Source organism: Chrysemys picta, chromosome 9 (genome assembly GCF_011386835.1).
Source record: "Chrysemys picta bellii isolate R12L10 chromosome 9, ASM1138683v2, whole genome shotgun sequence".
NCBI classification, from domain to species: domain Eukaryota; kingdom Metazoa; phylum Chordata; order Testudines; family Emydidae; genus Chrysemys; species Chrysemys picta.
Window position 1 is genome coordinate 91,806,433 of NC_088799.1, and position 60,238 is coordinate 91,866,670.

The 60,238-nt window shown below is 44.1% G+C and overlaps 1 protein-coding gene across 6 annotated transcripts; it reads left to right on the forward strand.

Moving 5' to 3' along the window:
- Window positions 1-11,163: 11,163 nt before the first annotated feature.
- SEPTIN6 (septin 6) lies at window positions 11,164-53,731 on the forward strand. 6 transcript variants are annotated; one of them, XM_065556664.1, is made up of 11 exons: window positions 11,164-11,312; window positions 20,921-21,035; window positions 29,767-29,962; window positions 31,358-31,544; window positions 31,835-31,996; window positions 40,507-40,603; window positions 40,934-41,102; window positions 42,811-42,943; window positions 44,017-44,207; window positions 46,824-46,866; window positions 49,379-52,539. In XM_065556664.1, the coding sequence occupies exons 1-10, from the start codon at window positions 11,283-11,285 to the stop codon at window positions 46,825-46,827; spliced, it is 1,284 nt and encodes a 427-aa protein (XP_065412736.1). In that variant the 5' UTR covers window positions 11,164-11,282; the 3' UTR covers window positions 46,828-46,866; window positions 49,379-52,539. The 6 variants fall into 6 exon arrangements, with proteins under 6 accessions (XP_065412736.1, XP_065412732.1, XP_065412730.1 ...); XM_065556660.1 differs by lacking the exon at window positions 46,824-46,866 and having other exon boundaries at window positions 49,379-53,731; XM_065556658.1 differs by lacking the exon at window positions 46,824-46,866 and having other exon boundaries at window positions 50,647-53,731.
- Window positions 53,732-60,238: the final 6,507 nt, after the last annotated feature.

Sequence of the window (60,238 nt, forward strand, 5' to 3'; positions counted from 1 at the left end):
GCTCTGTCCTGCTGCACCGCCCGATCGGTCTGTTGTGGCCAGCAGTATTACAGCCATTCGAGATCTCTCCTGTGCGTCAGCGACTCCATTTGTGCACGTCTGTTTGTCCCTTATGGGACACGTTCTGCTCTGCTCTGCCATGTGGTGTGGAGCAAAAAGGGGTGGGAAAACTCCAAAGGGAGGGAACTGCACCATCTGTGACCGTGGGCCCTGGAGAAGTCCCTCCACGTGACCCCAATGCAGTAGGGTTTGCATTGCTGTTCATTTGCCTCCATAATATCCACCCACCTGCCCACACACACCTGCCAAGGTCATAATATTTGAAAAATCAGAAGAGGAAATAATTACTCCGGTGAGGCTGCTAACATTAAACATTGATGTTTCTAGGAAAGGACAGGAGTATTTCCATCCATCGCTGTTCCACTTAGAAATAGTGAAGGCACTCCAGCCGCGTTAGAATGCCAAGTGGCGGTGACATGCACACGCAGGGAATGTGTGCTGGCTTTTATTCCCCGGGGCATTGCTGTAGCCATGGTGAGAGTAGACATGAGAGGTCGCTCTTGCTGCTCTGTGTTGCTTGAAGTAAATATGGTTAATGCATTTGGTAGTGGGACTAGTGGCTGATTCAGTCAGCACAGTAGAGAGGCTTCCTTTGTATGCAGATTTGCTATGCTGTGAGGGCCCAATCCTAGCTGTATTGGGAGCTCAGGATTTTGCCCACACTGACTCATCCAGTTTGAACTGTCCTGTCAGCCTCTCTTGGTTGCAAACTCCTTAGAGCAGACGCGGAGTCTTCCTCTGTGTTTTGTACAGAGCTGAGCATGCTCAAGGTGCTTAACAAATAATGAGGATCACCACAATAACTACACTGGCTGTTAAAGGGCGCACTCTTGCTCCCACGGAAGTCAATGGAAGTTTTGCCCTTTACCTCCATGGGAGCAGCGACCAGCCAAAATTCCCTCGTCTCTGAAATGTCACCGCTCCTGTTTTTTTTTTTTTTTTCCCCATAGGTCTCTATTGTTAATTACGTATTAAGTGCTCCTCATCTCAGGAAGGCTTTGATTTGCCCTGCTTTCCAGCAACCTTCCTTCACCCCTCCCCATCTCCTTGATCCATCTCATTTCTCCTCTTTCTTTTTCTGTGCTACAAAAAGGGCATTGAAGGGTGGCTGTACTTTATATTCGAGCTAATTCAGCCAGTTACCCTTTTTACTTTAGGTTACATCTCTAATACAATCTCACGGGTTAACATTCCTTAAAATCCTAAATTTAAAAAATGTAAGACTGTTTGACTCGCCTTTTCAGATGGCTGCCCAACCCCAGAGCAAGGCCATCTATGTGACCTGTCACTTGTGCCAACGGGATCAGATCTGGGGAAGGAATCTGCTGCATACAGAAAACACACTAACTTCTATACAGCTCATACTGCACCGACAGGCAGGTAAATGTGATTGTGGGAGACTGCAGGAGGCAAGCAAGTGTAACGCAACTTGAAGAATTACAACCAATTCTGATCAAAACATACTTGGCTCCTCAAGGGTTTGTCCTGGGGAGAATTGCCTCTTAGCCGCTGTTTGACTCACAGGCTGCTGGATTGAATTAACAACATGAGCAGTTTTCTTTGGCAGCTGGGCACACACTAAAGAAATTGGTAAAAAAGAGGGTTTGTATGTGGAATACTGAACTTGGAACCCAACAGAGATTGGGCAGCTAAGAAAGCCGTTTTGCAGAATAAGTTTAAACCACAGCAGCTCCAAAGACTATTAAACAAGGAACCAGACTTTGTGCAGACTGAAGCAAAATAGTGCCCATCCTGGGAATGCTGGAGCACCGTGAACAATGTACGGTGGGGCTGTAAAGTACTTCAGAAAGGTGGTACCCTGCCACCAATCTGATTCCATTGAGGGAAGCCATCCTTCTTACAGACAACCTCAACTATGTATTATGGTTGGGCCATACTGTGCACCCATTTTAGAGGCTATGTGGGAAAGCCTGGATCGTGTCAGGAAGCCAAAGCTAGTGAAGATTAAAACATAAATATCCATTGGTTTCCTCTTATGGAGCTGTGTGGTTTAGTCAGTGGCCTCTGGTGGTTAGAGAGGACACAGGGAATCAAGAAAATGGCAGCTGCTTGTGACAGGGCCGGCTCCAGGCACCAGCTGAGCAAGCTGGTGCTTGGGGCGGCAGATTGTTCGAGGCGGCATTCTGCCCAATCCTAGGGCGGCACGGCCGCTTTTTGTTTTTGTTTTTGTTCTTGTTCCGCTCCGGCCGCCCTGTAGGGGGCGGTGGTGCGGAGAACCAGAGCGCCCTGCTGGGCAGTCCTCTTCCTTCCCTCCCCGCCGACCGGAGCGGAGCCCTCGCAGTAGGCAGCAGGAGGCGGCGCAGCGGGAGGGGCCGCGTGGCAGCGCCCCTGCTGTAGCCCTGGCCGCCCCCTTCTCTCTCTCTCCTGCCCGCTCCCTCCCCCTCGCCACCCCCAGCTGGTCCCCCTGCACCTGCGCTCCGGTTGTTGTTGTTGTTTTTTTGCTTGGGGCGGCCAAAAAGCCAGAGCCGGTCCTGGCTGGTGACTCTGAGCTGGAGCGGTTTACCTCAGAGAATGGGCCGGGTATTCCATGCCTGTTGAGATCCACTGCTATGTTGGGCCCAGTCTCTAGTTCTGTACTCAAACAAGACTTTCATTGGCTTCAAAGGGAGTTTAGCACTCAGTGAGGATGGGAGTTTATCTCCCTTTGGTGTTGTCAGAGAAAGCCCTTTCCATTAGGAAGTCTAAATAGTTCTATTTCCTTAGAGCAGCAAATTTGCATAATCATTATCTATGAGATCCCAGTCAGAGATATGACACTGACATAATGGACAGAGGGACCCAAAGAGGAAGAGAAATGAGTGATACACAGAACTTCACTTCCCAGAAGGTCATTCTTGTTTCTGGCCGTCTCATTACTATCTGCAAAATATTACCCCAGAACTGTGAATGGTTTGATTCCATGCTATGCCGACAACTTCCCAGCAGAATGTGAGCTGGGAAAGCTGAATGGGTAGAGAAAGATGGTAAAAGCTCAATGTGATCTCTGCAAGATCATCAAACTAACAAGCTTCCTCTGGGGCCACATGAATATTAAATCATATTTGCACATGGTTAATTGTCTCTATATACTTTAAATCCCAGGAAGCTGTTTACTCTGCATGTGAATTCTGGGTCTGCTCCTCCTCTCATACCAGCATAATTCCAGTGACATCCACTGAATTACTCCTGATTTATACTGGTGTCTGCAGGGAGATGAGACTGGGACACAATCCTGTGAGGTGCTGAATGCCTCCTGGTTTATTCCGCTTTATTCATAGATTATAAAACCAGAAGGGGCCATTGTGATAATCTGATCTCCTGCCTAATACAGTCCACAGCACTTCCCTGAATTAATTCCTGTTTGAACTACAACATCTCTCTTAGAAAAACATCCAATCTTGATGTCAAAGTTTCCAGTGATGGAGACTGTCACAGCCCTGGGTGGGTTGTACCAGTGGTTAATCAGCTGCATTATTATAAATTTACACCTCAGTTCCAGTCTGAATTTGTTTAGCTTCAACTTCCAGCCATTGGACCTCATGATACCTTTGTCTGCTGTTGCATAGTTCTTTAGCGGTCATTGATTTTTATTGATTTCCAATTAATTACTCATGTAAAGAGCTGTGGATTGTAGGGGTCTAGTCCCAAAATAAAGATTATCCAGTTCTGTATCTGGTTGAGAACCCAATGTGCACAACAAAGACATACTGAGGGCAAAGCAAAACTTTAAGCAATTTTATTAGCACAATTAGTAAAGACACAAATGCTCCAAGCCACATAAAATGATAGCAGTAATATAGTATGAAGCTAATTTTTGTACCATTCCTTATGTCTACTGCCACCCTTTCTTGGGGAGCTGATGGTAAGAGGCAAAGGTCCTGCTCTGTCTCTAGCGTGCCAAAAGAGTCCAGTGGTACAGATCTCTCCTTTCATGGTTGTCTGCCTATTAAAGGGGCTACGGGCTGTCATGAATATTTATACAAATACCCAGCCTCCTTTGTCCATATCTAACTTCCTCACCTTAATAATGTTGCAGTATCCTTATGGTACAGATTAGTATATTAATAGTCTTGACCTATTAGCATACATGCATCAATTCATTGCCAAGGCAAGTTTATGGTTAAGCATCTGCCAACATTTCTGTCCTAAAATATCCAAGTCTAGTATCAATTCAATGTTCCTGATATCATTTTGTACACACTTCCCTTCCCTGCCTTCCCAAGCACGATGTTCCCAGTACCCCAAAACTCAGGGGCACTGTTGGGCCACTTATTTATGCTAAAGTTCAGAGGCCTCAAAGCCTTATGCTAACTGCTTAAACTAATGCCTTACAGGTTGTAGGCCTGTAGGTTTCTTATGTGACTGTTAAATGAAATGCTAAGCTAGTTCTATAGCATGGGTAGCCTACGGCAACCTATGGCACGCGTGCCAAAGATGGCACGTGAGCTGATTTTCAGTGGCACTCACACTGCCCGGGTCCTGGCCACCAGTCCAGGGGGCTCTGCATTTTCATTTAATTTTAACTGAAGCTTCTTAAACATTTTAAAAACCTTATTTACTTTACATACAACAATAGTTTAGTTATATATTATAGACTTAAAGAAAGAGACCTTCTAAAAACATTAAAATGTATTACTGGCACATGAAACCTTAAATCAGAGTGAATAAATGAAGACTCGGCACACCACTTCTGAAAGGTTGCCAACCCCTGCTCTATAGGCTACACTGAAGAGCCTTCTTATTAAACTTCTGTCCCTCTTATAGGTAGTTATAGCCTGTGATCAAGTTACCCTTTAACCTTCCTTCTAATAAGCTAAATAAATTGAACTCCTTTAGTCTTTCAGTATAAGGCATGTTTTCTAATCCTCTAATCATTCTTGTGGTTCTTCTGACTCTTGTGTATATGGCTCTCACTAGAAATGCACCCGTTCACTAATGATTCCCCATTCACAATTACATTTTGAGACCTGTCTGTTAGCTAGTTTTCAATCCATTTAATATATACCTTGTTGATTTTGTATCGTTCTATTTTTTTAATCAAAATGTCACACAATACTAAGGCAGAAAACTAAGTATGTTACATCAACACTATGACCTTTATCAACCACAGATGTAATCTCATCAAAAAGAAATCAAGTTAGTTTGGCAGATCTATTTTCCATAAACCCATCAACACTGATGGTCCAGAGAGCTCCTTGGCCTGGTCTTTTAAAACTCTCAGATGCAAGTTAGCTGGATCTGCTGATTTAACAATGTCTGACTCTAGTAGTGGCTGTTTAACATCCTCCTGAGTTACTGTTGGAATGGAAAGTCTTTCATCAACATAAGATAAGAATACATCATCTGACTTTTCCAGAAATACAAAACAGAAATATTTATTGAACACTTCTGCCTTTTCTGCATTATTGATAATCTTTTGGTTGTTTTTTGGGGTTTTTTTTTTTTAAGCCAGTGTAGCCTTCTGTCTCAGTTGTGGAATTGTGGCTTTTTGAGCACCTAGTAAAATATTCTTAAATAGTTTCCAATTAGCATTCACATTTTTTCTATTTAAATTTTCTCCCAGATTTGGCTCATAATTGTTTTCAGCTTTGTGAATCTGGCTCTTTGTAAAATACCAATTATATAGCTATTACTGGTTTGGGGTTTATTCTGTTTCCACATTACAAACATAACCAAGTCATGATCACTTGCACCAAAGTAACCACTAATTTTTAGTTCTGTGATAAAGATGAATTAATCTGTCAAGATGAGGTCTAATATAGAATTCTTCTGTTGAATGCAACACTTTTTGAATTAGGAAATTGTTATCTATAATTTTTAGAAATCCTGAGCATGCTTTAGTACTGGCAGCATGAGACCTGCAGCTTATATCACTCGGACTGATAAATATGAAGGACCAAATCCTTTCTTCGGATAAACATGCCCATAGAAGTCAATAAAAGTTGTGCTCTTAAGAATTTGGCCCATAGAATTTACTGAGATGGAAAAGGTCTATTTGGTTATAGAGGAACTATTGCCAATTTACATTAATGAGGTCTCTGCACTGTTTTAATGGATATTGGATCAGGCCCTTAGTCCATCCCCCACAGGGACCGAATGCTTTGTCCTCGCTGGTTTTGTGATACACTTCATGAGACATGGAAGTAAATAGCAAAACTGCTACTCATTAGACTGGGGAAAATAAAAGACTTTTCAGATATCCACTAAAAAGCCGGGCACGTTTTGCTTTTTCAATCTGATTAATTAGGAATGTGGCAAGTGGTTAAATATAAAGTTATGAGATGCAAAACTGGTTGGAAAACCATTCCCGGAGAGTAGTATTCAGTGGTTCACAGTCATGCTGGAAGGGCATAACGAGTGGGGTCCCGTAGGGATCAGTTCTGGTTCTGTTCAGTATCTTCATCAAAGATTTAGATAATGGCATAGAGAGACACCAAGCTGGGACGGGTTGCAAGTGCTTTGAAAGATAGAATTAAAATTCAAAATGATCTGGACAAACTGGAGAAATGGTCTGAAGTAAATAGGATGAAATTTAATAAAGACAAATGCAAAGTACTCCACTTAGGAAGGAACAATCAGTTGCACACATACAAAATGGGAAATGACTGCCTAGGAAGGAGTGCTGCAAAAAGGGATTTGGGGATCATAGTGGACCACAAACTAAATATGAGTCAACAGTGTAACTCTGTTGCAAAAAAAGCGAACATCATTCTGGGATGTATTAGCAGGAGTGTTGAAGCAAGACATGAGAAGTAATTCTTCCGCTGTACTCCATGCTGATTAGGCCTCAACTGGAGTATTGTGTCCAATTCTGGGTGCCACATTTCAGGAAGGATGTGGACAAATTTGAGAGAATCCAGAGAAGAGCAACAAAAACGATTAAAGGTCTAGAAAACATGAGCTATGAGGGAAGATTGAAAAAATTGGGTTTGTTTAGTCTGGAAAAGAGAAGACTGAGGTGGGACATAACAGTTTTCAAGTATGTAAATGGTTGTTACAAGGAGGAGGGTGAAAAATTGTTTTTCTTAACCTCTGAGGATAGGACAAGAAGCAATGGGCTTAAATTGCAGCAAGGGAGGTTTAGGTTGGACATTAGAAAAAACTTTCTAACTGTCAGGGTGCCTAGGGAGGTTGTAGAATCTCCATCACTGGAGATTTTAAAGAGCAAGTTAGCCAAACACCTGTCAGGGATGGTCTAGATAATACTTAGTCCTACCATGAGTGCAGGGGACTGGACTAGATGACCTCTCGAGGTCCCTTCCAGTCCTATGATTCTATGATGCAGACTTCATTGCAGATTCAATGTCTGGCATTGCTGGCCATGAAATTTATAGACTGAATGTTATGGTCTGGTATTTTCAAAGGCGCCTAAGGGATTTAGATGCTGAACTCCTCCTTTCTTTAGGAGTTGGGTACCTAATCCCTTTAGGCATTTTTATAAATTCTATCTGTAATCATTTGCATCAGACTATATTTAAACTTTAAAAAAATAAGAAACATTAATCCAGTGCCTAGGAAAGATCAAATCGTTTTGATAAACCCTGGACAAATATACAAATATGTAAATACTTTCTTTTAAATATCAAAGAATTTACTAAGACTCACAGATGTAAAATACTTAAATCCAAGCCATAAACTGTGATCCAGTCCCCGAGAAGTGCTTACAAACAACTCTGCATTAGCACAGGGTGCCATGTGTTATCCGGATTATAAACTGAGAATACACTTTTAACCAATTAAGTGGTTTTTTTCCTGCAAAAGTCCATAGTTTCTCATTGTGTTTGCGCGTTCTGTTAGTCCCTTGCTCCGCTGTGGGTAGCAACAGCCCACTCTCAGATTAACATGAATTTGATTAAACTTCTAAAAAGGGTGGATTAGGAGTTTTATTTAGAAGTATAAATCAAATATTGGTAGTATTTGTTAACTTCCACCAATGAGCTCAGTAATGTGTAAGACACAGAATGAAACGTGGGATGAAATCCTGGCTCCAGTGAAGTCACTGGAAATTTTGCCATTGACTTCAATCCCCCAAAGCTTAGATTAGACCTCCTGCAGTTCTGGTAGGTCACTTGCAGATTTGCATGGGCTTGATGCAGCCAATCATTACTTGTGTGAGTTGCCCTTCTGCATTCATATATACTAAGAATTAAGTCCAATTTTAATAAATCAGCCACAAAGTTTTGAAAAAGGAGTTGAAAAAGGAGTATCTCCTGATGCAGGCAATCTAGACAACATCTTTTGCAATGGAACTAGTCGCATTATAAGCATATCAGCAGTAGGGAAGGGTGTGCGGTCCCAAAAAAATATTGTAAGCACCTGATTGCATTCACTCAAAGGACCCTATGGTGTTATGAGTTAGTGATTCCCACAAGGAGATGAATACTTTCACTTTGCATCAGACTCAATGGGAGTTAAGGGTATTCAAAACATGACAGAATTGGGCCTGATCCTGTACTACTGAAGTCGACGGATACTCAGCTCTTACAAGGTCTCACAGGCTTAATCCTGCACTGGGCTCTGTTAAGGTGGGCTCTCTTGTGCCCATATGAAGTCCCACTGGAGCCACTAGGACTCTATACAGGCACAGGCTGAGATAGAGAATCCCAGTGCAGGACTGGAACCTCATTAAGGTGCCTAAGTGGGGATGTTGGTGCCTAAATTTAGCCACCCAAATTTGAAAATGTTGGCCCTGATTCCCAGACTGAGCAGAGAAATGGCTCCTACTGGCTCCTTGGATGGTCATGAAAATACTGTTTCATGGAAAGCATCAACCACTTTGCACAGAGGTCTGGATTTTGCAGGCTGGCAGCTGGAAAGAGTGGCTGATAATTGACGTGACAAATTGCAGGACTCCGACAAAAGTAAGGGACTAAATCTGCATCCTAGTGAAGTCATTGGAGATTTTGCCGTTGAGTTCAGTTGAATCGGGAATTTGCCCACAGACTTTGTTTTCGGGCTGCTCTGTAGGGAAACTGGACTTCCTAACTGACGTAACGTGTTAAGACACAAAGCTGATGATGGGAACACGTCAACATGGTTAACTTCCATATCTTTGCCAGTATTATCCAGACCCTTCCTTTCTCTTGGGGCAGGATTGTGCAGAGATAGGTTCCATCAAAACATGCCCCACTTGTTCTGCGATGGAGCCCAAGTAAAAGGAGGGCGTGTGCTGGCACTGTGAGTGAGTGATTCCATTTGTTCTCCCATTTAGACAAGAATGTTTGATCTGAACCATAAACAAGGCCAGAGACGCCCATCTTACACTGACCTGCATGGTGCTAACCTGTTTTATATTTTGTTCATGAAATGTACTGAGCACATGGATAACATTTCCTCCCTTTAGAATACTTGCCAGGTGTTTATTTGTCCTCTCTGGCAGGCGGGGGTGTGTGAGTGAGGGGATGCTCCTTCACAGACAGGGAAATCACTCCAACTCTCCCTTCAGAGGGGTGGCAAAATTTTAAGAAGGGGGCTGTTCATGGTTCCCACTTGCCCCTGCTCATGTGTGGGGCCCCCTGACTGTGATGCAGCTTTGCATAGGCCCTGGGATCTGCCAGCATGCATTTTATCACAGGATGGGGGACCTTAGTAGATGAAAGGAATATAGTTGATGTAATATATTTGAATACAGCATTTATACCATCTCTCGTGGACGCTGAATTGAAAATAATTCATGTTGGCTTGGGTCAGAACACTAGCACATGGACTGAAAAGTGGCCAGAAGGCGTTAAACCAAAGGTAACAATAAACAGAAATGTCATGGAGTGTCATTGAGATTGATGTTAGCACCAGTCATCAGGCTGGATCCTAGGAGCAGTTCCATGTTGGTGCATTCAGTGCCTAACCTAAGAGGTGTTGGGGCTCGAGAACATGTTTTAATTTCATAACTGATGAGGGGCTATGAACTGCCAAGCCTAGAGGTGTTGGGACTTACGAACTGCCAAGCCCAGAGGTGCTGCTGGAGCTATGAATTGCCAAGCCCGGAGGAGTGGGGCCTCAGCCCTGACACAAAATAACCAGTGGGTGAATCCCTCTGCATGGGCAGAGCACCACTGGGGTCTCCACCGACATGAAACTCATTGTAAGCTGGTGGCCTTATTTAACATCTTAATTAATAACCTAGAAGAGTGGAGTGAATTGTCTGTCATTGAATTCATCACAGATGATGCTAAATTGGGACTGAAGCAAGTTCAGAGAAGAGCAACCAAAGATAAGGGGTGGTGGTGGAGAGACTGAATATTGAGGAAAGGTTAAAGGAGATGCCCACCACCTAATGCAGCACATGCCAGCAGCCAGCAGAGTTTTTAAAGGGAGTAAACATCGAGCTGGGGCAGGAGCTATTTAGTGATATACCCAGGAGTAATTGAGATGAAGCTAAGGCAGGGAACAAGGCTTGAAATGTAGGAGGATTGAGGAGGGAGTCGGGGCAGTGCTGCAGGATCAGCGGGGGGAGGGATGTAGCTACTCCCAGCAGCAGGGCAGGGCTGAGATGGAGTCTGCATGGCCCAGGGGTGCAGGCGGCAGTGTGCATCGCCTGCGGGCAGGTAGAGGAGGAACGCATCCCCCCCAGGGGGAGCAGGGCGGGGGGGTACCTGGCCTGGGGCATCTCCCCCCGGCGCCGGCAGTGGTGCAGAGCTGAAGCTGGCTGTGCGTATGCGGGGGGGAGCAGTGGGGCGCATCTCCCCCCTCCCACGGCTCGCGCGGGGCGCTCCGCCGCCCAGATACATTGTAGCCGAGAAAAGAAGAACAGGAGGACTTGTGGCACCTTAGAGACTAACAAATTTATTAGAGCATCACCTTAGAGACTAACAAATTTATTAGAGCATCACCTTAGTCTCTAAGGTGCCACAAGTCCTCCTGTTCTTCTTTTTGCGGATACAGACTAAGACGGCTGCTACTCTGAAACCTTTCATTGTAGCCGAGAACTCGCTTAGGGCTCGGGCCGGACCATTCCGAGCCGGGGGGGGGAGGAAGTTCAGCAGCTGCCTTTTCGGGGCGCGCAGCGGGGAGGGAGCGAGCTCGGGTCCGGCCCGTGGCCGGGCGAAGGGGGGATGTCGGTGCGGAGGGGCGCAGTGCCGGGGGCGAGCTGCGGGGCGTGGCGGGTGGGGCTGCGGCGCCGCGGCTCCCCCCCCCCCGGGCGCAGTGGGCGGGTCCCGGGGTAGCTCGGGCTCCCGGCTGCGCGAGGGGGCGTTTCCTGTTCGGCTTCTGGCGGCGGCGGGGCCATGGCGGCGACCGAGATCGCGCGGCAGGTGGTGAGCGCGGGGCCGGGCTGCCCGGGCGGGGGCCCCCAGCGGCGCGGGGCCGGGGCTCGGCCGGGCCCCGGACGGGCGGGGGCTCGGCTGGCGGCGCGCCGGGGCTGCGGGGAACTGCCCGCCCGGGGAGCGATGCTGGGGCGTTGCCGATGCCGAATGAATGGCTGCCCCGAGCGGCTCCGTCCATCCCCGGAGCCCGGGCTGCGAGCGGGACTCGTGCCGCTCCCGTGCCCGCGGGCTGGGGCGGGGGAACGAGCTGCTCCCCAGGTCCCCGCTGAGCCCCCTAGGGGAGATGGGCGGGACTGGAAATTGTGCGGCTCCCTGGCCCCGCGGGCTCGCACGTCCCCATTGCTCCGGAGGCAAAGTTTGGAGGCGAGCTCTGCCACCGGGTAGCTCTATAGCTCTTCCCCCTCCTCTCCCGGGGATCTCGGCTTTCACACTCCCCAGGGGATCCCGGCTTTCACCCTCTTCTCCCCCCCTCGGGGATCCCGGCTTTCACCCTCTTCTCTCTCCCCTCCCCCGATCCCAGCCTTCACCCCCGCTCCCTACTTCGCGATCCCAGCTCCCCATCGCGGAGAGGGGCCAAGTGTGGCCCGTGTTTAAAGGGGAGAGTTTCTGTGGCTTCAGGGCTCTGCTGCGTTTGCAGCTCATCTGCTCAATGTCACATGTAGCGCTCTGTGCCACCGTGAAAGCCCAAGGGACTAATGAACCAGACAGGAAGGATGGGTCCATGGTTAGGTTGCTACCTTGGTGCTTGGGAGGCTGGGTTCAATTCTAGGCATGGCCACAGGCTTCCCTGTGACAAGTCACTGTGCTTCACTTCCCCCTCTGCAAACATGATAATAGCACATCCCTGCTTTACAAGGGTGCTGTGATGTTGCATACAGTGCTGGGGTGCTCTAAGTGCATGCTCTAGCTCAGTGGTTCTCAAACTTTTGTACTGGTGACCCCTTTCACATAGCAAGCCTCAGAGTGTGATCCCCCCTTATAAATTAAAAACACTTTTTAATATACTTAACACCATTATAAATGCTGGCGGCAAAGCGGGGTTTGGGGTGGAGGCTGACAGCTCGCGACCCCCCCATGTAATACCCTCGTGACCCCCTGAGGGGTTCCGACCCCCAGTTTGAGAACCCCTGCTCTAGCTAGGTGAGGGGGAAGGGTTCCTAGTTAATCCACCCTCTGCTGAGGATGAGAGGGAGTTGTATGCATGGTTCTAGTGGTGGTGCAACTAATACATCTTATCACTTCAGGGCAGGGGTCGGCAACGTTTGGCATGCGGCTCGCCAGGGTAAGCACCCTGGCGGGTCGGGCCAGTTTTATTTATCTGCTGACGCGGCAGGTTCGGCCGATCGCGGCCCCCACTGGCCGCGGTTCGCCGTCCTGGGCCAATGGGGGCGTCGAGAAGCGGCGCAGGCGAGCGATGTGCTGGCCGCGGCTTCTCGCCACCCCCATTGGCCCAGGATGGTGAACCGCGGTGAGTGGGGGCCGTGATCGGCCGAACCTGCCGCGTCAGCAGGTAAATAAAACTGGCCCGGCCCGCCAGGATGCTTACCCTGGCGAGCCGCGTGCCGAACGTTGCCGACCCCTGCTTCAGGGTATGTCTACACAGCATTTTTGAGCCCACAGGAGCAAGCCCTGCAGCCCGGGTGGACCAACTTGGGGTAACAAGACTCATGCTAATACTCTAGAAATAGCTGTGATGATGTGGTTTGGGCTCTGGAGCCTAGGGAGGGAGATGGCTGTTAGAGCCCAAGCTGTATCTTTAAAATGCTATATCTCTACAGCTGTTCTAGCACAAGCCCCACTAGCCCAAGTCTGTCAACCCAGGTGGGGTGGCTTGTTCCCACAGGCTGCAAAACACTGTGTAGATATCTCTTAGAGGTTAGACCTGAAGGGCCTACGAGGTCATCTTGCCATAGCTGGGCACTGGAATAGAAGGCTAGTGTGGTATTACCAACAAGGAATATCCTTGGTTGATCCTGTAGTTATTTTAAAAATAATGTGGCTTTATGACTAAAACGAATTAGCGAATTTTCTGTTGATTTCTAATATTAATGGGAAAGTCTTGTGCAGCTTCCATTGCTGTGAATCCTTGTTTACTTGGCATTGTTTCCCATCCATAAAGAGCCATACTTGACCATTTTTGTTCTTTGCTTATTAACAGCTCACTTTGCTAATAGACTTTTGAATCTTTCCTGCATTGCAGACATCACTTAGAACGCAAACAAGGCTCTTCCACGCCCGTCTATCTTGGGCCGCTCTTTGCGTGTCCCTGTGCTATTAAGCGCCATACGTTTTCTCTTTCTGAGTAGTATTTGATTTAGCTCCTTTTGCATTTTCCTCCAGCTGCTCATGGCACACCTGCTCTGGCTTCATTCTTCGCACATGTCCCAAATATTTCCATCTCCTTTTCTGGATAACTCTAGCTATAAGGGGTTGTGGAACATGGATGAATCTCTGCATTTGTTATAAATTGATTTAATTTAATACCTAGTATTTTTCTATGGCATTTACTTTTGAAGGCATTTAGACATTTGTCTGTACTTTTGGCAGATTTCCAGCTTTCATATCCATATGTTAAGACGGGAATAACATTTGAGTTGAATATTTAGTTTGGTTTCTAAGCTGGCCACATCTTGGTTAAACTGGTGTTTGCAGCCTTGCCTTGCCAGTTGGTGACATTATTTCCTTCTGGACATCCCCCTTGGCATATTGTCATGGTATGAAAATTGGCACACTTCTTGTATTTCTTTGCCTTCTAAAATAAAATTCAGCATTGCATTCTCGTAAAGGGCTGTTGCACAGGACTGTTAAACACTCATGTGATGTGGCATGGCTACTGTTGCAAGGCAATGTAGACAGCTAGCTATTCACATTGTGTGATTTAAAAAAAAAAAACTTTTTTTTAGACAGACAAAAAATGAATGTCACGAACTGAAAATGTCTTTATCCTGATAGAAGACTCATGCTGTCGTGGGCCCAGACTTGAGGCAGTGGTTTGTTGTGCAGTCAGTCGTAGCATGGTGGAGAAGAAGAGCACTGTTATCTTTTGAGAGCATTGTATAAGAAGGGTGGGAGTTGGATGGCACCAGAGATTTGTTGTGGGGATACATAACCTTTCGTCCCTATGTTGTCACTTTGATACCAGCCCAGGTCAGTAGTAATGGAAAATTATTACCATTTAATGGCTGTTGAGTAGTCTCTAGGAAATAAGTGTGGTATCGATCCAGTTTCCAGGGAACATGTATCCACAGCACAAAAATGATTGCTGTTATTGTCAGCCTCTGCGGTGATGCAAAGAATGAACTCCCCCCTTATCTCTAGAAGGCAGTTCTTTCTGCTCATGGTTGAGGCACCTTAGCAGCGCAGTGTAGATGGAGCTTCGGCTACTTTCTCCGTAGATGAATAGGTCCAAGTCTCAGTTGTTGTGAATCTGACACCTTTCACGAGCAATAAAATCCTGATCCTGCAAGCTGATCAAATAGGTCCCACGTAGGCATTAGGCTTCTGCCCATGATGAAGTCATTGGGTCTCTGCTTGGATGAAGGGGTTCATGTTGCAGAGAGGCGGTCAGCTTGCGGGTCTAGATTTGCATAGGAAGCTGTCATATGTAATTTATATAGTATAAAATTGAAAGGAATGGGCGGAGGGGTGCTGACTGTTTTTTCATATCCTATTTTTTTGGTGGAGGGAATTTTTCCTGGGAAAATATCCAAATAGTCTGACATCTCGGCAACCTTTGGCAAGGGCATCAAGAAGTGTTATTAATGCAGCTGTCAGAGTCTGGAATTGCAGAAGCACTTGACTGTTCTTGGATGTTGAATGGATGATCGGTGCAATCGAGTTAGAGGAGACTGCCATCGTTTCTTCTTGGTGAATTCAAAACCACTTTTTTTTAAATTAGCCTACTGATTTATTCAGTAATAACTGGGAAAGGAAAAGAAACATGAAGCCCTTTTCCTTCACAAATGTAATGCAGGCATCTGAAGTATAGCTATTTACACTGCCCATCAGGGATTTCTGTCATTGCATAAAAGAACCACATACTTGTACAAGTCAGAAGTAGTCAGTGAAAGTGCTATTTTAGGCTGTCTTCTGATCAGAGCCAACTGGGGTCTAAATTAAGTGGGTATCATAATACAGAATCTTGCTCCCAGAAAGTGAAGTTGCTCCAAAATTCTTCTTGCTTAAAGATGAAGTGAAAATCTTTTTATCTGTTAAAAAGTTAGACATGGTTATCAAAGGACAAACTTCTTAGAAGAAACCGATAGTGGCCTTACCCAAATAAGCTCTTTTTTTGTACAAGTTTCTGGACAACTTCTTTGTTGAGAAAATTAGAAAATGTGTGACCCAGATTTTACATCCCAGAGTCTACCTTAAAATTCTTATTGAGGGCAGTCCATGGCAGAAGCTCTCGAGCGCATCCAAGCAAATGCAGTACAAAATACTGCACCGACTGAAATATTTTCCTTCAGTTTTGAGCAAAATTAATTCAGGTCTGCATTGAAGCACTCAGTATGATTTGTCACCCTCACTCATACCTTGTTTATGACCTAGACATTACATGTCGCAATAACCTGAGGACTGAGCCTTCATTTTGTACATTGAGGCTCTGGTCCTGAAAACGTGTATTTGCATAAATAGGCTGTGGGCAGGCAGAACATTTTTTGTCCATGAGTCTCCTCTCCACACAGATTTTCTCATTTCTGATGATTTTCTGGTATGCCCCAAGCAGCCTGAGTCTAAACCATTACTTTCCAATACATTTCACTGCTTCTTATCTCTCAACTACTGGACTAAAGTGCCAAGGAAAATTAGTGGAGCTTTCTTAGGTGAGCTCCACTATATTTCATAGTGATGGGTTTCATTTTATGACTGTTCTAATTTCCATATTTCAGGGCTGTTTATTGTTACAACTCTCCTTCCTTAACAGTGTATAGCAGCTTGATATGCCAAGTTATTTTACATAGTCTTTGTGTTTTAATGGGGGAGGTTAATGTACTATGATTAAAAAATCAGTTATTTACACAGTATTTGCTGCTTTGTCTGTAACGGATGTGCAGTGTGGTTTAACAGCATTTTAAAACCACAGGTGACTAGAGAAGAGTGAACAGGAAGTGAATTGTAGATAGAGTTCTACTTGGTGAAATGTGCCTTGCCTCTTGTTCCATCCGTATCACATTTATATTTAGGGATGAAGAGAAAAAATATGTTCTGAATGAGAGCCTATGCTTCCACCCACATTCCCGGTAGCAAATCGGGTTGGATTCTTAGAGTTTCAGTGTTTTAGGTAATGTTCCAGCGCTGCAGATTTAAGATTTGGTATTGAAAATGCACTTGATATTTCTTCCTGTCTCTAGTTAGAATCCTGTTTATGATTCCTTCTCTGTTGCTTTTGTTAGTGCTCATCAGTGGAGTGTTTCCACTAGGTTACTGAGGTAGTGACGCACACTTAGTGGAGACAAAACAGTGCCTGAGATTATTCTGTTGGTTTTTATTTGTGTGCATGTGTGTGTGTTACACACAGCCTTTGCAAGCATAAGTTATTACAATCTGATTCACCTCTTCTTCTCCTGTGTACAATATTCTCTAATTGTTACTCCTTTTTGAATTACTAGAATGCAGAGCTGCATACTCAGAAAGCCTTTGAGATAAAGGTGACTAGAATGGATTCCTCTTATAAACATGTGATTTGGAGGCAAGGTGCTTTGGAATTCATCAAGCGCCATATTTGGTGAACATGTTGGCAGGAGGAAGCAGCCTCGCACACAAAATATGGCTGGGGGAACATATTTACACATAACAAGGCTGTAAATATGGCTAATGGCTGGAATGTATTGTGGAGCCTCAGATTAAAAAAAAAAGCATCTATGTCTTAGTTTATTCCAAATGCATTTCTTGATAGCATTTTCCCTGTTCTAAAATATAGTTTAGTTCAATGAAAGAAAAACACATTTTATGGCCTTTTAAAAAAGGATTTTAGATATGTAAAGATATAAATCTGAGACTAAAAAAAAGTGACATTGATGCATTCTCTCACACTGGTTTTGGCCACCTGATTACTGTAATACTTCTGACAAACTAATGATGCGTTTAAAAAGCCGAATGTGAATTTTCTGCACTGGAGAGTGAAATGCCTTATTTAGGGAGATGCCTTGAATGAGAGAAATGTCATTGTGGGGGGAAAACTGTTCTTGCTATCACATTTGCATGCAAATATATGAAATTAACACTGAAATACAATTTTGGATGAGTCAGACTTGGAATATGAACTTTTGCAAGTAGTTGAGGTATTTTTATGCAGATTTCTAGCTTGGGTCCAGAATGGCTTATCATAAGTTGACCTTTGTGCAGCAGCCAGGTGGACATTTCAAAAAGGCTGACCGTGAGAAGTGAGCCACCTGTTTGCTGCTCTGCGTATCTGGGATGGGGGTGGGATGGATAATCCCTTTTGTTTCACGGGCAGGTGTAGGAGTCGGAATAAGGACCTGCATCCTTTCACTCCTACCCCCTCTGCTGAAGCGCCTGCATAGCTGTTGGTAGTTTGTTTTGTAGTAGTGCTGTTTGTGGCCCAGGAATGGATGGAGCCTTGGGCAGCCACTCTCCCTGTATTGTTTCCAGCTGGGAGTTGCTGCTGTTTGAAAGTCTCTTCTGGGTTTGACCCAGTGCAGCCCTATGGGGATTTAGCTACTGGAACCTAGGCTGCCAGATGTTGGGGGTGGCAGTGTGTGGCTGAGGAGCCATTGTTGATGCAAGACTGTGCGACTCTAGGGGTTGGGATTGTCCTTCTCTACAGATCCTCACGATTGAGATGCCGCACTCATGCACGTCCCCAAATCTCTTCCATCTGGGAAGACTAACACATTTCTAAATGCTAAACTCAGAGAGTTTTTCTGGACAGTCTGTTGCCTCTTGTGGATAAATGTGCTGGAAAGTACATGGTCTGCCAACAAACACTAATTATATATAGTATTGTCTGTAACTTGGACAGCAGCAATCCCAGAAGTATAATACACCTCTACCTCGATATAACGCTGTCCTTTGGAGCCAAAAAATCTTATCGCGTTATAGGTGAAACCGCGTTATATTGAACTTGCTTTGATCCACCGGAGTGTGCAGCCCCGCCCCCCCGGAGCACTGCTTTACCACATTATATCCAAATTCGTGTTATATCGAGTGGCGTTATATCGAGGTAGCGGTGGATCTAGACATGGAAAAGACCTGTTAGGCCATCTAGTCCATCTGTCTGCAGTGTGGGTTTATTCCCTGTTGGTCCCTGCAATGATGGCAATTGTGTCTATTGCTAATTGTCATTATTAGGATTTTACTGAACTTTAATTGGTTAACTAAGATGTTTGCATTTGCAACGATACAGAAAATGTTGCCATATTCAACAGCTCTCCATTTAGGTTGTGTTGGTAGCAACAGTTGTTACAATAACAAGTCACGGGAACCAGATGGTATTAACTCAAGAGTTCTGAAAGAACTCAAATGTGAAATTGCGGGACTATTAACTATGGTTTGTAACTTGTCCTTTAAATCAGCCTCTGTACCCAATGACTGGAAGATAGCTAATGTAACGCCAATATTTAAAAAGAGCTCTAGAGATGATTCCGGCAATTACAGACTAACGTCAACACCGGGCAAATTAGTTGAAACAATAGTAAAGAATAAAATTGTCAGACACATAGAAGAACATAAATTGTTGGGTAAAAGTCAACATGGTTTCTGTAAAGGGAAATCATGTTTTACTAATCTATTAGTTATTTTAAGGGGTCAACAAACGTGGACAAAAGGGATCCAGTGGACATAGTGTACTTAGATTTCCAGAAAGCCTTTGACAATGTCCCTCACCAAAGGCTCTTACGTAAATTAAGTTGTCATGGGATAAGAGGGAAGATCCTTTCATGGATTGACAGGGAACAAAGGGTAGGAATAAATGGTAAATGTTCAGAATGGAGTGGGGTAACTAGTGGTGTTCCCCAAGGGTCAGTCCTAGGACCAATCCTATTCAACTTATTCATAAATGATCTGGAGAAAGGGGTAAACAGTGAGGTGGCCAAGTTTGCAGACGATACTAAACTGCTCAAGATAGTTAAGACCAAAGTAGACGGTGAAGAACTTCAAAAAGATCTCGCAAAACTAAGTGATTGGGCAACAAAATGGCAAATGAAATTTAATGTGGATAAATGTGAAGTAATGCACATGGGAAAAAATAACCCCAACTATACATACAATATAATGGGGGCTAATTTAGCTACAACTAATGAGGAAAGAGATCTTGGAGTCATTGTGGATAGGTCTGAAGATGTCCATGCAGTGTGCAGCGGCAGTCAAAAAAGCAAACAGGATGTTAGGAATTATTAAAAAAGGGATAGAGAATAAGACAGAGAATATCTTATTGCCCTTATATAAATCCATGGTACGCCCACATCTTGAATACTGCATACAGATGTGGTCTCCTCATCTCAAAAAAGATATACTGGCATTAGAAAAGGTTCAGAGAAGGGTAATTAAAATGATTAGGGGCTTGGAACAGGTCCCATGTGAGGAGAGATTAAAGAGGCTACGACTTTTCATCTGGGAAAAGAGGAGACTAAGGGGGGATATGATACAGGTATATAAAATCACGAATGGTGTGGAGAAAGTGAATAAGGAAAAGTTATTTACTCGTTCCCATAATATAAGAACTAGGGACCACCAAATGAAATTAATGGGCAGCAGGTTTAAAACAAATAAAAGGAAGTTCTTCACACAGCGCACAGTCAACCTGTGGAACTCCTTGCCTAAGGAGGTTGTGAAGGCTAGGACTATAACAGGGTTTAAACGAGAACTAGGTAAATTTATGGAGGTTAAGTCCATTCATGGCTATTAGCCAGGATGGGTAAGGAATGGTGTCCCTAGCCTCTGTTTGTCAGAGCGTGGAGATGGATGGCAGGAGAGAGATCACTTGATCGTTGCCTGTTATGTTCACTCCCTCTGGGGCACCTGGCATTGGCCACTGTCGGCAGACAGGATAGCGGGCTGGATGGACCTTTAGTCTGACCCAGTACAGCCATTCTTATGTTCTTAATACTTACACTTTACAGCTATGTTGTGTTTCAGTTGTCTGATTATTGGGAAGGCTTATAACTTTGTTACTAATTCTTTCTAACCCTCAAGTTATATTGACATTTTATTACAAAATAGCTATAATTACTGATGATTAACTTCTGTTTTCCAGGGGAGGGTCATTTGTGTTGCTTCCATTATAGGGAAAGGCTTGAGGGTCCCATGCAACAAAGCTATAATAATTATAAATAAACTGTATACACACATAATTGCAGCTGTTTAAACATAGTTCTCTAATATATTTCTGTGGCAAAGCAACTTTGCAACACAAGAGGAATCGGGTATTTTGTTTGCATTATCTGGAGCCGTTTATTAAGCAGTGAGGGAAGTATTTGACAAGAAGAAAAGATTTACAATATGTACAGATCTGTTTTTGGACTGTTCAGCAGAAGGAAGAAGTGACACATTTCTCTTGGGAGGTCTTAAAAAGTGTCTATCAATTAGAGTGTTGTACTTAGAAGTAACTTCTAAAAATGTGTTTTAAATCATTCCAGGGTGAAGGTTGCCGTACTGTCCCTCTTTCTGGACATGTGGGATTTGACAGTTTGCCTGACCAGCTGGTTAATAAGTCAGTTAACCATGGCTTCTGTTTCAACATCCTGTGTGTGGGTGAGTATTTATTTCCATTTTGGGAGATTGTATTGATGAACAAGGCTGCTCTGCAGCCAGAAGTCATGTGTAGGTAATTGGGTTAACAAGGTAGCTTTGATTTATTCAGAATGCAATTTTTTTTGTCATCTGATCCATTTTCAGTAACTAAATGAGATTTACAGGCACTCTGAGAAGTCTGCTGCTGAAATTAGGGGAAATGTAATGTGCAATTCTATTGAGCAAAAGAACTGTAGAAATAATGTCTAAGATCCCTGGCTTTTTTGTGTGTGGGGGGGGAAGGATTTTTTCCCCATATTTTAATGCAATGCTTTTAGTAGAAAATAAGATGTTCAAGTCAAATAATTTGATACGAGGCCTTCTTTGGATTGTCAGTTATTAAACAATAATTGTACTGGTCTTAAAAAGCAAACAATGTTTTTTTGGTTTTTGTTTTCTTTTTCCCTATCCACTTTCCTTCTGTATGTGTGTGTGCGTGCGCGTGTGTTTGCACGGGAGTTAAATTAGTGTTTGGACCAGGCTTTGTGTGTCTCAGCATTGTCTAAGCTGCCCTCACACAGATCTGTCAGGGCACCTCAGTCATGGTGTGCAGTTACTGTATGATTTTATCTTATCACCATAGTATCTGATGGAGTCTATATAGTCTTTCATGGGATTACAGCACCAAATGGCCCTTTCTTAGCACAGGCTGAAAACTATATGAAATTAGGTACTGGTGTCAGTGTGGATAAACATTCTTTAATAACTAATGGAGCAAGACTACCATACTTCTGCTGACTGACCTAAGCCCAGAAATAAGTGTGTTTGCTGCTTTACTGCTGCTGTTCCAGGTAGACTGCACATGCAGATCTCTGGTTTCAAGGTACTGTTGATAGACAAGGGCAGAGGCAAAGGAAGAGATGATTCTAGTACTTAATAAGAGCAAAATTTCCCCCTCAAATCCTAATGACCTGTCTTGACTCTGACAGTTGGTGCTCACTCTGTGTGAAGTTCTCTCCAGGTTTGTCTACACTGCAATAGAACACTTGCGGGCCTGTGTCCGCTGATTCGGGCTCGTCAGGCTATAAAATTGCAGTATAGATGCTTGGGCGGCTCTAGCCCAAGCCTGCATGTCTACACTGCAGTTTTATAGCCCTGCAGCCCAAGCGCTATGAGCTCATGTCAGCTGACACTGGCCAGCTGCAGGTGTCTTATTGTAGTGTAGACAGACCCTCCTTGTCCATGAAAGATCCATGCATGCAATGCAGTGTGTGGCACTTATCCGCTGTGGAGTTCATAGAGAGAAATTCAGACAGGAAGAGCAGAATGGCAAGAGTTGAGTTCTGCCAAATGGAGCTGAGAGGAAAACTTTCTCTTACAATGGAATTCCTCTGAGAAGATAAACTTCATTAACAAATGGAGGTCATTGTCTGGCTCAGTTGTGATTCCAGTGCATGTGTTTGATATACCCTGTTTACATCATAGATAAAACACTGTTCCCAAAGATGGAACTCCAACAGTATTTTCTTTGCTGTTGTGTTGTTTTACTCTTCTTTCTTTTGCAGTTAAGGAGCATGTTTCCTCTAACATATAGGCGTGACTGCAGGTTTCTCATTAGATTATGTATTCTCCTTGATACGTGGAGAGCAGTTGAATACTACTGCTTGTTTCTTTCCTGTATGCAGGACAAAACTTTAACATACCAATCAAACATTAATCAATATGAATAACAAGGGTTCATCAAGATTAATATTATCACAGTGAATGTTACAGGTATTAATAACACCGCTCGTATAAATAATCATTGCAGAACAGACACTTCTACTATCTTAGTTTCATTTTCTGTAATTAAATTTTTTTAATTAACTTTACCCTAGGAAAAATTATATAGATGACTTGGCAAAGGGCAGACTATAAACTTTCTTCGGCCTTATTTGAATGGTTCATGTTGTTAAATGTTTGTATTTCTTATAAGTGTTTGGGTTAAATTCATGTTAATAAAATCAAACTCTTAAACATTTTGAAAAAATAACTTTCACCTCTCCATTTGTCAGGTTTAATTAACATAACAGCATCGTCAGTTTTTCTCATCCAGAAAGTCTTCCAGGAAAGTAGTAAAGACATGACATTTTAATGCAAAAACACAAGAAGGGAAAGAATAGGCTTAGTTCTGTGCTATTTTGATACATCTTAAAACATTTAAAAAAAAGGCACAAACTAATTCCCACTCCCCCTTTTTTACTAACCTCTTTTAATACACAGTATTTACAGAGAGATAATTCTTTTAACAGGAAACGGTTACTCAACTGGTTTATAACAAATTGCACAGTAAGACAGTTAAATATGAAAGAGCAACATTTAAACACTTCAATCACAAGTAACCTTTGTTGGAAAAAGGAGACTATGTAGATATTTTTAATAGATACCACATTGGTTGTAAGCCTGTTATTCTGCTCTTACTGAATCCCTTAATGTGATTACATTTAATTAAAGAACGATTTGGAAGTGACTTTTAACGATGAATTCAGATTAAGGGCAATTTTCAGCTGTCTTCTGCTGAAATCGATCTTTGATTTGAGACGAAAGCCAAAAATGGGGAGTGAAAAATAACTGAGCAACCTACTAGAAGCCATGAGGTTCATGAACAGAATCCCTGATAATTATCGCTCACTGTAACCGTTTCGCTCCCATAGCTGTAGCGATAAATGCTGGTTGCCTTCCACTTCAGGGCATTACTTGGATTAATATTTTGGTGCCTCAGACTGTTTCCTTTGTGCTGTCTACATTATTTAGTGACATGCAGAGAGATAGTAGAATTGGGTGGCTGAGCTTCAGTGAGTTTTCTCAATATAGGCCAGTGCAGATTATGGTCATGTTAGACTGGTATTCCACTGTACACAAGTGGTTCCTCCCCCTCAGGGAATCTTTAAAATGAAAATATCTGCTCCTCTTCCATTTGGAGCCATGAGAAACTGACAGAGCCCCACGTTGGTACTTGATCTCATCGTTTGTGACATAGCCACTCTGAGAAAGGAGACCCAGCTCCAGCAGATAAGAATGGTCTCTAATTTCTTCACAAACTGTGTTTCCCAGTTTCGCAAGCCTACGCTTCTCGTTATTTGCATGCAGTGTAGTTGTAGTCTCGCTATTTGACAGCTCTGTACTAAGAAGTGAAACTGTGTTCATGTTTGTAGCCTAAATTGAGCCCTGGTGTTAGAGGTTCTAGTCTAGGTACCATTAACAGTTGTGCTGTTGGATGCCGGGGCTGAAGTTGGTTCATGCTCTGTCTAGTGCTTTTGGGATGATGTGATCATTACAGTTCTCAATTGCACTGTTCCCAAAGAGAACACTTTACTTGTCTGAAGCAGATTTGACAGCAAAACTGGGTAGATTCAAAGGCGTCTGGCTGACATGTCAATCTATGGTGTCAAGAGACTGGAATCACCCTAGGTGCTTGCAGTGCTTGATGATAACAGAGCAGTAATGTTTCTGAGCTGTGACTTTGAAGGGGCCACTGCAAAACTGTAATACCTTTAGATCTGTGGTCTTGATCAGAATGGGTTCAACATAAGGAAGTTGCTTACAATACAACAGTGCTCCTGAGAAGAGGAGAGGAAAGTATATTGTATGGAGTTTTCTGGATTTGGGGGTCAAATTCTGCCTTCATGGGCACGTATGCAGCTTCTGTTGATTTCAGAGGAGTTGTGTGGTCATAACTCACAGGAGAATTTGTGTCATTGAATATAAAATTAGCTTTTGAGCCAATAGTAGTACAGTCTTTGTCTCTTTAAGTCGCCTGAAAACCTACTGATAGTTGGTTTTTTGTTTTGTTTTGTTTTTTTCATCATTGTTTCACCTGCCTGGAAATGGCCGCTGCCTGTCACTTGATGGCTTCAAAGTACCTCCTTTGAAATGATACTCTCTTGAAATGATTCCTCTTTTGTCCTCAAGCTCCTTAATGAAGCAGAACCAAAACCGCACACAAATTACAAGGGATCCCCTACCACAGGCTGGTATAGAGATTGTCTGTGTGGGAAGATTTCCCAGCACACCGATATTATTTTGTTAGAATGGAACTTTGGAAGTGGAGTAAATATTCTAGAATAAAATCACTTTTATTTTGGAATAGTGGCCATCTAGGAGCTTTATACTAGCAGCTATAGCAAAATAATTGTACCAGGTTAGCTATGCTGGGAAACTTCCCCACGCAGACAAGCCCTAAGGGAACTATTGTTTTTTATATATATATATATATATATATATATATATATATATATATATATATATATATATATATATATATATGTATATATGTATATATGTATATATAAAAAACAATAGTATATATATGTATATATATATATATGTGTATATATATATATATATATATGTATATATGTATATATAAAAAACAATAGTATATATATGTATATATATATATATGTGTATATATATATATATATATATGTATATATATATATATAAAAAACAATAGTATATATATGTATATATATATATATGTATATATATATATATATATATATGTATATATATATATATAAAAAACAATAGTATATATATGTATGTATATATATAGTATATTCAAAGTCATGTTGCTTTTGCTTTTCAGTAAAAGCAGGCTGTCAGAGCTTCCTGATACAGCAAGTTACAACAATGGCAGGTCACCACTACCTCCCTTTCCTTTCCCTAAACTAATTCCCAGACATGCATTCGGGGTGGAGGGGCAAAGACTGCTATAATATTGCATGATCCTTAGATACATCTTCCAGTACTGAACTCTGGGTGTGTGTAATCTTGACATCAGGCAGCAGCTTCTCCAGTAAGGATCCTCTTGTTAGTATTTTCACACTGTAACACTCACAGTAATAAACCTCCCTTCATCCCCATCCATCGTTTCTGTTTTCTGGAGAAGATTCTAATGCTGTCAGCTGGAATGAGCCCATACTACTTTGCCTCTTGTCCTTTTTACCATACCATCTGTTCCATCTGGACTTCTTTCTCTGTATAAGAAGCAATTGGCACCATTCACATCATCTTGCCGGCTGAAATTTCCCTCCATGCTGGGCAGGAACTCCTGAGATCCAGTAATAATCCTTCACTTTATCCCTTGTTCATTTTAAAATAGCTTTGTTCCCTAGTTTCAGTCAGGCATCTTTTAAAAATAGCAGAGTTCCTTAAAAACTGAAAATGATTTGAAAATCTCATGTCATTTTTTACATTAATGCTGACCCCTTGGCTCATCTTTTATATTTCTCCGATCTTACACCAAGAAATTCATTTCTCTCTTGTTTATAGTCAGTTGTGCTTTCAGATTCTTAGTGCTGCAGTGTTTGGGTTTTTAAACATGGCAGGGAAGTATTTATTATTTTAAAAACTTAAATCTTCATTTTATTTATACACACACACACTCTCTCTCTCTCTCTGTCACTCGTGGTTTTGGTTGCAGCATTTCCATTGGTGTTAGTTTTATCGTAAATTTGGGTTAAGTTTTATTTGGTGGGTGTCCCTCTTGAATCAAAATACAAAAATTGTCTTAATTGGGATTTGAAAAGAAAACCTATGGAAACCGATTTAGTCACTTTCACATTTATAAGATTTTGTTTTTACAAAACCTAAATTTGTGTGGATCTAAATTTACTTACATTGTCCCTGCTTAAAGCAACTGATATATGATTTTATGCTGCACCATTGAAGTCCGTGGGAGCTTTCCCATTGATTTTGATGGGTTCAGGATTAGGCCCTGTATTTCTCTCTTCTTTTTTTATCACTGAAGACACTGGCTTGAAAACATGCTCTTTTTAAGGGGTCACCTGCTTCTTCTCCCACATGAAGTCACACTGACATTGCAGTCCTGTATCTGTTGTGTTGCAACCAGATTATATTGATTTTAGGTGAGCGGTAATTAGCGGGTGTAGGCTCTATTGAAGCAAAGTTCTTGTTTTTGTGCAAAGCCCTTACTGCTAAAGAGTGAGGGAAGGGAGACGGCAAAAAGGGATGACTTAATATCAGAATTATTTCTAAATGGTTTTCCAGGGGCACGGTCGGCTATTTAAGGTTTACCGAATTTTAGACATGACCATTGCTGGTACACGAACGGGGAAGTGCATAGTAGGAAAGTGTGCACAAACCGGAACAATGAATGTGTTTCCTTATTTTTCATACACTGTGTTCTGTATGGGCACAGGTTCCGTCTAGTTTCTCTACTCTCCCGATCCTGAGTCGCCCGGTTGAGCATGTTCCCATTGAAGTCAGTGGCAAAATTCCCTTTGATTTCAATGAGAGCAGGATTCAGCCCTTGTTTGTTGTACCATGCATGCTTCCTGACTCCGAGATTTCTCAGGGAGACTGGCATCCATCTGAACATGCATGCTGCTACTTCACCATTCTTATCCCACCAGTAAACGCAGTACAGCTTGGCAGGAATTGCTGGAAATACCACAGCCTTTGCAAAATCTGTTTAGATTTTCTTTTTTTAAACTACCATCTTCCTGGAATCCTTGAGAAAGTCCTCGTGGGGTCATAACAGGCATCTATTTGTGCTTTCTGCTGTCTTCGCTCTCAGCGGATGTCTTGAAATCCTGATCTAAATTCTGGAAATAGTTGCTGCGCTCAGCCATGCTTTACATATTTGCTCTCTGTTTGGCTCCTACATTGGGGCTGGGCAAGCAGGTGCCCACAGAGAAAACATTCTACTGCAGCCTGAGTGAAAATCTCCTATCTGTTTTCACCCCATGTGATCCGGCCCTTTCTTTTGGGCACTCCTATTCTGCCCTCAGGCTGATGTGATTGTCAACCAAGCAACTCAGGGAGCAGCTGCACGCTCAGTTGTAGTGCTTTGGTTGCCCGGCGCCCTGTTCCTTTAGGGCAAATGGTCTTTGATCTGCAATACCGCAAACTGTGTCAGTGCATTAATGTAGCACAAAAGAGAGTACTAATAAAAATGTGGATGGCTACAACTGGGATGTTGTGTTTTAGCCCATTTTCCTTTTGATTTTTGCGCTAATTCTTGTCTAAGGTTAGAATGTGACCAACAATCAAATTCATGAGCAATCCTGATACTTATCTTTGCATGTACTGGTAGGTAGGTATATGAGGGAAGCTGTTGTTACCGCTCTTTCTCTCTCTCCAGTAATATTTATACACACACTCTTTCAATTTTAAAGTTGTAGTGAATTCGGGTGTTAGAGCTATAACCCTGGAGATCAAAGGCCACTCTGTCCTCAGAACAGGTAGAGTGTGGTCACAGCAGTGAAGGATTTTCTGTGCTGTCTTGCTAATATACAGCGCTTCAACTATGTTCTGGAGGAGTCGCCTTCAGGGCTGCGAAGGTAATTGCAGGCCCTTAGTAGGGGGTGGCATACAGAGGTTCTTTAAGGAGGAAAAAACAGACAAGTAACATTAAATGCAAGTCTGGTAGCAGGGCTGCAGCACACTTACTTCCAAAAACTTCATGGCTTTTTAAAAGTGAACATGCAGAAATTAGGAAGCATCTCCTTCTCCTGAAGTGAGTTTGGTTTTTGGTTGTGGGGCATGTATGCGCGTGCCTGCCTCCCTCTCTCATCAGAAATGCCCCAGCAGCAGAACCTCAACCTGTCTGGCTCAGCAGTGAGCCTTTGCCACGGTGCCACAAAGTGGGCAGGGTCAGGTAAGCTGCTGACATGTCAGCAGATGCCAGTTGGCAGGCACAACTTTCTCTCTCCTCTAATTCTGGAACACCTGAATTTAGCTTCCATTCTACTGTTGGATAGATGCGAACTATAAGGAATTCGGGGGGATGGAGCGGGGAGGGAAACCACTTTGGCCAGAAAGCTGTGTGCATCTAAAAACCAGTGGGAGTGGGGTAATAATGGAAGCACTTTTACCATCAGAAGAGGCTATAGTAGAAGTGTAGGCTACCCTTGGAATTGAATGCACAGTTCTCTTGCTAGAATGCGTGGTAGATAAGTTTGGGTTAAACTCTGCACTACAGCCAACTGGGAGTTGTCTGTGCTCTCCAGGTAAGGTAGTGTGCTCAGGTATTGGTAGACTGGATCCAAGTTGCTTTTCAGTATTGTTCCAAGAAGCGTGGAAGCAGGTTTCAAAGTATTATTTTTGTAACTTGTACTGCCACCAGCGTGTTAGGACCAAGGTACAGCAGGCAAGGTCCCTGGCCAGGCAAGCACCCTGATCCTGCCACTGGATCTGGGTAAATGCATGAGTCTAAGTATGTAGATCACATGTGGACTTTAATTCTACAAGGGGTGGGTTTCCATACTTCCCTGTAGAGGTCTCTGCAGAATCTACAATTGACGTGACCAGAGCAGCTGCATGCTGGAGAGGATGCTGCCGACTGGAGAATAGTCTTCCTGTTTTGGAAATGAAGTTTCTAATGAGCTCTGTGTTTGACAGTGACAGTCTCCTCTATGCTACAGAAGAGCTCAGTTCAAGGCACTGTGCCGGGACTTGTGCAGGGTCTGAATGCTGCTTCCCCTTTTCACCTCTTTCATGTCCAGGTTTTAATGATCTAAATGACACTCTGCAGTCCAGTGGCCAGCGAATACAGGCCTCCCATTGTATGTGACTTTCTGCTCACTGGACAGTTCACTTGGAGCATGGGTTCTGCTTCCATTTGTTGAAATTTCACTCCGCTAACTTTTCTGACACTGATGGGCTGAACTGTCAACTCTGGTAAAATGTTTTACCACTTGTTCTCTCTCTCTCTCTCTCTCTCTCTCTCTCTTTTTTTTTTAAGGGGAAACTGGCCTTGGTAAGTCCACGCTGATGGACACCCTTTTCAATACTAAATTTGAAGGTGAGCCAGCATCTCACTCGCAGCCCGGAGTTCAGCTGAAATCCAGTACCTATGACCTTCAGGAGAGCAATGTTGGTCTGAAACTGACCGTTGTGGGCACCGTAGGCTTTGGGGACCAGATCAACAAAGAAGACAGGTAAAGAAAAGGGGATGAGCTTTGTTTGTAAGTGGGTGTTTTATTCTCTGACTTAACCAGACAGAGGTTCCTCGTCTGCTCCCTAGCCTGGCTCCACCCAGGCTGGTCCAGGTGGCTTTGAAATGGAGTTGCCTTCTCACATCTTAGGAATCACATTTTAAAACCCATCTGTGCCCTGTTGCTTGTGGCTGTTCGGAATGGGATGGTGGAGGGCAGGCAGTTGGCCTTCTCAGAAGCCTACAGAATGTCCACGATGCACGGAGCATTGGCCAAGAGACAGTGCTCATTTACTGCAAGCTGTGTCTACCCGACTCACTACCTCCCCCTCTCCCCCCTGCTGCATCCCGTCCATTGGATGCCTGAGCTCCACCTGTCTAAAGAGCAGAGAGAGCTGAGGCATTTTCTCACTTGCTGTCTTGTGCTCCAGCGATGCAAACCACAATTACAGTCCAGTGTCTGCTTGTCTTCGTTGGTTGCTGGCAGTGGTTTTTTCAAACAAGGTTATGTGATGTGCCCCTAATTGAATGCTCTGTGAGAACTGGTCTGGTCTGTGGCAGCTAGCTTCCCAATGCCCATAAACAGAGTGGTACAAGTGTACATCCATTTTTAGGATTTAAGAGCACTAGAGCAGTGTGCTGATCACAGAAATACCCTCCTCCTAAATTGTAGCTTTGTACAGAGGCTCTCTGGATGGTTTTACTTTGACATGATTTTTTTAAATAAGCACACCCTTTCCCCATCTTGGCCATTAAGTGATAGTCACTCTCTTCATGTAGTGTGTCCGGCACTCGGTATTCCAAATCGCTTTACAAGGACACTAAAGGAGAGCATGTTGCGGGAAATGGACTTCTTGCTGTAGGAGGACTGAACGAGTGGTGGTGTTGAAAGCCATCCCAAAAGAGTAGAAGTGCAGTTAAACCCACGGAACTCAAGGCCACATGACCGTAAGGAGGCCAAGACCTTATTGGGATTCCAAAAAGGATTAGACATTTATATGAATAAGAATAATATCCATAGTTATGTGAGATAAGGATATAAACCCTCATGCTTCAAGGCATAAGTTGACAGACCACTAAGTGCCATGGGTAAGAAAGGAGCTTTCCTGTAGGCAGGTTACTCCATAACCATCCTTTCATGCGGTTTCTTGCACCTTCCTCTGAAGCGTCTGGTACTGGTCTCTGTCAGACAGGGTACTGGACTAAGAGGACCATTTGGTATGGGAGTTCCAATGTCCTAGCACAATGCAAACTGCTTACAAACGAGCAAGTTTCACAGGAGATTAGGTGCTGCACTGTGGGTTAGTAACCAGTGGATAACTTTTTTAATAATGGAGCGTAATAAATGGACAATGCTCTGTATTGCAAGGTGTACAGTTCTTTTCTCCCCCCCATAAAGCTATAAGCCCATCGTTGAGTTCATTGATGCCCAGTTTGAAGCCTACTTGCAAGAGGAACTGAAGATAAAGAGAGTCTTGCACAACTTCCATGACTCCCGTATCCACGCCTGCTTGTACTTCATTGCACCCACAGGCCATTCCCTGAAATCCCTGGACTTGGTAACGATGAAGAAGCTCGACAGTAAGGTAGGGGGCAGATCACCACAATCATCTATTCCTTTTCATCTGGTTACTCTTCCAAACGATGTGAAACCTCACTAATCTGTCACGGGGCTCCTTGCCACCTCTCCATCACTCATGCTAGTGCAGATTAGTGGGGTCCCACGTAATATCCTGCAGCGTTACTGAGAAGGCTGCCTAGTACACACTTGAATTCTTCACGTGTACCTAAGTTTTGTTGCCAGACATGGAAATTGCTCCTTTCGTGATTGTGACTGAGTGAAGACCAATCCCTTTTATCCCTGCGTTCCTTTCAGGTCAATATCATCCCTATCATTGCCAAATCTGATGCCATCTCCAAGAGTGAGTTGACAAAATTCAAAATTAAAATCACGAGTGAGCTGGTCAGTAACGGGGTGCAGATCTACCAGTTCCCGACAGACGATGAATCGGTGGCTGAGATCAACGGGACGATGAATGTAAGTAACAGAGCAGCTGTGATTCATTCAACACAGGGCTGATTTTGATCTCCACTTTCTCTTTTATTCCACTCTGAAGAGCAATAAGAAGATGTTGCTGCAATTTTATATTTATAGTTCAGTTCAATCCAAAGTGTGTTGAACAGCCAACTCTACGTCCAGTCTCTTGTGCTGTTCTAATCCACTCGTTCTCCCAGTTGTCCCTGGAATTGCAAGGTAGATACAGCTTGAATTTCTAATATTAACAAAACAAGCAGAATCCTCTCTTCCCTCGAAATATCCTTTAAGGCCAATTTCATACTTCCCTTTAATGTCTTATGTTAGTTTAAAATGTGCTGATACTGTGTGTTATTTTAAGAGATGCACTGTTTTGAAGGTGGGGAAGGGGGTTGGTTTTGTTCTTAAAGTGACAGTTTGGGCCAAATTCATTTGTGGGGGGGAATTCCATTGTCTCAGTGTAATTTCACCAGGGATCAATTTAGTGAGTGTCTGTCTGTCCTCCTCTTCCCCCTCCCCTCCTGCCCAGGCTCAGTAGTCTGGTTGCTCCAGATTCAGCGTGTGATGGGCTGAAAGTCTCTCCTATACATTCTGGCATGGGGGGATATTAAAATCTACCCCTCCGTCCTGCCCATCTGACTCTAGTCAGCTGTCCCTGCACTCTGCTAACATGGCTGGATTGGTAGATGCTCCCCGTAGATGTGGGGTCAGGGGCTTTGTTGGTTTCAGGCAGTTGGTTCCCTGAAGGCGGGTGCCTCTGCAGGAATGGAGCGAGGCGTGTGAAGTGTGTGTCACTGGATGTTAGGGGAAGACCAGAGGGGTCCATCCTCTGTCTTTTCAAAACAACTCCTCTCTCGAGTTACGTAAACTCATCCCAGGCCAGCAGAATCCCATGCTTTATTTACCATCTCTCTGACTTGCCGGTCACAGTTGGAAATAATGCATCCTTTTAGCCCCTTCGCGGCTGTCTTGACGTGCATGTGCTGCAGCTGCTGACAAATAAATGGAAGGTCAGGGCAGATGGGTAAGTCTTGCCCTGCTACATGAGTGGAGTTCTGGGATACGCTTTATTCAGATCAGTGTTGTCTATGTTAGACACAGTGATGCATTCATATCCCTCTGCGGTTCTCCACCCCCACCCCATCTCCTGGGTCTTTTGCCCAAGTGGTTGGTACTTTTGTATTCTTGTTTCTTGCAGAGTCGTATATTCCTTTGGGTCTTCCTCCTCATGTAGCCACGTCTTTGCACAGCAATAACTCCCCTTGCTGGCTCTGATCGCTCTGTGCTATGCCTTGATGCTTTCACAATCAGAAGCTCATCTGGCTGGGTGGTCTAACTGCCCTGCAGTGGAGGTGCTTTGATGAAGGTGGCAAGTTTTTGGCCATAACAAGAAGACAGAGGGACTGTTGTTGGGACTAACAGTCACAACGGTTCCCCTCTCCAAAAAGGGCGTGCGGCACGTTAGCTTTGTCCAAGTAACAGCTCTTTCCCTGTGGCTCAGAGAGATTCTCCTGTGCAGCTCTGGATTTCCAGTGTAAAACACCATAATGCAGAGAGGGGCCAAACTTTTAAAAAGGCAGCCCTACACTGCCTCTCATGGGCACCTCCTGTACCCACAAAACTTGTCTTAGCAGTTTTTGTGCTTGCGGTTGAATTGTGGCTCAGACACGAGAATCTGTCTGAACGCAGGGCAAACTGTCCCTGTAAATACCTTGGCCCTCTTGAAAACTGACACCCTCATGTTCTCGTCTCCTCGCATCTCAGTCATTTTCTGAAGACTTTTGATGGAAAAGGCATTTTCTCTCTAAAGGTATTTGGACAATATTTTCTCTGGCTTTATCTAAGGAGAGCGTGTAAAAGGGAGCCAGCACTGCAAAGGGTTGGAACACAGGACAGGACGTTGGGGAAACCTGGATTGTGGCCCAGGCTCTGACACTGGCTGCTTCGTTATGTTGGGTGTGTCACTTAATCTCTGCCTCACTTTCCCATCTGGATAATGTCTACCTGGAAAAATGTGATGTGAAGTGCTAAGAATCTTTATTAGATGGGTATGCTACGTACTGTGGCTGCTTTCTGTATTTTCTGTTGTGGTTTGATCCTGCCATTTGAATGGTTTTGCTGTTGGATCTCACTCTAAGCACTGATCCTCTTGCGATGTAAGATTTGAAATAATGTTGGGAAAAGGTAGACTCTGAGACTCTCGTGATTGACAGAGGAATAGCCACCACTTTCTTGGTAACGTGAAGGTCCATGGTAAATATCCATCCATCGGTCCCTTGGTCATTTATGTTTCTCTTGAATGGGAGTTGCCATCACCGATTTTAAATACACTGGAAATTGCCAGTGGCTGAACAGAGAGAGAATCCCATTTAAATCCTCACATTAAACTGATAGAAATCATAATTTCCAGGTGTATGAAGACTAATGACTATACAGGAAAGAATCCAAATTTGATTCAGGTATTTTATCAAACCTGGGGAAGATGCATTCTAATAATCTATTTTATTAATTGCATAAAACGAATCTGCTTAGACTTCAGGTGCTGCAGATAACCTGGCAGAGTGATTGAAACCCATAATAATAGTGCATAAGGCAAAAGCAGAGAGATTCTTTACTCTTAGAACAGAAGAAGATGAGCCTATTTGAAAGACTTCTCTAAAAGAAGGGGAGGCTTTCTATTCCTTTTCTCATTTCTTCCCAGACCTACATACCAAGGGCCGAATTAAGTTTCTCTTTAACTACCAGATCATTCATATTTGTGCAAATCAAAACCCTCCTGAACTGGGAGAATCAATTCATCTTTATATCAATGCTGTTGCTGGGTTACTTGATTTGATCTGGAGGAATTGACAGGGCTTTTTGCTTGTTTAGTGTATTTTTAAAGGATTGTGTCAAGAGTGCCAGGAGCCTGGCATGGGCCACTCTGTTATGATAGTTTGTAAAAGCCCAAATCAACTAAAATTAGAATAGCGAAGGAAGCTACTTTGCTCTTAAGATTAAAATAACAGCCAGATGATAAAATAATTCAAACAGATGGTGTTCTGTCTTGGTGGGCAGAGCACAGGATTTTGAGCCAGAACTCTTGGGTTGTATCCCTCCTTCCAGCACACATTACTTTGATGACTTTAGAAAAGCTACGTTAGTTTACTGATGTGTAGAATGGGGATAACACTTGTGTACTTCCTAGGGATGTTCTGAGGCTTGATTGTTTGTAAAGCGCTTTGTGTTACTCAGATGAGAGAGAAGTTCAAAGGATTTTAGTTAAGGGTATGAGCATCCAGATTTGGTAGTAGGCAAACTTATAAAGCCTCTGGGTTTGTTATCAGAAAGCAAAGAGCCAAGAAGTTAAATGTAAAGCACTACTCTGATGAGAGAACATTAGATCTGAAAGATCCAGGATATCCTGAGAATGTCCTTGTAAAACAAATCTGAAGGCTCATTGGATGAATATTAAAATCTTTCTGAATTGACTCTTTCCAAGAAGCCCTGTGAAAAGCTGGGAGCCAGCTCTGAGACTTTCCAGGCTCGTAAACTACTAGCACTGTGCAGTAATTGCAGTTTATAAACCAGTCATTGTGAAAGAACAACTCTGACTGGTGGCTCGAGAGTCTGTGTGTTTCCAGCGTAATTGCACAAACTGGCCTCAGAACACTTCCTCTAGTCAGTAATGTACCTCGAGCATTTGCAGCTTGAGAACCACACGTCTCAGGTGGCTGATGGCACTTGGTCCTAAGCCTGGTGTTGTACAGCATGCCGGGGAACTCGTAAGAACCATGTGCCACTGCTTACGTGAATGGCAAGTTTTAAACAGGACTTGGGGAATTAATAGAGGTCAAAGTCATGTCAGAGCAAAAATAATCACCGTAGCCTGCGCTACCCCGGTGAAGAACATTTAATTGGCAGACATTTATAGAACTATTGTTTAGCCAAACTGGTCTCCTTCAGTTATCCAAGTCTCTCTAAGCTGGATGTCTCAGTACTTAAGTTTTCGATCAGCTATTGAATTGGAAGCTACGGATCTAATGCAGCTTCACACATACTATGCCACAGAAGCACAGGAATTCAGACAGAAACTCGGTATGCTGGCGCTCCCAAGTAAGGTTCTCAAAATCATCAGGAAACGATTCTAAAAACAGCCAACCCAATTCGTCATCAGAAGATTGAACCTGCTTCAGAAAGGGTGATCAATATCCAGCAATGCAACGCCTGGACTGTAAACATGTCCTGCGTGGTGCCCAGCCAGACCTGCTTGATATCTGAATGTCAAGCAAATTAACGGCAAAAACAAAGGGGTGAAAATAGGCCAAGTGAGTGGTGGTTATGAAGATCCTAAAAAGCCAAAAGCACAGGTCCAGGAATTCTTGTGTAGCATCCACCAGGCTGGGAACAACAGAAATGGAAGAAAAAACTCAAGATGGGAGCCAATAGACAGTCACAACCTAAAATAACTAGTGGGTTATTGAAGGGAAAGGGTCAGCAGCTGGAAGCACGCCAACTGTAATTTATTATATACACATACACACACACACACTCTCTCTCTCTCTCTCTCTCACGCTCAGAAATAGACAGTAACCAAAAGAATGACACCAACATGAGAATCCACCTTGTCTTCATGGCTAAACTCAGGCCAGCTGTCCAATGGAAGGCTCTTAACTGCCTAAGAGATGGTGTCACAGTCTCTGGAAGGAGTATTTTCTAGTCCTGGAAAGACACCTGTAGTCTCTGCACTTTAAGTACAGAATTTTCTTTGACAATTTCTAACAGTTGTACTTCAATGTGGACTGACGATGACCCATACCACGTCGACAAACACAGTGTAAATGCCTAGATAGGCTGAATGCCACATTCTGTTCTTAGTTACGCCACTTACATACCTGCAGCAACATCATCAAAGTTATTCTTCATTTATGGTAGTGTAACGGAGGGCAGAGTTTGGCCCTTGATCTACCTTGTTAGTCTCTTTTAGTCCGGTTACAGTTTTATCTTTTCTTTCAAATATTTTTTTTGGAAGCTGTTTGGCTCTTCCTACGCTGTGCTATGGGAAACAAATTTCCCATTCATAACCTTGTAGGTGGTAATATCCTGTTTTTCTGGGCAGTTGCTAATATGAATTCATTCCACTTCCGTGTGTAGATGTTTCCCCTGTAGGTCTCTGGACTCTATGTGTTTGTGTGTGTGTGGGGGGGAGGGCGGGGGGGTTGTAATTTTTCTGTCTGAAAAGCCAAATACATTTAAAATGAGGACACAAATGAGTAACTGTTTAATTGTTTTCTTTAAATGTACAGCACTGTATTTCCAGCCCTTCATAATTAGCTGATTTCCAGCAGATGTCTGCTTTCCAGCTGAGAGGCTGAATCCTTCCCTTGGGCCACTTTGCTTCCTAAAGCTCTCTGTACCCTCATGGAGAGGGAGTTAAACCTAAACATAATGGGCCCAAGTCTGTGCTAACTTATCCCCAGCCCGCTGGTTTCGGTGGGAGTGTAGAGGTGACTGCCCAGAACATCCTGAGGGTATTGAATGATTGCATGGTCCAGCGGAGCTGAGAGTCTATCTCAGTACTCAGCCTTTGTTTTATACAGTACACCTCTACCCCGATAGATCACGAATTCGGATATAACGCGGTAAAGCAGCACTCCGGGGAGGTGGGGCTGCGCACTCCGGTGGATCAAAGCGAGTTCGATATAACGCGGTTTCACCTATAACGCAATAAGATTTTTTGACTCCCGAGGACAGCGTTATATCGGGGTAGAGGTGTATATTCACGTCTTCACTATTCTGACTATCAGGATGAGAGCAGTATGGCCCGGGAGAAGGCCGCGTGGCTCATCTTAGTCTGTCATGGATGCTCACAGGCAGTTTCATAGTGTTTGTTAGTTTAGTTAGTAGCCTGGTTTAAACCCCAGGGTTGTATTTCCTATGTCACTGACATGTGCCAGTGGAAAATAGCTTCTAATCTTTGTTTGATGCTCACAGCATTAAAATGACTAGGAACTGAGTCCTGCTCCACTCGAGTCAATAGGTGAACTCCCATGGCAGGATCAGTCACTAACCTACTAGCTGTTCTCCGTGCACCACTGTGCCTACCCCCACCTTTCCTGGGGATCCTCAAGGTGCAGAGATTCCCCCCCCCCCCTTCTTACCTGCTCACTTTCAAAACCCTGCGTCATGTCTGACCATCCTTCAGGTCGACTGGGGCTGGCTCTGGAGTCTGGCTCCCTTTGGAATTAATGCTTGACTCAAAAATGGTGCCAGAAAATGGGGGGCTGGTGCTCCCTCCCCTTCTCTAGTCTGCTCCCCCACAATGCTTGTATCTCACATCGAGGATTGAGGGGCAGATCTCCGGTCTCAGGCTCTGTGTGTCAGTGAGTGGGATAGGCTGGCTCTAATACAACCCTGTCAACTTAAAGCCAAATCTCTCCACATTCCCCTGTCTTGACTCTTGTCACTAATCCAACAAATTTTCAACCTACTTGTGAGCTTAAATCCTTATTCTTATTCCCGTGAGCAAAGCCAAGGTCATTGATCTTACTGGTGTAATTGGTATCCCAAGGCTACATTAATTACTCAGAATTCAGTGCAGCTTAATGGCTCTTACTAGCAAATGTCACTGCATGCTATCCAGCATATGGGGCTGGGGAGGGGGAGGAGCAGAAGAGCTGGCTGCTTATTTTAAACGCTGAAATCCAGAGTGTGATTTGTTCACTGCTGTGCAGAATGCGCTATAATTCTCTGCCCACCCCCCGTCCACCCACCCTTCAGATCTAGTTCGTCACACAGCAGACAGAATAATGTACTAAGAGAGCAGCATTTTTAGTTCAGCTGCCGAAGTTTTTCTGGAAGGTTTTAGAGAGAGAGGGATGGAGTGTACTCACAAGCCCCTGACTGGTGACTCTTAATGTTTATAGAGCTCTTTACATTTTTTAACCTTTCATCCGCACGGTGACCCTTTGAGGTTGCGAAGTTTGGTCCCTATTTTACAATGGGAAGCTGAGACTGAGAGGTTATGTGGCTTGCGCAGGGTCACCGAAGAAATTGGTAGCAGAGCTGGGGATAGACCCTGGAAGTGCCTGGTTTCGAACCCTACACTCAGTCTACTAGGCCATGCTGTGTTCTATTACTCATGGGATGCCAATATCCCAGAACGAAAAGATGGGTGAAATACTCAGATCTCTCAGACTTGCTGCCTTGGGGTGGAAAGCAGCCTCCATTAACCTTTTTGGACACCTGGGCAGTGAGGGAAAAACCATGCTCCAAAGCCTGAAAACCGGCACAGCAAAGACAAATGGCCATGTAGAGAGGATCATTCTGAAGTTTACAAGATGTGCAAGTGCAGGGAAAAATGTGCATTCTTTGAAGGATTAGCAGGCAAACTGGATGCAGTTTAGGATTGCTTTAGCTGGATTAATCCCTGTATTTTTCCAAGCCAAGTCCCAGAATCCATGTGCTTATAGGCAAATTGAGTTAATACATTCCAGCTAATCAGAGCACCACTTGGGTTCTCCCACCTTTGTGCTATTCCAAAATGTGTCTCCTTGGTTTGTCCCCCTACCTTGATCTGGGAATCTCTTCTTCTCTAGTGTGGAGTGAGTCAGTTGCTGCCAATGAGTTCATGAGGTGTGTTTATGAAGCAGTCAACGGCTGAGTGAACAGATCAAAAGTTGTTAGAAAATCTAGTTTGATCAGAAAGCTCTCGTGCGAGACTGGACCGCTCTGAGGATTGGTGATGGGCAGAGCCTTTTATTTCTAGGTTGCAGATTCAAATGCCATGCAGGCCACAATAACTGCAGGTAGTTGCCATCTTGCTGGTTTTATGTCAGCTCCCAGTAGCTACTTACCCACATTGAGACAAACCACCACAACTGGCATCTTGGCTGGCAGGCTTAGTGCAGAGGCTGAGGTACGAATGGGAATGGAGACTGACCTACCCCCATAGACATGAGGGTCCCTTCTGGTCAGGACTGAGACGTGTCGGCAGGGAAAGCGGCTTCTGTTCTATGGCTAAGGCGCCACAGAACAGCCTCCGGGACTTTTAAGATGGTCACGTTCACTGAGTACCGAGTTGTCTCTCTCATGTCATTCACGCGAGTGTCTTAAAGAGGGGAAACGTGTGAGAGCTGAAGAAAGCAAAGGAGGCTCTGAGAGGTCTCTTGCTGCTTCCGCACCCCCACAGCACTAACTCCTCAGGCAGAGCAAGCCTGTTAGGACAAAAGCAGAATTGGTCACAATGCAGCTAGTTCAGCTTGCTTGAGACTTGGGGAGTGTATGTCTGGCAGGAGGAGCCAGGCAGTGAGTAAACATTAACAACAGGGGTCCCAAAAGCCCTTCTTTGTCTTGGCCCCGGGGCCACTGCCCCACCCCACTTTAGCGACTGGGCTTATGGGATGGAGGGGAGATTGATCTGGTGTCTTGGGGCCTGTGTTCAACAACGTCTCGCTTGGTAGCTGTGGGTAATCCGGGCGGTTTAAGTAGCCATAGTAAAAGGTGACTAATACAGACCTGTTGAAATGTTTCAGGCCCACCTGCCGTTCGCAGTGATTGGCAGCACGGAGGAGCTGAAAATAGGAAACAAAATGATGAAAGCCCGTCAGTATCCGTGGGGCACGGTGCAGGGTGAGTGCTGCTCGCTGGTGTTTCCTGGGTGTGCTGGGACCATTCTCCCCAGAGTCAGTGTGATCTCGTAGGTGGAAGCACGACTGAGTCCCCGTCAGTCCCCTGCTATGGCTCTGCCGCTGACTTGGGCATCTCCGTGCCTTGGTTTCCTGTTAGGGATTAGCGTCCATATCTCTCATTGTTATAGCTTTGTGGGGCTCCTCTTAAGAAGTTGCTTTTAGTGAGAAAAGGTTATTGAAGTCCCTTCATGGGGTTGTGTAAGGCTGAGGGGTATGTGGAGAAGACCTGTGTGTGTCTCTCTGTGTAACTCCTTCTCACAACTCTGTGCAGTTGAAAATGAAACTCACTGCGACTTTGTGAAGCTGAGAGAGATGCTGATCCGCGTGAACATGGAGGATCTTCGCGAGCAGACCCACACGCGCCACTACGAGCTGTACCGGCGATGCAAGCTGGAGGAAATGGGATTTAAAGACACTGACCCAGACAGCAAACCATTCAGGTACAATCCCTGGAGCACTGGTTGTAAGAGAGAAAGGAGCTGGAGAGAGACACGGTGGGCCCTGGCAGGAGGCTGGCTACTGTATAGCACCGTGTTAGTGCTCTGTGACCTGGTTCTCCAACCTCCTGAAGTGTTTGATCTTTGGAATTAATTGGGCTCTGTGCAGCCCGGCTGATTTCCCCTCCCTCCTGGTCAGTAATGAGTGGGAGAGCAACCACCACAGCTAGTTAACCCCTCAGTGTGGGCCCAGCTGAAGTGAGAGAAAAGTGGGGGAAGTAAACGAAGGGAGGATGCAGATGGGGTGTGAGTGAAATGAGGGGAGGGGGGTAGGCGAGGAGAATGCTAGAAGCAGAGAGAACTATGGGAAATAATCTCTTTATGAAACTGAGGAGTCTTTTGCCCCATGGGAGCCCCTGCTAGGCATGATGTGGTGGTTTCCCTTTGAACAAATGTCCATCTGTAAACCCTTTGGCCAACTGATTTGCCAGTCTGCTCGCGCCAGTGTCCAGAGGTGGTCTCTGCTGTTCTTTTCCACGGCTAAGCTAGACCTCTCCTACAGGAACAGCAGAGACCTGGGGAGAGGCTAGAACAGGGGTCAGCAACCTTTCAGAAGCGGTGTGCCGAGTCTTCATTTATTCACTCTAATTTAAGGTTTTGCGTGCCAGTAATACATTTTAACGTTTTTAGAAGGTCTCTTTCTATACGTCTAAAATATATAACTAAACTATTGTTGTATGTAAAGTAAATAAGGTTTTTAAAATGTTTAAGAAGCTTCATTTAAAATTAAATGAAAATGCAGAGCCCCTCGGACCGGGCCAGGACCCGGGCAGTGTGAGTGCCACTGAAAATCAGTTTGCGTGCCGCTTTTGGTACACGTGCCATAGGTTGCCTATCCCTGGACTAGAGCAATCAGGTGGTGGTCCTTGGAGGTAGAAGGCTAACCAACTGCTGCATCAGACAGGATCACTGTGACTTGTTAATTAAACCATGAGGCTGGAGAGCCCATCCATTCAAGCCCTTTTAATATATGGCAGTAGTATGATAATGCGCAGAGCTAATAATGACATGGAAGGAAAGGCCCTTGGAGACGTATGGATTAGTGAGCAGCGTATGAAGGATTTGATGGTGAAGGTCTGAGCCAAAGCCAATTGAAAGCCTTCCATTGACCTCAAAGGGCTATGGACGTGGACCTGAATGGAGAAGTGGGAGAAGGAAAATAGGACTGGGTGAGGAGGAAGGTGGGGCAGGGATGGAGGGAAAAGCAGCACAAGAAAAGTGCTTGACTTATAATGGGGATGTGAAAATCTCCTAGAATTGGAATGTTTGAAGCACTCCAACTTCTCTGAAGCAAAGTCAGTGCTCCTGCTCCCAGCAGGAGGCCTGAGGAGCGTGTGGTACTGGGGCATTCATGGGGAGATGACCCGATGGTTCTTTAACACTCACTCAAATTGCAAAATGAGGCAGACCTAATCTGCCAAAGTTGGATCCAGAGTCAAACTTCCCCGGAGTCCTGCGGGTGTTGGGATGTGGGTTTTGAGTTGGCCCCTTCTCTTAAGATGATTGATGGCATTAGAGCAGCATGGTCAAATTCTGCACTGTCATGTGCATTCACCCCAGCCATCACCCTCATGGATTTTAATGGAGATGCACAAAATGAGAGCAGAATTTAGACCACTGATTATTGGTTGTTTTTTTCCCCCCTCCTTAGCTTACAAGAGACTTATGAGGCCAAGAGGAATGAGTTTCTGGGGGAACTGCAGAAAAAGGAAGAGGAGATGAGGCAAATGTTTGTCCAGAGAGTCAAGGAGAAAGAAGGTGAACTTAAAGAGGCCGAAAAAGAGGTAAAGGCAGCTCTGTCTGGCTCCAATCTCATCCGCTGTTGGGAGCATTAAATTTACCTCAAAAAAGTTGGTGCTGAAATTGCCATTATGTGTAGAGAACGTGGCCTTGCTTCATGGTGACTCTCAGTAAAGAGAGAAGGGTCCAGATTTGGCTCAGGAATGGAATGTGTTGTGTACGTTTTATGGGGGAAGAAATCAGGTCATTACATTTGCATGCTGTAGGAAAATGCAACATTCTTCCGTTGTGATGGCTACCAGACAATATCACAGTACCATAAATAAGTGCACCACTTTCACTGTGCTATGTCTGCGTGTCTGGCCTAGGGAGAACTCAGACCCCCTAGTTCAGTTGTGATCCCTGGTCCGTTCTCCCATTTGCTCTACTGAACTCCCCTCCACACTGTGTGAGTGTGTGCCAAGATGCAAGGGGTGAAACTGAGGCCTTGAAAGAAACTGAATCCTCAGTTTGTTTTCTCCATGTGCAGGAATTTAAATAAACAATTCCCTGAGCCTCATAAGGGGAATAAATGCTGTAGTGTGATGGCTTGTGAGAATAAAGTATATGGCATGAAATAGCTGTAATCCATTTCTCGCTGTTAGAGCCTAAAGCCTCTAATTAGTTAATTAGGTACTTAAGACGAATTTAAGAAATAACTAAGCGATCCCATTAGAAAGTAAAATAAATGGATTAAAATTAAGAAACAAAAGTTGACTGCTACTTTTTGTAACTAAACAGTGCCTACCACTTATCCCATCCCATTCATACCTTTCTCAGTGACATATTAATAAAATATTGCCTAAATTGTAAACATTTTGGGGTAAGGACTGTTTACCACTCTGTTTGTGTAGCAGAATGGGAGCCCTAGGCATTACTGTAATAAGCATGTGATTTCCATGGGCTGTATAGCATGTTGTTATGAACCTATGATGACAGTCTCATAGGATCCTAATCCGTTCCCGCAGGGAGAGTCAGATGAAGGAAGAATCAATACTGTACTTCAGTGTTCTCTGGAATAGAATGGCTGCTAATGCCTTGTTTTCCTTTGATGATCTGCCCCTTTTCGTCACTCTAGCTGCACGAAAAGTTTGATCGTCTCAAGAAGCTGCATCAGGATGAAAAAAAGAAGCTGGAGGACAAGAAGAAATCTCTGGACGATGAAGTCAATGCGTTTAAACAGAGGAAGACGGCAGCTGAATTGCTCCAGTCTCAGGCCCAGCAGGCTGGAGGATCACAGACTCTTAAAAGGGAAAAGGAGAGAAAAAAGTAAGTGGCTAACCTGGTGTTTGCTTCCTGGCAATGATTTTCCTTTATTAGTTTCTAGAGGTGAACTGGGTTCTCTTCATTTAAACCTCTCTCAGTACCATTTCTCACTTAGTAGAATACGGCATCCCTAAGGGGCCAACTTTTCAGTGAGACAAACTTTCAGCCTGTAGTATGGCTGAAAAATACCTTGAAGCTGTTGACCATCACATTTCATCTTGAAGAGCAAAGAACCCAGTGCTAACTAGGCGAGGTAATGTTGTGATTGCCACTAGCCAATGGGTGCCTTAAACCAGGCCTAGTCGGGTCTTTCTTTTTTGGGGGTAGGATTCAGCTGTCTTTCCCTCTATCTATGCCATGTCATTCAAAAAAATCCAACCTGATGTGATGCTTGTTCAGGGACCTCCCATGTTGGCCTGTGGACAACATGTGAGCACCATGACGGGAATGATCTCATGTGGTCTAGAGAGGTGCACGATGATGGGTCTCATACAGAGCTCAGTTTGCTGTAGTTAGGTATAAAAGCAAGGAGAGCCCTGTAGCCACTTGGAGGTATTCTCCATCTAGAGCTGGGTTTGAGCGGTGGATGTATCGAAAGATGAACAGAGGAGCTTCGCTTCTCTCATTAACCTGTTTATTTAACTCCGTGATACTCAGACTGAGGCTGGGGAGCCGCAAATGGCTCTTTAATGTCTCCCGCGGCTCTTTGCAGCACATGATATTAAAACACTGTGTGAGTTAATTATTAACCACTCTAAGTTACTATGTTGTTGACCAATTGTAGAATACTTGGTCAGTCATCTTACTGGTAGAATAATAGCTAGTAAATGAAACAATGAATTCACACTACTGTGGCTCTTTTGGGTAATGTTGATCGCTAATTTAGCTCCTGAACCACTGAGGTCTGAGTATCACTGATCTAAGTGAAGGGAGAGCTGAGTTTTCCCTTGTCTGGAGTTATTCCTATAGCTCCTGGTTACACTGTGGACATTTTCCATTGAAGCTAATCACCTTCGATACATACATGCAGATCCTAGGACTTGTAGTTGTTACTTAATAAATTCTAGCTGCTTCAGAACAACACAAGCCAAGTAATATTTTTTCATGGAAAAATGTAAGAACCTGGTGTCTGACTCAAACTAGGTGAAGAGATTAAGTTGAAAGGAAGATTCCAGTGGTATTACTTTGGTGGGAAAACTAGTGTAACAGAGTGGAGAATTGGGTCCATAACCTGTAGTCTGCAACCACTAGAGAGCAACATAGTTGTGCATATTTAAACAGCCTGTCATTCCACCCAGAAGTGAGCAGCTATTATTTCTCTGTGATGGTATATTACCTGAAACAGAGTTCCACTGCCATCTTGTGTGTGTACTAGTAGCATTGTGCATATAACTAATGTGATCTGTTTTTATAGTTTCCATGATTGACACCTGTCTAGACCATCTGTGCAAATGCAGAGTAAATCTTGCATGCAGTCAGCAGTCTTAAATAAACCAATTAGTCCTATTAATATGAAGAGTACAGGAGATGCCTGAGGAGCCGGATGAGAATGCTTGTCACAACAGGATGGCCCCTCTTTGTTTGGATTTTATTTTTGTAGCTGTTTCATCACTAGTTCAGCAGTTAAGAACCAGGTCCAGCAGTTAAGATACCATTTTAGGTTTCAGTTTAGTTCTTCTAATCTGCTACAATCTCAGTATTTCTCTAGGCTGCACAAGTCTTGTAAAGCTGTGGCTGCCGACTAATTAGCCTTTCTGTCCTTTCCTCCTTTGTTGGTTCCTTCAGCCTCCTAGTCATTTTTATTTCTGTTTTGTGCTCCCTTCAGTTCCTCAACAACTTTGTTACTGAGGTGACCAGGACTAAATGCAGTGATCTAGAGGGCAAAAGTCCATCCTCCAACCTGAGTCTCACCTTGCTGCATGTTCTGCATGTGTTCCACATTTAGAACTCGCTGACATCCATAGAAATGTTACTTGCAGAACAGGAACAGTGATCTGCACTGTGGATTGAAGACCTTGTGCCCTAAGATTGATCTTGCCAGAGCTGTATAGAAAGAGAGATTATCTTATTCCATGACATGATGTGTGTCTACAGTATAAACAGCTCCAGAAGCACCCAAGTGTGCTTTGTGTATCTGAGTTCAGACCCGCCCCGCCCATGTATCATTCATAGAATTCAGCTTGATCAGGCCAGAAAGGGTTAGTACTATCTTCACTGAAAAGTTTAGGGGCCCAGAAAAACACCATTGAGCACTGAAGCCAACATTGGGTGGGATCAGAGTGATTGAGTAAGAGGGTTCTTGGCTCTCAAATACAATAGCTGTCTTTAAAATGTGATATTGTACTTTGCTGTCTACCTAAATCCTACAGTTGATATTGTCCTATATGTTCAGTTACAGTATTTAGATCGGAAATCTCTCTAACAAGCCATGGATTATATACACAGTACTTTAACTCTTTCATTTCATAATGGCTGAACATAAACTAGCCCTTCTCTTTCCCAGCACTTCTCACTTCTTTGTGTAGTTCAGACTTCATTAATTGCGCTAATTCATGACTTGATTTCCTTTTTTATTGTCATTCCATCATCAGTAGTTCTTACTTGTGTGCTGTTTTACAGTTAACTGCTGTTTGCTGCATGGTGCATGAGGTACATTGTCCTGGTAAGCTTTATTAACTAAAATAGACCTTGCAGTGGGGTCAATTACAGTTCTTAAAAACAACAAAAAACAAACAAACCTAAAGCCAGTAAATTTTCTCGCCCTCTCTCGGCACTGTGGATGTATTACCAGTCTGTTGTTGTGCATACCCTGTTACAAAATGACAATGCATAGGGGAAGTGTGTATGTTCTTTGAAGATGCTGCAAAGTAATGTGCATGATTATTCCTATAGAACTGTTTTGATTTGTAATACTAAAAGTCAGGACATTTCCTTTTGAGCTTCACAGCCATTTAGCTTGTGTCGCTAATTTAAAAGTTGTGTTCTTTTCTTTTAGCCCTGTAGAGTTATAAATTATATTCTTTAAGCTTGTAGGCCTCTCAGATACTATGGTAACAGTTGCTATAGAAATGCATATGGTGATAATAGACTCAAGCTAGCTGGTGAAAATTGGCTTTGTTTTAATCTAGGATGCTCTTTGAGCTCTGGTCAAGTGAAAAATTATCTCGTGGTTAGAGTGCAGGACTTGGTTTCAAAACTGAGTTTTATTCTTGATTCTGCCACTGGTTTACCTGTGACCTGGGGCAAGTCACTGAACTTCTCTGAGCCTCCATTCACCTCTAGGCACCATATAATCACAAAGCATTATTTTTTTAAATCAGCTATTGTCAAATAAGACAAAATCCAGTTCAGGTTGATTATCTAAAGCGATCCAGGATCACAGGTTGCAGGCTTCCATAAGTCAGATTAAGAGGTCAGAAACCTTATTTATGCTTTGTATATCGAGCAAGAGGTGCTAGTAGTCTTTAATAGTAAACATGGGATTTTTGGCAAAAAAGATTAGCACCCCAGATACAGTCAATCTTCTAAAACCCTCCCCTGTAAATATGCACGGACACATGCCTCTCTGGGCCATGCCGTGCACACTCAGGATTAAGGTAGTTGGATGCTCCTGCAGAGAGGCAACAAAAGTGCTTCTTCCTTACATGGGTCAGTACCTTAGTCCTCAAGGAATTTTTACGAGCCTTGCAAAACTATTAACCCTGCATAAGTAGGTTTGTCTTGACTGCAGTATCATTGGTCATTGGTCTCTTCCGTCTCTAACGACTATTCTTACCACATGCGTAGCATGGAAACGTTGTGGGCTGCATAGCGTTAGGGAGGCTTCATTGTCTACATGAGGATGCATGTCCTCCAATGCCGAACAGGGTTAATGTAACTTGCAGTCAGCAAGTGCTTTCAGCATTCAGGGTCTATGTTGTAAAGGGGAGGATAATTTATATAATGACAACTTTTGAGAAACGCACTCGTCTGGCTGAAGGAGACAGGGAAAGCCACCCACATCTCTCTGGGCTGGATGAAGAATAAACTGATGTTTACAGCTGTCTACTTACTTTTCTTAGAGCTGGGATGAATAAGCGTACATGTAAGTTTTTCAGTTTCCTACTAGATAAATGGTGGCGCATCAGTCCTGTCAACATTAATAGAGGCTGCATGCACTGCTGTAAGAACATGCCCTTAAAATCATAATATTTACCTACTTTTTATAAAGAGAATCAGAATCGTATCCATTTGGACCATCATACACACACTTACTAAAACCTATTTAAAATAAGTTCTGTCTTTAGGATCTAGCTATTAACAAACCCAGTCTGTTCTTAAACAGGGAAATAAAAGCCAGTTCTAATTTTATTCAGAAAGGGAGGAAACAATCCTAATTAGAATAGGAAGTAAATGTTTGTTTGTAAGTGAGGCATTTGAATTGAAGTTAACGTGTTTACCAAGCTCCACTTAATGGTAAGATCTCCAGAAGTGTCCTTTACTGATTGAAATACACCAAAGAAATCTCTCGAGCTGTCTGACCAGATGAGTGTTCTTGCTGATAACAGTGTAAAACAAAGAAAAGAACAATTCTTTGCTTTTCGGGATCTGAACATGAAAAATAAGCTCAGAGAACAGCTATGTTCATTCTAGTGCAGATTACAAAGCCCCCAGTGCTAAAATGCAGTTGGAGTGAACATTACTGATTCTTGTTGGTTTTGGATTGCTTTTGGCAGTCCTTGTAACTGGTCGCTGTTGTGCACTGGGCTCTGAATCCAATAAAGTTCTTTTGTTCAAAATACACAATTGCAAGACAGTGCCTTCTGAATGGGTATTTGTCCTTGCTGAGCTTAATATGTATATCTGGTACTTTTTCAGCCATTCAAAAACTACTCGCAATACTTACTGATCCCTAGAGTACTACAGGGTGTCACTGTTTTGCAAGGGTATAAATGATCCACCGATGATAGATTCTGCAATCTGCAGAGATCCAAAAGGATTGTTTTAAAAAGAAGCCTGGTTTATCCCACTGCTTTGTGTGCCTGTGTGAAAAGCATGTCTTGTAATCAGTCCAATTAAACTTTATTAACACGTAGTAACATTTTTCATTTGTTTTGTATGTTAAGAACCATATTATTTTTTATTTTTAAATTAATCCATAAAAACATTAATCTGCCTTTTTCTTTCATTTTCAGTTCGGGTTTCCTGTAGAACCTTTCCCTTCGCACCAGAACCGAATGCTCCCACATTCAGTTAACATGCAGTTACGCCACTGTGCCTATTTGCCCATCTTTACCCCCCCACTCCCTTCCTCTTCTCATCACTCTTAAAAAAGCAAACGAGTCTGCATCCTTGGCTGTCTTTTGGTGAAGAACCCAGCAATAACCTGTGTGGAACTGACAAGAGATGCTAAACGCTGCTATCTGTTCCCTAAATCAGTAGCACGTTTGCCAAGCGCTTTCAGAACTAGCGTTCTCTGTCCTAAATTGTTACGATTATTTCTCACGTTTGTGTCACGGCTGCATGGTAAGAGAGCACGGCTGCTTGTTGGTTCCATTTAGTGCCATGACTTCCTGAGCCCTATCCCGTATTGCCTGTGAATGCTGTAGTCATGCATCTTGGTGAAATGTGGCTGCCTATAGATAGAGGCTTTTTTCTTTTTGTTTTCATTTCATGTATAAATATCTAATCCATCATTATTTAGATGTGCTTTGGTTAATTTGAGTAATTTAAGTGACTGTTACAAAACTTGCCGTGCTAGCAGGGATGGGCCTGCGCCAAAACCCAGAGGATGGAACAACCCTCCGCCCCAAACTTTGGGAAAACTCAAATCAGGATCCAATCTTTGCAGCAAAATCCCTGTGATTTATTCCCTTTCCCAATGGTGGACTGAACCAAAACGCCAGATCCAAACAGCTGCCCTGCCCCCCTTTCTGGGAGGTTTAGATCTGATTCAGTCTAGGCTGTCCACTTAATTTTATTGCCCTATGACTGCGATGGGTTGAAACAAACTCTGGATCCGAACTCAGGGAACATTGATGGCTAGGGCCCATATTTGCTTGCTAGAACAAACTGGTGTTTATGAAGAAAGATATGTTGCAATGTTTCCATGTGATTTGTTCTTCAGGACCTGTCAATTTTTTTATTTTCAATACATAAAGTATTGCCTAGAAAAGATCAGCGTGTGTTTCTAAGCAGATGCTGCCAAGTTGCTTACTTTTTCTATTCAGCAAAATATTTTTTAATGCGCGATTTGCACGGAAAGGGTGGGACTCTTGCCACTGACTTCAGTGGGGCCAGTATTTCACCCCATGGCCAGGTACACTTTGACCACTAAATATACATTTTACCACAGTCTGCATGTAAGTGTCTTGTATATTTCTTGATGGGGAAATGTTTAAAATAGTCTTCCTCAGACAGTGAATTCTGGTTAACGTTACATTTTTTTGCCCTTCTTTTACAGTAATCCATGGCTCTGTACTGAATAGTAATCCCTGAATACAATGGGCTGGAATGGACCTTCATTTACTTGTTAAATTGGAGGTTCTAATATAAACTGACAGCTTCTCATAATATTTCAGTCCTGGCCTTCCTATGCAAAACTGCTCTCTTAGATATCTTCATCATGAGTCTGTCTTTACTGTGTACTGATGGTTATTGCTTTTATTAAATCATGTAACATAAGTCAGTAATGAGGTTTTTGGACATTGTAATTTTAAATCTCAATTTTTTCCCCTACGTTTAATGGACACTCCCTCCCCTCCATATTAAGGGATGTGGAAATAAATTCTGTGCTTATTTTTTGTGCTGTCAAAATAACAGTACAGATTAAAATATATTTATTGGTGAGTTTAAGAAGACAACAGCACCTAGGTTTGATTATGGCATGACTGAGAGGTTAAGAACTTTCCTTGTATCTTGGATGCTTTGTATAATAGCTGTAAAATATTAATTGTCTTTCTCATTTGATTGATTTCCCAAGTCACAGTGCCTAAAAATGGACATTTCAATACTCATTTGAAATTCTTACTGGCCCTGATCCTGCAGTCGGATCTGTGTGTGCTGGGCTCTGCCTGGTTGCAGGGGTCTGCAGGCACAGATCCCATTGCAGGATCAGGGTCCGTGTTGGCAAATATCACCTTTATAACACATTTAAACTTTTTAAAACTCTGTGTAAGATAAGCACACTTACATTGTCATTCTGGGTGAAAAATGATCTTTCTATGCAGAGTTATAGGCTGAGAGAAAATTTTACCTAGAAAGATCTGAAGTTTGCACATCTTACAAAGTTTGAAACAAATATCCCTCTTCCCTCGTACCCCTCCCCCTACCCCCTTTCCCACTCAAATACCCTTCTGGTTAAATGGGAGCTGGTTACTTCAATGCGTGTGTGACAGTTCTGCTGTTGCCAGAAGATTAATCAGTTGTCTTCACATGCTCATTTTAAAGCTAAGTACTGATTGACATTGATAGATACCACTCAGGTAAACTTTTCATTGTTTCTACTCAATACCATGATTTTTATATTCAGGGACAAGCTTTTGGGACACATACTGCCCCAAATCTTCTGGAAAACTCCTGGCCCTAGGGCTGTATATACACCTCTACCCCGATATAACGTGACCCGATATAACACAAATTCGGATATAACGCGGTAAAGCAGCGCTCCGGGGGGGCGGGGCTGTGCACTCCAGCAGATCAAAGCAAGTTTGATATAACGCAGTTTCACCTATAACGCAGTAAGATTTTTTTGGCTCCCGAGGACAGCGTTATATCGAGGTAGAGGTGTAGTCCTACATTCTGAAGTAGTTAACACTGATACAAGGCGTTCCAAATAGTATCATTCTAAGGTTGGCATATAATCTGTTCTCTGTGATATGCATTGATGTTAAGGGGGAGTTGAGTTTAAAGCACTAGAGTGGTGTGTGTATTTAGTCATCTTTCCGTCCATATAGTCACTCAAGTCAAGTGCTCAGTTAACCTTGTGCAGTAATCCATAACTGAAACTAAGGTGTGGCCTCGTTTTAGAAATCAGGACTATTAAAACTCTTGATTGCAATTTATTTATATTTGTCTCAGGTATCCTGTTTCACTGTAAAGACAATCCCCCCCTCCTGCCCCCCCCCCCCCCAAAGCGTTGGTTTCTTTTTTAGAAGTTTAAATATTTTAAGCTTTTGCTTCTTTCTGCTCTGTGGAATGTAAGCATGTTTTCCGAAATCGGTCAGTTTCACTTTGTCAGGGGTTCCAGGGATTAGCTGAAAGGGGCTTTTCATCTTGCTTTCACTTGCTGCATTGCGGGTTGTTTTAGATCATTTTACTTTTTTTATAATGCTATTAAAAGTATTTTTTAAACGAGTTTTAACTTGTCTGGTTTTCTTCAAGCACTTTAAGCAGCCCCCTGCGGGATCCGTAATTGCCTAGAAATGATGCATGTGCCCATCTCTCTCCTATTGTTTTCATGTTGAGTCTCTATTTCTTGCTTTTTTGAATGTCCTTCTCCTTTTTGATAATCTCCTGTTTTTCTCTCTTTCTGTAGCTTTTTTTAAATCTGTCCTCGCCAGCTGCACTGTGTCTGAGGGAGAAGACTGCCACTTGTAGAAGAGTTAGGGATCCTATAATGTCGGGGGGAAAAAAATCTTCAGTGTTAGTGTCTTGGAAAGAAGCTCTTTTCTGACTTGCATGGTATTTAAAATTGAAGTGTCTTGTATTTTGTGTGACAAGACCGCACAATATTGGGGAAAGTTGATCATGTACAAAAAACGTGGAGGAGCCACAGAAATGTGATGATTAGATTAACGAGTAGCCAAATTTTCAAAACGTTGGGTTACAACCATGTTTTTCCCTCTAATTTGGCCTAATAGAAGGGTCATGGACTCCCCTAAGGATCTGTGGAAGCCTGATGGGGTGTTTTCAGTTTGTGAATTTGTTGGTTTGTTCTGAAAACTGTTACATTCGATGTCAAAGGAGATATAAACAAGGGGTGATTTGCCATATTGACAGCCACAAAATACTTAATTTTAACAAGGAAATAAAGCAAAACGAAATGTTTCCATTAGTGTTATTTGTGCCTCCACCACCTTATTAAACTGCATCACCTGATTGACTACAGGTTGAGTGAGTTTTTTTAACGTGAAATCATGTATTGTGTAAAACGCTCCAAATAGTCTAACCTCTCCCTGTGCGCTTTAGTTAGAGAATGATCTTACACTTAGAGTTATTGAAAGGGAAGGGGCGAAGCTGTCAGTGGCTGGTGATACTCCATCCAAATACCATGTGAGTAGGGTGCAGTGTCCTTAAAATGCATTTGACGCCTGTCTCGGTTTTTTTTGCTTGTCTCGTTCTCCCTTGGAACATTCACTGCATGTTTTTCCAAACTGCTTTCTACTGTCTCTCTCCTTTATTTTTTTTTGTTTCCTTTTTACAAATGGAAGTGTGAATAACTGCACTGCATATATATTTACATGACAAACGTTAAAGAACCAGCACTGTTAAGCGTGATACCTTTCTAACTTTAATGTAAATTTTCAATTAAAAAAAAAATGCAAAAACCCAGCCGTGTCCTGCTGTTGTTTGTGCTGAGGGTTTCCCCTAAGTCAATCAATCTGCCAGTCATGTGTTCTCTTCAAAGGAAATGTATGCAGCTCAGTAGATGAGCCATTTTGCAATGTAGCCCCAGGATACTGGGATTAACGTTTGTCAGAAGTATCACAGGTTCTTTAATATGGAAAACACACCGAGAAGATAGGGAGGGGGTAATGGTGATGCGGGGGAGGTTGTGGAGTTTTTACATCTCATCCCAAATACTTCATCTCGAGCACAACACCCATAACTCCGTGCTGAAGCTTTGGCGCAGTCCTGACTTGATGGAAAGTGCCTCCTGCTCCACTTCCTGCAACACACTCTGGGTTGTCCTTGGAGATCTTGCATACGATTCTTTCCCAGGTCTCTGTCTGCTTCATTTAGGAGATCAGAGCCTGAGATGATATAACTGCAGGTGAAAATACAGAACTACCTTAGATGCCAAAATGTATTGTGCATGAAAGCTCTATAAATTCAACATGGATTTACTCTTAGCCTGTTGCACTTTACGATAAAAGAATTGTTTAGCTGCCTTTTTTCAGAAGGCAGTGTCCGGCTGGTAGTTACATTTCCTTGTGTGTTACTGACACTGCCAATTATTAAAACTGAAAATGTAAATATTGAATTTGCTCTTTGCCTTTTATGGGATGTGTTTGCTTTTTGCACTTTGAGGTTGGCTGATTAAACTAGACTGGTCTGAACCTTAACAATGTTTTTGTTTGGGTGTGTGTGAAACCTCAAATGGATAGAATCGTTGCCAAAATGAGCAATGAAATACTGTATTTAAAGTATCCAGAACAACCTGTCATGTACTTGCTATGTATTTCATCTTTATAACACAGTTTATATTTGTCTGCTTTTATATACAGCTAACTACAGCAGTACTCTCAAATGGGGGGGAAAAAAACAGCTTCAACTAGGAGATGCTCAGTTGGTTGAGGGAAGACTGTTTCTGTCAGTTATGAAACTGTAGGTGAGCTCTCTAAACAGGAGAGATTTCACTGCACTTTTACTCTCCAAAGTGACTTCTCCGGGGGCTAACAAACTGGTTGCTTAAGAGGTGGCTTTAGATACAGTTGGAGCAGAATTGTACTCAATGCTCTACAATTTTGGTGGGGTCCCAGAGCCCAGGCTGCACCCCGAGCTCAGGCATCTGCACTGCAGTTTTATAGCCCCACACTCCGAGCCCTGCGACCCTGAGTCAGCTGACATGGGCCAGCCAGGGGTGTTTTATTGCAGGATAGACATACCATTGCAATTAGCGGTTTATTTTCAAATCTGCAGCATGTAGCAGGGCAGTTCTATGTTTCCAATCAGCCTAAAATGTCCATTTCCCTTGATTGTTGCTCCCTGATTGATTTCACCTGCCTTGGGAATTGCTCTGCTGCAGGAGGGCCTCAGTGGTTGTATAGCTTTATGGCGAAGGACTTAATACTGCTTTATTGAACTAGATTCAGGCCTCCTGTCTTGAGGAGCTGGACTTGTGGTCACAGATGAAAGGGACCATGGATGCCTCATGCATTCTTTAATTGCTCTGTATAGTCTATAATAACTCTTGAGTATCACACACAGGGGCCTGATCCAGGGCCGGTGCAAGGATATTTTGTGCCCTAGGCGAAACTTCCACCTTGCGCTCCCCTCCCCCCCTTGCACATCGGTTCATTGAGGGGCAAATCCCAACGAGCCTTTATAGCTCTAACTGCACCTGTTACCTCTTGATTATTACAAAGATATTTCTTAATGATCAGTAATGAATACAGTCATACAATACAAGGGCAGAGGGGATATTTTATTATTGGGTTATAAATCTTTTTCTCTTGTAGTATAAATCATACTTGCTGCTAAGAAGGAAGGTCTTGTGTGTGAGTCACATGCCTGGGAGTGAGCAGATCCATGTTCTATTCCCAGCTTTTCCTCAGAATTCCTGCAACACACACATTCTTCTCCATTGCAAGGCAACTCAGAGGAACATCTAATAGAGCTGGCTCTTACATAGACATATCCTTGGGCCAACATGACACCCACATGCCTCATTTTCAATTGAATAGGCACCTTGCCTCCCAAGAACTCCAGAGAGCAGGGCTAGGGAGTGTGCATGGTACACCATCCCTAGAGGACATGCTACTATATTTGCAACCAATGTGGAGAAAGGTGTAAAGGGAACATGACAAGTCTGCAGCCCAGCACCTTTTGAGGGAATTTGTGCACCAAGGGTACCCAGAGTGAGTCCCTTAAGCAGGACTACTTGCAATCATGTACTATGTGTCCTAGGGTGCAAGACAATGCTAATCTGCCAGTTTATGGTTAAAGAGCACTTCAAATGCCATTGCATCTACTAACTGATGATTAGACAATACAGCACTGAAGCACTGGAGCGCTCATTTACGTATCATGGCCCCCAAAGTTCCATTAAACTTCTCCACCAGGCCATTTGTTTGATGATGGTCAGGGGTGGCCACCAAGTGGTTCACCCCATGAGCTTCCCACAGGCTTTTCATGGTCCCTGCCAGGAAATTAGGTCCCGAATCCGTAAGGATGTCAGAAGGCCAACCTACCTGGGCAAAAATGTCTGTTAGTGCCTGGCTTACGCTTTTAGCCCTGGTGGTGCTTAGAGCTACTGCTTCCGGCCATCAGGTAGCAAAACAGCTGCTATGTTTAAAGTTACTCACATGCTTCAGTGCGTGTAGCATGGGGGCTGGAGAAATGCTCCTACTCTGGATGGAGTTATGTATTACAAGTCCTAGGGTACTGTGTTTTAAAAATATAAAGATTTATATTGCCAGAGGCGTCAACCAAGTTGGGGCCCCGTTGTGCTAGCAACTAAATTGATACATAGTAAATGATAGTCCCCAGGTGTTTACAATCTAAAGACATGAGATAACAGGTGCACAGACAAACAGCTGAGCAGGTTGTCAGTGGTGCGTATGGCTGTGGGATGTTTCTTTTAGAATGAAATCCAAATTAATAAATAAAGTCACTTGGCATAGCCTACCAAGAATCAACTTTGCAGTTGACAAATCCCACTCAGTTGATTGCTCATCTAACTTTCAGCAACTTTAATGAAAATCTAGGGTCTTTATCTCAGATAAAAAATGTATTTCTCTCTCCCCATCCTCTGGAAACCGAACTACTTGGTGGCTTAGTTGATATGAGTTCATTGATTTTCATTTGACTTTCAAAATATGCGGTGCAAATATTTGAGTATCTCAAACAGTACCTCAAAAGGCAGAAAAGGGGGGGGGGTTGTTTTTCCATACTCAACTTTCAAAGTCATTTTCTTTCTTTGTGAATTTTTAACAATATTAAAGTTAGTAAAACAAGACTTTTTTTAAGATGTGATGATCCAAGTATAAACAAACTCACTTTGTATAAACACATTAAAATACTTTATATTTACTTCTCAACCATGTAATTGGTCTTTTTTTATCTGAAATCTGAAGAATATTCCCATTTTGCATGATAAGCTATAATCTAGGGCTTCTTCTGAATTCTGTACCATTGTTCTGGAATGTAACCAAGATTTCCAAAGGTGAACACAGAATCTGCTTTTCAAACACAAAAGGCCAAAAATGCAATGTGATGGGATATCAAGTTAGTGAAGAACCCTAAATCTAGAGGTAGAGCTCTTCTTCTGACTCACACTGGCAGCCAAACTAAATCAGTCTTATGAGTGCGCAGGGGGACAGCAGCCCTGCAAAGGCAGTGATGCTGCTAGTGGGGAGCAGCCGCGCCCACCGCCCCTCCTGCCTGGGTTGTGGCCCGTTGCCCCCCCGCAGGCTCCTGCAGCAGATGCATGTGGGCACCGGCCCCCATGTGCCCCCCGGCTTCCCCCTCGCCGCACTCGGGCTCTGCGGCTGCTGGGCCTATGAGCCGCTGCTGCCCCGCCCGGAGCAGGCTCAGGGCCCTGTGTCCTGGCGGCGGCTCACAGGCCCAGGAGCCGCAGAGCCCGAGCGTGGCGAGGGGTGAACCGGGGGGCGCATGGGGGCTGGCGCCCACATGCATCTGTTGCAGCCTGTAGGAGCCCCCCGGGGGGGGGGGTACCGGGCTCCAGCCTGGGCAGGAGGAGCAGGGATGCTGCTGCTCCCCACTAGCAGTGCTGCCACCTTTGCAGGGCTGCTGCCCCCCATGCCGCGCCGGCTCCTCCAGGGCTGGGCCTCGCTGCCCCTACACGCCGACGCTCTGGCTCTCCGGTGCCTCTGGAAGGTGGCTCCTCCCTCCTGAGCCAGGGCACCGCTTTTTGGTGCCCCCAACCACTTGGCGCCTTAGGCGACCGCCTAGTGGTTGCACCAGCCCTGGCCTGATCCTGCAATCAGCCATATTAGCAAGTGGGCATTATTTAGGCACCTATTCCCATTTATATCAATGGGATTTATTGCAGGAGGGGTGCATGGCCCTTACTCACTGTATTATCAGTTGCCTGTATCTCTTATGGAGGTACTGTTCCCTTTCCTATATGTATGGGATCCAGTTTGATGGCTATGTATAGTAATAACAGTGTAGGCATTGGCTCTTTCATATACAGGGAACATTAGCCACCTGCCTATTCTCTGGAACCCCAGAAGTTTGCTCCTATGGCAAATTTGAGACTCTTAAGTTTTCAGGTCTTTTGTCTCCCTACAAGTTGGTGTTTAATCAAGGTATTTGGGCCAATAAGTCTGACCCCCCACTCCAGTATGTCAACGTCCATCACTGTCGTCAACCCACATCTCGACAGAGATGCAGTTTCTGCTACCACCCTCCCTCCCCAGGCTCTTGGGATGTTTTGTATTTTATCTTTTTCAGAGACGACAGTTGCTCATTGCATAGACATGATCTCTCTGAAACAGAAGGTACAGGAGTTGCAAGATGGTGCTCGGAGTGCTGGTCATTAGATCTGTGCCTGAGGCATGAAGGAAACTTCCTTTCCTCTGTGCTTTCTCTGTCTGCCATTATTATCGTGGTTTAGTGTCCCACAACCATCCAGCACCCATCAGAGGTAAGTGCAGAAACAAATGGCTGCTGGTCTCCAAATGTAAAAGTAGGGTTTTTCCCCAACGCAGCCAGAACTCTTCACCTCTTGCTGTCCACTCTCTTCTCTCCAGGGTTAATTTTTTTGCATCCCTTTCTGGTTCTGATGCACTACCACAACACTGCAATGTTTGGACTGCAACTGGGGGTGGGAGGGGGGGGGAAAGAAGATGTTTACATTGACATTTCAAGGAGAAATGTTTGAGTTAGGAAAATCATTTCCCCTGATGTAGATTTTACATTTTTAAAATATACTGTCCAATTATTTAAAAATACATTGGCAGTGTGTGTACACATCCCCACCCCCACTGGAGTCCCCAGGGCTTGGGGCTGCTGAGAGGGGGACCCAGCCTGTTTTTGTTAGAGGGACTTTTGAAATCTGGCTCAGTGGGCACTGGGTTCATTGAGGTGAAAGTTCTTCGGCCCCTTTAGCCGCAACCCCTGACATTAGCTGAGGCTGCAACGTGAGTCGCTTACTCCTGTCTTTGCAGGCGTGGTCTGAGTAGGGTTACCATATCTCATAAATAAAAAAAGAGGACCCTCCACGGGCCCTGGCCCCGCCCATTTCCCCACCCATAGCCCCGCCCCTTCTCCACCCCCTCCTCCCTCCCACTCCCAGCCAGGGGGAAAGGGCTGCCCCAGCGCTACCGGCTTCAGGGTTTGCCGGGCAGCCCCCAGACCCTGCGCCCCCGGCCGGCGCTTCCCCAGCGCAGCTGGAGCCCAGGAGGGGAAGCGCCCAGCCGGGGGCGCAGGGTCTGGAGGCACGGGGCTGCCCGAAGCCGGTAGCGCTCGGGCAGCCCGGCTCTTAAACAGAGCCGAAGAGGAGCAGAGCCTCCAGCCGCGGCGGCTCTGCTTCTCCCCGACTCTTCGGCTCTGTTTAAGAGCTGAGCGCTACCGGCTTCGGGCAGCCCCCGTGCCTCCGGACCCTGCGCCGCCGGAGCCCGGGAGGGGAAGTGCCCGGCTGGGGGCGCAGGGTCCGGAGGCACGGGGCTGCCCGAAGCCGGTAGTGCTCGGGCAGCCCGGCTCTTAAACAGAGTCGAAGAGTCAGGGACGAGCAGAGCCGCCATTTTCCCGGACATGTTCGGCTTTTTGGCAATTCCCCCCGGACAGGGGTTTGAGTGCCGAAAAGCCGGACATGTCCGGGAAAAACCGGACGTATGGTAACCCTAGGTCTGAGCCCAGAGACGGCACGTGGGCGGGAAATCGTGTTAGTCATCCTGCTCCAGGCTGCCTGGCCCCGCGCTCCCCCTGCAGCCGGAGGCTGGGCCGCCAAATGTGCTTTTCCTTGTAAGCCGAAGCTGCTCCCAGCTGTGCTGCGGGGCGACGTTGGCTCGGGCCCAGGGCGGGAGCGCAGCATTTGCTTTAGGCTTAAGGGCACGTTAGTGCGCGTGCAGCCGGGCTGAGCCTGCGGTGATGCGCGTTGGGCAGCAGCGGGTTCCACACCCGGCGAGGCGCCGCCTGAGGCTCCC

Coding starts and splice junctions, on each gene's coding strand:
- SEPTIN6 (XM_065556658.1), top strand. CDS start 11,283: ATGGCGGCGACCGAGATCGCGCGGCAGGTG. Junction 31,545..31,834: donor TGAAGAAGCTCGACAGTAAG/GTAGGGGGCAGA, acceptor CGTTCCTTTCAG/GTCAATATCATCCCTATCAT. Junction 42,944..44,016: donor TTAAAGAGGCCGAAAAAGAG/GTAAAGGCAGCT, acceptor TCGTCACTCTAG/CTGCACGAAAAGTTTGATCG.